The 72,089-nt window shown below is 36.8% G+C and overlaps 2 protein-coding genes across 2 annotated transcripts; one reads left to right on the top strand and one right to left on the bottom strand.

Moving 5' to 3' along the window:
• Positions 1 to 2,646: 2,646 nt before the first annotated feature.
• On the top strand, positions 2,647 to 3,033 carry LOC308244188 (large ribosomal subunit protein eL21-like; the record flags this gene model as incomplete). The annotated part of the gene is made up of 1 exon (XM_080660166.1): positions 2,647 to 3,033. The coding sequence occupies one exon, from the start codon at positions 2,647 to 2,649 to the stop codon at positions 3,031 to 3,033; it is 387 nt and encodes a 128-aa protein (XP_080516292.1).
• A 10,996-nt stretch (positions 3,034 to 14,029) lies between these two features.
• On the bottom strand, positions 14,030 to 52,031 carry EPYC (epiphycan; the record flags this gene model as incomplete). Its single annotated transcript, XM_080660720.1, has 6 exons — positions 14,030 to 14,200; positions 19,638 to 19,733; positions 20,995 to 21,197; positions 23,054 to 23,212; positions 29,155 to 29,323; positions 51,867 to 52,031. 6 exons carry the CDS (start codon positions 52,029 to 52,031, stop codon positions 14,030 to 14,032), a joined length of 963 nt encoding a protein of 320 aa, XP_080516846.1.
• Between the last annotated feature and the right edge of the window lie 20,058 nt (positions 52,032 to 72,089).

Here is a 72,089-nt window from a genome sequence, read left to right as displayed (position 1 = left end):
TAAGGACGTGTGTCATATACAATACTAGGAGCCCAGTGCACGAATTCATGCACCTTGAAAGGAATTGTGAGCCACAAGGCTGCAATGGGCACAGGGGCAGGTCTCCTCCCATCCTCCGTGCCCCCGCCTGGCCCCTCCCGCCACGGCCCCCAGTTCCCTGTCTGCCAGCAGCCCCGCTCCCACTGCCGCCACTCCCACATGCTGACAACTCTGCCTCTGCTCGCACCCGCTGACAGCGCAGAGCGACTGGGGCCAGCACTAGGAGCAGGTGCAAGCAGGGCCAGCGCCATCAGTGGGTGAGAGTGGCAGCTCTGGTGCCAGCAGCGGGTGTGAGCAGGGCTGGCACTGGCAACTGGTGCAAATGCCCAGCAGGACCACAGCACGGGGCGGGAGGGGGGGGGCAAAGAATTTTCAGTGACCACCAGAGGCTTGCCCCAGATGACAGCAACCAGTGCCCTGCCTTGGTCTGGCAACCCTGTTCACCTGCTCCCCCATCCCACTGTGGCCAACACCCGCCATGTTCAGCGCCCTGCCACCTGCTGCCAACACCCACCAGGATCCATGTGCGCCCCCTGGTGGTCAGCACACATCATAGCGACCGGTTGTTCAATTGTTTGGTTGTCCTGCCGTTCAGTCTATTTGCATATTAGGGTTTTATACATAGAGAGATTGGGTTTTAATCGAGAACTTTAGAAATTTACCATGTTGCTAGAGTGGAATTCCCATCAGTTTCTTCTTTGTTTTAAAATAGATGATTAACTGACAGGTAATTAAGACATCATTTTTTGATCAGTTGATGTGAACTTTATACAAATAATACTGGCTTTATATACTTTTTGCATCGTGATAGATACATACTTTTTTTCATTCTTCTATTAAAAACATTAGCACATTATTGTCTCACCCCACTCTTCTCTTGTAAGAGAAGCAGCAAATTACAATTTATGATTTTTAGTTTTTGAACATATTGGCATTATAATACAAATTGTTCATGTACTGGTTAATTATCTAAGAAAATTAACTCCAGAATGTGTAACACACACCCTTCAGAAATACAATTAAGGAATTTTAAAGACATTTTAATTGGATCCTATTCTTCAAACACTGCAAAATGAAATGGTCTGATTCAATATTAAAATACAACACATTTACCATGTTTTTATATATGGTATTAGTTTTCTATTATTTCATAAATAATTCCCACAATCTTGCTTACTTAAAACAACATACATTTGTTTTCTCATACTTTCCAAGTATCCTGGTCCAGGAACAGCCTACTTGTATCCTTTCCTTAGGGTCTCACTAGGCTGTGATCAAGGCATCTGGCACTTCGCATCCTAGGACTCAATTTGGGAAAATCTGCTCTCAAGAGTATTTTTATTATTGGCAGAATTTATTTCGTTGTCGCTGAATAACTGAAGGTCCTGCCTTTCAGCCGTCTGTTGGCTGGAGGATGCCTTCAGGTTTAAAGGCCACCCACTGGTCTTAGGGGACAATTGTAGTTTCTAGAGGCTACCCACAGAACCTTGGCACCAGCTTCCTCAACACAGCTACTTACCCCATCAAGCCAGCAAAGAGGATCTCCCTAGAGCTTTCTAGCATAATAAATGCATGCACACGCATGCACACACACACACATACACACACACGTGTATCATAACCATGGGCTTGACATTTGTGACATCCATCAACTTTTCTTTATTCTACTGGTTAGAAGCATGGATTAAACAAAGGAATGAACACTGAGAGGTTGGAAATAATTTGAACTCAACTTGGAGTCTCTTTGCCATATATATCAAGTAAATTTGGCAAAATATTGCCTTTATAGTAACTAGTTACAACTTTATTTGGCAGACTTTACATTGTTGCATTTGAAATTCTGGTAAGTGTCATAATGTCATGGTTTTGCTATGCTTTATGTTATGGAGAGCATTGTGTTATTAAGTTAAAAATGCCACGGAATCTTGTGCATTTGTGTGACTTGAATGAATTCTAACACTTGATGGCAGTAGTAACTCATTCAAAATTCAGTCAGCAGGAGTCCCTATACAAAACAAGCTATGAGAAGTTAGAAACTTTGTTTTTTTATATTTTATTAAGCATACCATATTTAAACTATCCAAGGTTGCCAGTATTATTTTGGTTTACTGGAAATGTGTATATTGGATTTTAATATTTTTCAATTGGCTTTTGGAACGCAAACCTCAACTAACTAAACTTGTAAATAAATAAAAGAATTTAAAGAGAATTTGGATATACCTAATATATTGGTTAGAGAAATGAAGTACAACAAACATGTTTAGATTCATTTTTGTAAGCAGTGCACTGCTATAGGATACAAAAAATAATAATATAAGTGGAATTCATTTTATGGACTCTCAAATACTTTCCACCAAGTTAATTACCTACAGTAGTGATTTTCAACCTTTTAATCTCATAACACACAAACTAATTGCTAAAATTATGCAGAACACCAAAAAATATGTGTTTTTTCAACCTGACAAAAAAAGGTATACTGCTTTCGGCCAGAACCGCCATCTTCCAGTAATTTGCCAAAATGACTAACACAGAGGGAAAGAGGAGAGGCCCTGCTATATGTTCTCTAGGCCTTTTAGAAAACACAGAGTTGCTCCCTTGGCCACATAGATGCGAATCTACAAGAAGGTGCTATTGTGGACATCAAGGGGATGGGCGCTGTTCAAAAAGGAAGACCCACAATGTCACCTGGGCAAAACCGGGAGTCTACAGTGCCACCAGCATGCCATGGGCATTGTTGTAAACGAGCAAGTTAAGGGCAAGATTCTTGCCAAGAGAGTTACTGTGCGTATGGAGCATATTCAGCACTCTAAGAGCCGAGATAGCTTCCTGAAACGTGTGAAGGGAAATGATCAGAACAAGAAGGAAGCCAAAGAGAACGGTACCCGGGCTCACCTGAAGCGTCAGCCTCCTCCACCCAGAGAAGCACATGGTGTGAGAACCCATGGAAAGGAGCCTGAGCTGCTGGAACCCATTCCCTATGAATTCATGGCATGATAAGTGAAAAAAAGAGAAAGAATTCTCTGCTGATAAAAATGTTTCTCTTAATTGAGTAGAAATGTGGCATCCCTTCCCCCAAAAAACAATTAAAGAAAACTTTGTGTCCTAAAACAAAACAAAACAAACAAACAAAAGGTATACTTTTTTTTCTTAAAATGTTTTTTATTGATTTAAGAGAGTGGAAGGGAGAGGGAGGAAGGGAAACATCCATAAACCATTGATAGGTTGCCTCCTGCACACCCCCTAATGGGGATCCTGCCAGCAATGGGCATGTGCCCTGACTGGGAATGGAACTGGTGACCTCTCTGTGCAGGGATGATGCTCAATCAACTTAACCACACCAGCCAGGGCAAAATAGGTATAATTTTGATTCATTCACACAAGATGGCTATTGTGTTGGCTGTGTCATTTTTATGTTTTGACAATTTAAGGGAAAAGAGGTTAGTGCCCCTAACTAAATCGTCAGGTATTGCATGTTTTAAAAATTCTTGTGACATGCCAATGTGCCTTTTGCAGCACACCCATGAAAATCGCTGACCTATAGTAATTGAAACGAAAAAGGTTGTCGCCATCTAGTGGTCATAGAGGCTAGGCACAACCATTCAGGCTTTTCAAACATGAGATAAAGGTATTCAAAATTTCTCATTCCTTTTTTTTTTTTTTTTTGATAATTTGGGAAGTTGTCAGGTTAGTTCCCAAATTAGTGAAGTGTGTGGTGCATTTGTAAATACCATTTTGATATTTTTTATTGATAAATATAAACCCTCATATTATTTTAGCAAATTATGAAAGTTAACTTTGTAATTAGATAACTAAAAAGACAGTGTTTCTACAGACTTAAAGAGAAATAAGGATGTGAATTTTATTTATTTTTAATAAGTATTTATTGCTGAAAGTATTACATATGTCCCCTTTATTCCCCCATTGACCCCCTCCAGCCCACCCCTGCCTCCTACCCCAGGCCTTTAGCACCCTATTGTCTGTGTCCATGGGTTATGCATATATGCATACACTTTGGTTGATTACCTCCCATCCACCAACCCTCCCCCACCTTCCCTCTGAGATTCCACACTGTTCTATGCTTCCATGTCTCTGGATCCACTCCGTTCATCAGTTTATTTTGTTACCCAGATTACACATATGAGTGAGATCATGTAATACTTGTCTTTCTCTTACTGAGTTATTTCACTTTAGCATTATACTCTCCAGGTCCCTCCATGCTGTCTCAAAGGGTAAAAAAATTCTTCTTTTTTACTGCTGCATAGTATTCCATGGTATAAATGTACCACAGCTTTTTTATCCACTCATCTACTGATGGTCACTTGGGCCATTTCCAGATCTTAGCTATTGTAAATTGTGCTGCTATGAACACAGAGGTGCATACATACTTTCTGATTGGTGTTTCAGGTTACTTAGGATATATTTCTAGAAGTGGGATCACTGGATCAAATGGCAGTTCCATATTTAATGTTTTGAGGAAACTCCATACTATTTTCCATAATGATTGAACCAGTCTGTATTCCCACCAGCAGTGTGCTAGAGTTCCCTTTTCTCCACATCCTCACCAGCACTTGTGATTTGTTAATTGTTGATGGTAGCCATTCTGACAGGTGTGAGGTGATACCTCATTGTCATTTTAATCTGCATCTCTCTGATAATCAGTGATTTTGAGAGCATTTTTTCATATGTCTCTTAGCCATCTGAATGTCCTCTTTGGAAAAGTGTCTAGTTAGGTCCGTTGTCCATTTTTTAATTGGGTTGTTTGTATTCCTTTTGTTAAGTTGTATGATTCCTTATATATTTTGGATATTAACCCTTTATCAGATGTATCACTGCCAAATATGTTCTCCCATGCATGGGTTCTCTTTTCGTTTTGTTGATGGTTCCTTTTGCTGTCCGGAAGCTTTTTATTTTGATGTAGTCCCATTTGTTTATTTTCTCCTTAGTTTCCTTTGCCTTAGGAGACATATCTGTAAACATATTGCTATAAGAGATGCCTGAGATTTTGCTGCCTATGGTTTCTTCTAGGATTTTTATGGTTTCACGACTTACATTTAAGTCTTTTATCCATTATGAGTTTATTCTTATGTATGGTGTAAGTTGAAGGTCTAGTTTCATTGTTTTGCATGTACCTGTCCAATTTGCCCAACACCATTTATTGAAGAGACTGTATTGACTCCATTGTATGCTCTTGCCTCCTTTGTCAAATATTAATTGAGTATAATGGCTTGAGTCCATTTCTGGGGTCTCTATTCTGTTTCATTGGTCTACTAGTATATGCCTGTTCTTGTACCAGTAACAGGCTGTTTTGATTATGATGGCTTTGTAGTATAACTTGAAATCTGGTATTGTGATTCCTCCAACTTTATTATTCTTTCTCAAGATTGCTGCAGCTATTTGGGGTCTTTTTTGATTCCATATAAATTGTTGAGGTATTTGTTCTAGATCTTTGAAATATGTCATTGGTATTTTAATATGGATTGCATTGGATCTGTAGATTGCCTTGGATAGTATGGACATTTTAATGATGTTGATTCTACTGATCCATGAACACAGTATATTCTTCCAGTTGTTATATATCTTCCTTTATCTCTTTTTTCAACGTCCTGTAGTTTTCTGAGTACAGATCGTTTGCCTCCTAAGTTAAGTTTATTCCTAAGTATCTTAATTTTTTTGTTGCAATGGCAAATGGGATTTTTTGTTCAGTTTCTTTTTCTGAGAATTCATTATTGGTGTATAAAAAAGCAATTGATTTTTGGGTGTTGATCTTGTATCCTGCTACATTGCCCAATTCATTTATTAAATATAGTAGATTTTGGTGGAGTCCTTAGGGTTTTCTATGGACAATGTCATGTCATCTGCAAGTAATGAGAGTTTATTTCCTCATTTCCAATTTGGATGCCTTTTATTTCTTCTTGTCTAATTGCTGTGGCTAGGACTTCCAGTACTATGTTGAGTAAGAGTGGTGAAAGTGGACATCCTTGTCTTGTTCCTGTTCTTAAGGGAAATGGTTTTAGTTTTTGCCCATTGAGCATCATATTCACTGTAGGTTTGTCATATATGACCTTTGTCATGTTGAGATATGCTCCCTCTACTCCTACTTTGCTGAGAGTTTTTATCAAAAATGAGTGATGGATTTTGTCAAATGTTTTTTCTGATTTTTTTGATATGATCATGTGACTTTTGTCTTTGAATTTGTGTATGTGATGTATCATGTTTATTGATTTGTGAATATTGTACCAGCTTTGCATCCTTGGAATAAATCCCACTTGGTTATGGTGTATGATCTTTTTAATATATTGCTGTATTTAATTTGCTAATATTTTGTTGAGGATTTTAGCATCTATGTTCATCAAGGATACTGGCCTGTAATTCTCTTTCTTTGTAGTGTCTTTATCTGGTTTTGGAATTAGGGTAATGTTGGCCTCATAAAAAGAGTTTGGAAGTGTTCCTTTCTCTTGGATTATTTGGAGTAGTTTGAGGAGTTACTTCTTCTTTGAATGTTTGGTATAACTCCCCTGTGAAGCCTTCCAGACCCAGGCTTTTATTTGCTGGGAGTTTTTTGATTACTGCTCCTAGTTCATCAGTTTTTATTGGCCTATTCAGGTTTTCTGATTCTTTCTGATTCAGTTTTGGGAGGTTGTATTTTTTTTTTTTTTTTAGGAATTTGTCCATTTCCTCCACATTGTCCAGCTTGTTGGCATATAGTAGTTTATAGTATTTTCTTAAAATTCTTTAGATTTTCTGTGGTGTAGGTGGTTACTTTTTCTCTTTCATTTCTGATTTTATTTATTTGGGTCCTCTCTATTTGTTTCTTGATGAGTCTGGCTAATGGTTAATCAATCTTGTTTATCCTTTCAAAGAACCAGCTCTTGGTTTCATTGATATTTTGTATCATTTATTTTTTTAGTCTCTTTGTCACTTATTTCTGCTCTAAACTTTATTATTTCCTTCCTTCTATTTAGTCCTGGCTTTTCTTTTTGTTCTCTTTCTAGTTCCTTAAGTTGTAGGGTTAAATAGTTTATTACTGATTTTTCTTGTTTTTGAGGTATGCCTGTAGTGCTATGAACTTCCACCTCAGGACTGCTTTCACTGTATCCTATAGATTTTAAGTGTTGTGTGTTCATTTTCATTTGTTTCCAAAAAGTTTTTTTTATTTTTATCTTGATCTTGTTGGTAACCCATTCATTGTTTAATAACACGCTCTTTAGCCTCCATGGTGTTTGAATGTTTTGGGGTGTTTTTACTGTAGTTGATTTCTAATTTTATTCCACTGTGATCTGAAAAGATGCTTGATATGATTTCAATCTTCTGCAACTTGTAGAGACTTGTTTTGTGTCCTAACATGTGGTTTTTGTGAATGATCCATGTGCACTTGAGAAGACTGTATATTCTTCAGTTTTGTGGTGAAATGTTCTATAAATGTAATTTCTCATTTTTTGTTTGTTTTGTCTGGAAGATCTATCCAGTGAAGTCAGCAGGGTATTAAAGTCCCCTACTATGACTGTATTTTTGTAGATTTCTCCCTTAAAGTCCTCTAGAAGTTTTTTTGTTTTGTTTGTTTTTGTTATATTTAAGTGCTCCTGTATTGGGTGCATGTATATTTACCAGCATTATATGCTCTTGTTGGATCGATCTCTTTAGTATTATATAGTGACCTTTGCTTTCTCTTGTGATGGCTTTCATTTTGAAATCTATTTTGTCAGATATGAGTATTGCTACTCCAGTTTTTTTTTCTTTTCTATTTGCATAAAAAATGTTTTCACCCTTCTACTCTCATCCTGTGTGTCTTTTGTTCTGAGGTGGGTCTCTTGTAGACAGCATATAATTGGGTCATGTTTTTGTTTCCGTTCAGCTACCCTATGTCTTTTGATTGGAACATTTAATCAATTTACATTTAAGGTTATTATTGATAGGTACTTATCTATTGACATTTTAATTCTCTATGTCTAGGTTTCTCTCTCTATTTCTTCTCATTATAGCAGTCCCTTTAGCATTTATGTAATGCTGGTTTGGTGGTGATGTACTCTTTTAGCATTTTTTTTTTTGTCTGGGAATCTTTTAATTTCACCACCTATTTTGAATGATATCCTTGCTGGATATAGTAATCTTGGTTTCAGATCCTTGCTTTCCATTACCTTGAGGACTTCATGCCATTTCCTTCTGGCCTGTAGAGTTTATGATGAGTAATCTGTGTCAGTCTTATGGGAGATCCTTTGTAGGTAACAGTTGGCTTTTCTCTTGCTGCCTTTAAGATTCTCTCTTTGTCTTTAATTTTTGGCATCTTACTTATGATGTGTCTGGGTGTGGTCCTGTTTGGGTTCTTCTTGCTTGGGGTTCTCTGTGCTTCCTGGACTTGTATGACTTTTCCCTTTACCAGGTTAGAGAAGTTTTCTGACCTTATTTCTTCAAACACGTTCTCTATTCCTTTCTCCCTTTCCACCTCTTCTGGCACACCTGCTATTCAAATATTGTTATATTTCACATTGTACCACAGATCTCTTAACCTGTCCTCCTATTTTTCAATTGTTTTTTCTTTTTGGTTCTCTGATTGAGTGATTTTTTTTTTCAACCCTGTCTTCTAATTCACCAATTCAATCCTCAGCTTCCCCTAACCTGCTGTGTATTCCTTCCAATGTGCTCTTTATTTGTGTTATGTCATTCTTTATTTCTGTTTTCATAGTTACTATATCTTTTATCATGCTGTTGAACATTTTTACCATCATTATTCTGAACTCTATATGAAATAAATTTCTTATCTCCATTTCATTTGTCTCTTCTTCTGGAGAATTATCTTGTTATTTCATTTAGGGGTTCTTTGTCTCCTCATTTAGGCTGCCTGTTTGGGTTTGTGACAATGTATTAGGTAGATATGCTACACCTCTCAATCTCTATGCTATTTCTGTCTAATTAGATCTAGCAAAGACTCAAAACTTCCAGAGACTGCCTCTGCCTACAGACTGGTAGGATTCCATCTTGAATTGCCTTTAGGCAATCATTCACAGGTGTGGGAGAGTTTTTTTTTAAAGGGTGGGGTAATAGCTTTTGCCTGGAGGCTAATTGTTTTTCTCAGTGTCTTATTGAGCCTCAGAAACTCCACACCCTGGGGCAAGGTGTTTTCCAATAGGGTGGATCAGCTCTCTTCCCGCCCCCCCCCCCCCCCCCCAGGCAAAGCTGCCTATATAGTAAATGTCTGTGTGAGAAAGCTGACCTCTGCAGCATGAGGAGATAACTCAGCACAGGAAACCAGAGTGTCTGCCTTATGCCCTTGAACCCCCAAACCTGGCTTTTGCTCACACCACTCCAGTCCATTTTGCCCTCCCTCTGCTGGAGAACAAAGTGAGTGGCTCCTCAGGGAATTTTGTGCATTGGCCCTTTAAGAGGGTGCCTGTATTTGCAGCCCTCTATCCCTCTCAGGAGCAATCCCCCTGCTTTTCACAGCCAGATGTTATGTGGGTACCCTTCTTAGTTCTGGCTCTCTGCTGGGGGTACAACTTGGGGATAGACCCCAGCTTTCCCAGTGGAAACCCCCCACAGCTGAGGTATCCCTCTCTAACTTCAGCTGCTGTCTGTGGAAGCCCAGCCAGCCCTTTTATGCCTCTGCTCTTCCTACCAGTCTTTATGCAGTCTCCACTTTCCATCCTCAGTTATCAGGGTTCTCTCCAGTGAGTCCTCCATTGACTATTCAGAAAGTTTTTCTGTATTTTAGTTGTAATTCCATTTTGGCCCTAGGATGATATCTATGCAGCATCCACTTACTCTGCTGCCATTTTTATCCCTCAGGATGTGAATTTTACACTCATAATAGTATTATGTATAGATTTTACTTACTATTATTCTTTGAAAATATAATTAATTATACAACAAACTCAGGATTTTCAGAGGATTCACACAATATATTGTAGTCATGTCACCTGAAAAATATGTTCACAGTAATAATTACTTAGGATTTTAGCATGAAAATGTTTGCTTATAAACAGTTTTAAGTACACAACATTTTGTGGTAAGAATGAAGTGTCCTCCCCATTGGAAATATAATATTAAGAGAAAATAAATGTTTGTAACAAATAAATAGGGAAAATGTTATGTTATTAAAAAAAAACCACAACTGCATTTAATCAGGGGTCAGTTTTAGAATTACAGATTTCAGTTAAGAATGTGAGGTATTTGAAAAGGTCCATTAAATAAGATACATTTAGAAGGAATGCTAAATTGTTTTTATCACATTTTCAGAGTTTTAATAGCCACTTTGTCCTTATAGAATTCATGGTGAATTACATCTGCAAAGTAGACTAGTTAATAGGCAGTCATAATGCCTGTGAGAATGTCAATTGGACCTATACATTTCCATAATAATGCTCCCAGTATTTTCATAATTTTTTATTTTTTTGCTATAACTTTCTGAGCCCCATAATTTTATAATAATGGGGTACTGAGAAAGCTGTGAGAACAAAGAGGTATTCTTTGTTATTTGCTGGGAAAATCTGAGAAAATCAATAATGTTCCTGTGGGCAGGGCATTCTGACTTTTATAGGCCCTTTCCTCCATCCATCAATCAATCAATCAATCAAAATTATAATCTATATCTTGTTGCTATAAAGATTAATATATTCCAACCTACATTCTTTATTGCATGTACATTATTATTGTCATGTCTCCTTTTCATCTAAAAAAGAGAATATATTTGCATAGGTCACTAAAATTATTATGGGCCCCAAACACTGTGCTAACTGTGCCTAATGAGTAAGGCATCTCCCTTTACCCTCATGGTCCTAAGCATCTCATTTCATCCTCTGCTCTTCCAAAGGCCTGGTATCTGTAGGACTACTCTTAATGGCAGAGATATTTCCATTTAGAAGGTCCTGTGATATGCAAAAAGACTATATATAGATATATACTAGAGGTCCAGTGCACAAAATTCGTGCACGGTGGGGGTGGGGGTGCCCCTCAGCCTAGCTTGCACCTTCTCCAATCTGGGACCCTTTGGAGGATGTCCGGCTGCCGGTTTAGGCCCGATCCCACAGGCAGTCAGGCAGTTAGGCATCCTTCTCACAATCCGGGACTGCTGGCTCCTAACCACTCACCTGCCTGCCTGCCTGATTGCCCCTAACCACTCCCCTGCTGGCATAATTGATGCCTAACTGCTCCCCTGCCAGCATGATCATCCCCAACTGCCCTCCCCTGCTGGTTCGATTGCCCCCAACTGCCTTCCCCTGCAGGGTTGAGGGGGCTGAGGGACTCTAGCTGGATGAGGCTGGATGCTGTGGGGACTGGGTGAGGCGGGGCCGAGGGGACTAGGGGACTGAGGCTGGATGAGGTGGGGCTGAGGGGACTGGGGGACTCTGCCTGGATGAGGCAGGGTTGAAGGGACTGGGCACCGCCATCTTGTGGCTGTGGGTGCTACCATCTTTATGAGGGTGTGACAGTCAATTAGCATATTCCCTCTTTATTAAATAGGATACATATATCATATATGTATCCTATTTAATAAAGAGGGAATATTTTATATATATGACTATTTGAGCTACCATAACAAAATATCATAGCCTGGTGGCTTAAACAATAGCATTTTATTTCTCAGAGTTCTATTTTGTTTCTCAGAGATCAAGGTCATAGCTGATTTAATTCCTGGTAGGAGCTCTCTTCCCAGCTGGCAGATGCTGACTTCTCATTATTACCTCATATGACCTTTCTTTAGTGTACACATGTGTGTGTGTGCACATAAATACACACATACAACTGATTTTTCTTCCTCTTCTTCTGAGTCCACTAATCTCATCATGAAAACCCATCCTTATCTCCTCATCTAACCGTAATTGAACTCCCAAAGGCTTCATCTCTAATTACCATCACATTGGGGGGTAGGGTTTCAAAATATGAACTTTGGGGAGACACAAACAACTTCTCTGTCCAGTCTGTACACCATTTTCTTACGTTATAAAACAGGGAAAAGTCCTATCTGTGGTATTTGAGGCAGAGCAGAGGAGTGGAATAAAATAGGATTTTGTCATTAGCCCTTAACACAGGGTAACTTACTTAAGATCTCTCTTTGACCTGTGACTTGAAATAGTCATTTGTATCCTCAACTCCTAGGATGTTGTGAATAAATGCATGCAGAACACTTTAATAGATCCCTAGTACACAGTTGGAGTCCAAATGTTGGTTGCTATTATAACAATGTGTATATTTTTGTGGACTAACTTTAAAACAACATTTAGTATGCTTCAAAGTTAAACTCTAGGCCTAAAAATGACTTTTGATACTACTGGCTGAGGTATACTCTCTTGTAGCTCCTTTTATTTTACTGTTTTCTTTATAGCTATGGTGTTCTGTAGCTCTTAATCCTATATAATAAAAGGCTAATGTGAAAATCAACCAAATGTCAAAACGACCGATCGCTATGATGCACATTGACCACCAGGGGCCAGATACTCAATGCAGGAACTGGCCCCTGGTAGTCAGTGCACTCACACAGAGGGAGCACCACCCAATCAGAAGCCGGGCTCATGGCTGGTGAGCACAGCAGCGGCTCCTGCCTCCAAGGGCAGTTGGACATCCCCTGAGGGCTCTGGGACTGCGAGAGGGCACAGGCTGGGCTGAGGGACCCCCTGAATGCACGAATTTCATGCACCAGGGCTCTAGTCGTACATAATAAAAGGCTAGTATGCATATCGACTGAACGGCTGATAAGGAAAGAAATTGCTAAGAAATATTTTTTTAAGTGAAACAAGCAAGGTCAGAATAATGATTATCTTTCATACTTAAATTCATGTTTATAGGGATAGATACATACATAATGGTGATATGTACATACATGTAGTACATGAATATGTATATTTGTGTAGAAAAGGGAAAATTATTTACATGCAAGTTTTTATTTCTCATGGAAAACCTATAAAGTTATGCAGGAAACTATTGACTAGTTATTTCTAGGAAATGGAACTTGGGGTTTGCAGCTGGAAGTAAACTCATCTTTCATTGTATATTTTGTTTTCTTTCTTTTTTTAAACATATGCCCACATTATGGTCATACATTTCAAAAAGATCAACTTTTCTCAGAAGGCATTCCTAACTTCTTCCCTAACATGGTTATTATATCATCACCTATATTTTCCATTTTTATATTTCATTTTTCCCACAGGCACAGAAATACACTAAGTAAGTAGTTAAATTAGCAAAGGCCTAAAATGAGTTGACAGGTCTGAAAGATGATAACTATCATTATTCAAAAACTGAAGCTCTGTGTATTATTATGGTTATTTGCATGTTGTAATTATAATGAATATTTTTAAACAAGACCATTATAATTTTTAAATACTTTTATTATTTTCTTCAATAAATTTAGAAATAGAAACATGCACTATTGAAAAAAAGAAATGGAAAAGTTTAATTAAAAACATCTAAATCTTGGTAATAAACCTAAAGTGTTCATATTTTAAAAATATGTTTTTATTATTGATCTCAGAGAAGAAGGAAGAGGTTGAGAGAGATAGAAACATCAATGATGAGAGAGAATCATGGATCGGCAGCCTCCTGCATGCCTCCACATCTGGGTTTGAGCCAGCAACCCAGGCATGTGCCCCAACCGGGAATCAAACCGTGATCTCCTGGTTCATTGGTCAATGCTTAACTACTGAGCCATGCTGTCCAGGCTACAGTGTTCATTTTTAATTTTTATTTCTTATGTGCTTAATTTGAAATTACAGAGACTATGGATACCTAAAACTTGCAAATTACATGTGATTTATATCTATGAAATATTTTCTATCATTTAGTTTGCACTTTCTGTACATCTTTTGGTTTATTCCAGATTTATGGTGTTTTTTAAGATTACCTAACTGCCATCATATCTTAATATTTTGAGTTGTATTTTATATGATGATACCTTTCAGAACACAATGTAAAAGTATTGTCATGCTGAGTTTTGTTTGTGAAGAGAGCAGTAAGAGTTGTTTTGTTATAGTAGGCATCATAATGCTAATCATTGTCTAATTTAGACAAGACTCCCAATAGGCAAACGAGGTAGGCATATGTAAGCTTGAGGAGTTTTGCTGAGATTGATAGGGTTTCCGTCCAATCGGATATCTTCTAGCGCCTTACGAATATAAGTCAAATTTTTAACATCACAGAAGGTATCTTCATGCATCTCCAGAATGTTGTTATTCTAAAAGAGATGTAAGTAAATTATATAACAAGATATAACATATTATTAGTACTGATTAAAGTGCATTTTGCTTTACCTTATGTTTATATTTTTTGTTTCTTCTGTATCCAAAATCCACGTTATGTGATTATTATACATTAAACACTTTCTAGGCAATAGGGATAAATCAATTAACAAAAAAAATGTGCTTGCTCTTATACAGACTATACTTCGGTAATTGGAATATCAAATAAGAAAGTGAAAAAAAGTGTACTGAAAAAAATTATTTCTAAAAATATTAGACTTATGAATAAAGGATGGTGACTGTGAAAAGTTATCTTAAGTGATAACAATGGAGCTCAGAATAGAATGACAAGAAAACATGGGCATTGAAAGGACAAGGTAATAATAACCCAGACAGAGAGAACACCAATTTCAAATTCTGAGTAATTATAAAATGTTCAAGAGTGAGAAAAAGTCAACATGGCTGAAATGAAGTTAGGGGGAGAGTAAGAAAACATAAGAAAGAAAACAGGCCCAGAACTTGGGTGGCTCAGTTGGTTGAAGCATTGTCCAATACACCAAAAGATTGTGGGTTTAAAACCTAGGGCACATGCCTAGGTTTCAGGAATTGATTCCTAATCCAGGTGCTTATGGGAGGCAATTTATCAATGTTTCTTACATCATGGACACTAAGATTGCCTCCATGTCTTGACTATTGTAAATAATGCTACAATGAACATATGAATGTACACTGAGCAGCCAGATTATTATGATCTCTGAACGCATAATAATCTGGCCACTCAGTGTATATCCTATATAATAAAAGGCTAATATGCAAATTGCCCCCTTGACCAGAAATTTGACCAGCAGGCAGGCCGGCCAACCGCCCATGTCCTCTCCCCCTGGCCAGGCTGGCCGGACCACACCCATGCATGAATTCATGCACCGGGCCTCTAATATATATACTGTGTATATACACTGAGTGGCCAGATTATTATGCATTCAGAGATCATAATAATCTGGCCACTCAGTGTATATGTCTTTTCGATTTAGTGTTGTGTGTGTGTGTGTTTAAATACCCAAAAATAGAATTGCTGGGTTCTTCTTTGTCTTTTGTTATAGCCTTTGTTTTCAAGGCTATTTGGTCTAGTATAAATAGTGCTACTCCAGCTTTTGTGGGTTTGTTTTTCTATCCCTTTACTTTCAGTCTGTGTATGTCTTTCAATATGAAGACAGTCTCATGTAGACAGCATATCTTAGGGTCTTGTTTTGTTATTCATTCAGCCACACTATGCCTTTTGATTAGAGCATTTAATCCACTTGCATTTAAAATAATTGTTCATAGATATGTATTTATTGCCATTTTGTTATTTATATTCTTATCTTTTCCCCTTCTCCTTCTCCTTCTCCTCTTCCTCCTTCCCCTTCCCCTTCTCTTTCCCCTTCCCCTTCCCCTTCTCCTTCTGGAAGACCCTTCAACATTTCATGTAATACTGGTTTGATGGTGATGAACTGCTTTAGCTTTTTCTCGTCTGTGAAGCTCTTTATCTGACCTTCAATTCTAAATGAAAACTTTTCTGGGTGGGGTAATCTTGGTTGTAGGTCCTTGCTTTTCATCACTTTGAATATTTCATGCCAATCCCTTTTGGCCTGCAAAGTTTTTGTTGAGAAATCAGCTGACAGTTTTATGGGAGCTCTTTTGTAGATAACTAACTGCTTTCTCTAGTGGTTCTCTCTTTGTCTTTCACATATGGCAATTTATGATGTGTCTTGAAGTGGGCCTCTTAGGATTTATCTTTTTGGGGACACTTTTCTCAGGCTTGTATGTTTATTTCCTTTGCCAGGGTAGGGAAGTTTTCTGTTATTATTTCTTCAAATAGGTTTTCAATTCCTTGATTTCTTCTTACAGTACCCCTATGATGCAAATGCTGGTATGCTTGAAGTTGTTCCAGAGTTCCCGTAAGCTATCCTCATTTTTCTGGATACTTTTTTCTTTTTGCTCTTATAATGGGGTGTTTTCTGCTACCTTACTTTCCAATTCACCGATTTGATCCTCTGCTTGAACTAATCTACTATTGATTCCCTCTAATGCATTTTCACTTTAGTTATTATAGTTTTTATTTCTGACTGTTTTTTTAATGGATTCTATCTCCATTTTTATGTTTCCTATCTCTTTGTTGAAGTATGCACTGTGATCAGTGAGCATTTTTAAAACCAGTGTTTTGAACTCCACATCTGGTAGATTGTTTGTCTCCATTTTATTTAGTTCTCTTTCTGGAGTTTTATTCATTTTTTTTATTATTATTTGGAACATATATGCTGCCTCCCTGTATTTGTTTTTATATGGCAGGTAGAGCTGCTACGCTTTCTGGTCTTGTAAAGTAGCCTTATATAGTAGGTGTTCCCCATTGATTTTCATATCCAGGAGATTCAGAGACTTCCCAGCACTGGAACAGTATCTTCAGTCACGCAAGCTGGGAGCTCCAGCTGTGCCATCTGTGGGACTGTATGAGTTCTCCTTTTGTATTTGACTTGGTTGCTGCTGACATACAATGGGAGGGATTTACCCCAAGGTCAATTGGCTGTGAGAATTGGCCAGAAACAGTGGAGAATTTATTGTGCAAGAGACAACTCCATGGAGCAGGATACACTCAGGGAGACTCTGGTGCCTGCCCCTTGAGTGTGTTGTTGTGGAGGTAGCTGGGTCATGCTTCAGCTTGGTCTGAAGCTGTCCACCAGGGGTACTGGCTCTGAGGTCTCCTGGGAGGTGCCTCCTGTGCCCTGGGTGGGGCTACCAACATTACCTACAAAGCTGTCAGCAGATGGCTGCTCCTTGGAGGAGGTGCCCAGGAGAGACAATGTTGTGAATTAAAGCTGGCTGCCACTAGTGCCAGGCCTGGAGCCACTTAGCAAGATGTATGGGAAACACTAGGCCAGATGCTCTTTCAAAGATTTTAAGGAAGTCCGCAATATGAGCCAAGACAGGCTATTTGTATGGAAAAGCCACTGGAAATAGCCTGGGTGGACCTGTAAGTTGCATGGGGTGGAATATTGATGAATCACGGAAGTGGAACAAACAGTGTTAGCAAGGTTCATGGAGACTCAGATACGCACCTGCCTGCTGGCTCTGTAGGGGCGGACTCAGCAAAGGAACAACTTCTGTCTGGAAGAAAGCTGTCCCTCCAGCTCTCACCCTGAACCAGACAATTCAGTTGCTCTCCTGTGTCACTGGCACCTTTTGGAGCTGCTGTCCCAGTGCTGAAGCTCAGAGTGAGTGAGTGAGTCAGTGAGCCAGTTGGTGCACAGGCCCTTTAAAAAGAATGCCTGGGACTCCAGCAGTCCTCTGTCTCATAATCCCCACTGATTTTCACATCCAGGAGATTCAGAGACTTCCCAGCACTGGAACATTGTCAGGCCTGGTGTGGGACTGAGACCCCTTGCTCCTCTGGGGGAAAACCTCTACAGCCAAGATAACCCTCCCAATTTTTTAACCATCACATGTGGGTGTGATACCAGCTCATTCTGAATCTCTGCCCCTCCTACCAGTCTTGATGTGGCTTCCTTTGTGTAGCCTTAGTTATAGGACTTTTGTTCAGATAGATTTCAGGTGGTTTTGAATGATGGTGGTTCTATATTTTAGTTGTAATTTTGATGTAGTTATGGGAGAATGAGAGTATTGCTTTTATCTACTCAGTCATCTTGACTGGAAACTCCAAAGGCAATTACTTTTATTTCATTTTTTTTAAATTAAAAAATGTATTGATTTTGAAAGAAAGAGAGGAAGGGGGAGAGAAAGAGACATCAACCTGTTGTTCCACTCATTGGTTGATTCTTGTATGTGCCTTGACCAGGGATTGAACCCATAGCCTTGGTACATTGGGACAACACTCCAACCAACTGAGCTACACAGCCAGGGCAAACAATTATTTTGAAAGAAATCTCAGATTGCATACACAAGCACATTGTGTTTAACTATAACATTAGAGACCTGGTCACTTTTTAGAGTCAATATCATCACAGACAATAGTAATACATTTAACTCATAATTAGAAAACATATTATAAAATTTCCTTGAGGATGTCTTTGAAAATCCTCCATACAGTCATATATATTAAAAATCACTCTCAGAAAAAGAGATACCAAGACAGAGCCATCCCAAAACAGGATGGGGACTACAAAGGGAGTACGGAAGTAAACACTACCAGAAAAACTCTCAAAAGAGACAAGTGTCCAAGTCTCAGAGATACGTATACATAAAAGGACATCAAAAGTATGGAAAATATATATTAATAGAAAAAGAAACAACACTGGGGTAAATATTTACAGAATCCACAGAGGAAAACATAGAAATCAGAGATCTGCTTTCACATAGCAAAATCATCTTCTCAAAAGGTTGTAATTTTACACTATGTTATTGTGCCATGAACACACAATGGATGGATTATCTACAGATTTATTCCACAAAACATGAAGTAATTACAGATAGTTGATTATAGCTGAACACCAAAAGTTATATCTGAAATAAAAATAATTTATCTTTTTTGCTTTAGCAACAAAAATATTTATTTTAATTGAGCATACTTCTGGTATATTTAAATGAAATATATTTAGAAAACATTAGATCATAACATTTATGAAAATCTGTTTTCACTCAGTTTAGTGGCATTTTAAATAAAGCAGGTTTTCAAATATGTTGGTTTAGGACAAACTGCATTTTCTTAATCAAGAAAGATGGAAATTGCTCATTGCTTAGCAGATAGAATGCCCTAGGATTGAATTTAATTCAACACATAAAACCTAAAGCTAAAATCGAAAGACTAGCCCAACCAGTGTGGCTCAGTAGTTGAGTATTGACCTATGAAACAGGAGGTCACAATTCGATGCCCGGTCAGGGCATATGCCCAATTGCAGGCTCGATCCCCATTGTGGAGTGTACAGGAGGCAGCTGATCAATGATTCTCTCTCATCATTGATGTTCCTATTTCTCTATCACTCTCCCTTCCTCTGAAATAGATAAAATTATATTAAAAATAAATAAACAAAATCAAAAGGCTAAAATTGACATTTTCTCCCTGAAAACTAGAAATCAAATTAGACTTTTTTCTTACTGTTTCTCTTCCTTTTCTAATCCTTACACACTTCTTCAGCAGAAAAACAAAACAAAACAAAACAAACAAAAAAAACTTCCATTCTTTTTTTTCAAAAGATGCATTATTATTTGGCAAAGAATGAAAATAAAAACTAACATTATTAGAAATAAATCAGTGTTAAGGTCATTAATGTGCAAATACCTTGTAGTCAAACTGAGTGAATGACTGAGAGGAAGGAGAAAAAAAGAAAAATTGTCGCAGTGAGTCAGCATGCCATTATAAAGAGCTTCCTGTGTCCCAGCTTCCTCCCTTCTGCTTTTGTTTTCCATTGAGCTATTGGGCATACCTTACTAGTAGAAGCTTACCTGGAGATGAAGTGCTCGTAGGTTTTCTGGGAGTGGCAGAGGGATGTGATCCAAGTTGTTATCTGTGAGGTAGAGGTGATGGAGATCATACATATCCTGGAAACATTCCAAATGTAGGGACTTAATAGAAATTAGTGGTGCCACAGTTATATTTTCCATTTCCTGTCCATGCAATTATTTGTAAAATACTGTATGCCTGACCAGGTCTTGTTTAGTAAAGTTTTGGCAGATTAGTTTTCTAAGTTACATACTAGACCATTCAAATGAATTTTGGAAGAAACGAGGACAAGTAGATATCTCTTGATGAAAATGAAACATGTTTCTTAATCTCTAGGAAGAAACGTGCTTTGTCCACTTTCACTTTCTCATTTTAAGTAAGGCACTGACTTCTCATTCTTTATTCTGAAATAGAACTTTGAAGATTTTGGTGAGGCATAGCAATAATTTCTTTCATGTAATAGGGATGGATAAATGAGAATTTTCTCCAACAAAAGACTTCTCTTCCTAGTCTGAGTTTCAGGGAAAAGACAACTTAGCAAGACAGAAAAAGTTTAGACAATAACAGGTCCACTCTAGCCAAATACCACAGGGCAAATTGTGACTCACCACCACCCATGCCAACAAAAGATGAGTGGAGAGACCAGACTTATGCCCTTGCCAGGCTCTACTGAAGTGCCCTAACTCTCTTACCCAAAAGAATGGCTAGTAGAGAGATAGGACTTTCGTTATTGCCCTGTGCTAATGGGTCCACAAGATGCCTTCTAGCTACTAAGGAAGTAATGTGATGTCCCTTCAAACAGTATTTTTTGTTTATTTTGTTCAACATATATTTAGAGGAGCAGCTTGAATGGGGTAAAAATGAGTAAGATAGCCAGTGGGTTACTGTTCTCAGACTCTACACTGTTATTCCAAGCAAGTTACTCCCCAAGCTTGCTTCCTTTACCTAGAAAACAAAATTCATAAGATTAACTGAATCCAGTCTTCTTTAAAGTAATATGGAAGCCTTTTATCCCCAAGGCACCAACCACATCCTGTAAAAGTGGTTTACCTTTTAACCACATTAAATGCTCCCCATCAATGGTGTTTTTGGTAAATATAAATGATCTGCTTAACACTATTTCCAGATAGCCACCCACTTCATATTCCATTTCTGGTTTCTGTTCTTGGTCCTTGACCAACCTCAAAATGTGCCAGAGCACAGTATTTCCCAAAAGCATGATAAGTAGTGTTGTAAAATTTACTTTTGGAGTTAAAAATCTCATCCAAGTGAATTCCTTTATAGAAATAAAAAGGCTAGTCATTGACCACAAGTGGAATGGGAAGATGAAAGTCTTTTATATCCAAACTTAAAACTCACTTTAAATGCTTCTTGCTTTATTCCTTTCCTTCCAAGTCTATTGTTGCTAATATCAATGAATGTCAAAGTGGTTGGCAAATCTGGAAGTTGCCTTATTTTGTTGTCACGTAGGATAAGCTCTCTGAGTTCAGGCAGCTTTCTGAATGCATCTTCATCGATTTCAGATATTAAATTTGATGTCAGATCAATCTTCCTTAAATCATCTAGAACAAAAAGTGAAGAAGTAGTTAATATTCTTGAAATGTTCTGTTCACATAAAAATATGAATATCAATTTCCTATATACAAAAAAGCATAAGCATGAATTTAAATAGCAATACCAGTTAATTAAAGAATTATTTCTAAATACCTTAGAAAATGTGTTCCCTCTGAATACTGTTCATGTTTATGCAATTACTAGAGGCTCAATGCATGAAGATTCGTGCAGGAAGGACCTTCCTTCCCCTGGCTGCTGGCACCGCCTTCGCTCCGGCCCCTTGGAACCGTCTTTCCACCTTCCCATCCTGCCCAGAGGCCAAGAGCGGCTAGGGTGGTGTGGAACACCTGCATCATCGCCATGGCAACAGTGCAAGCATCCCCCCCGCCGCTCAGTGCCTGAGTATGCAAATTAACCCACCATCTTTGTTGGGTTAATTTGCATACTCACTCCTTATTGGCTGGTGCACATCACAAAGGTATGGTCAATTTGCATCTTACTCTTTTATTAGTGTAGATAAGAAATTATAACGTTAGGAAAGAAACTGGCACATTATATTTAAAATAACTAGTCTTTCCCCAATAGTCTAAATAAACTATATCTAGATTTTACTACTTAAAACATTTTCCACAGGGATTACAGATTGTTATATTTTTCTAGTGGTCAAAGATATATTAGTATAAAATACAAAGGTATTACAAATAAATTTTTAGTAATTAAAACACTTTATGAAGACAAGTACAAAAATTCTTCTATGTTGGCAACAATTATAATGTCAGAATTTAGGCTTAGATTCTTTGATCATAAAATAATTGAGCTTTAATTGAAATCCTTTCAAACAAAAAAAATCCTCATAAATAAGTGACCTTACTTTTATTGCCATAAAATGATAATAAGTTCTAGGCTATAAAATAATTACTTATGATTTTTATTTAGTTACAAATTGTTTGTTGAAAATATCAATAGCTATACAGTTTCTTGATGACCTTTAATTATTCAGCATTTTTTCTTATCATAATTAAAACAAATCTTCAAATGGTTACATGAGAAAAAAATAATTGATTTATGAGACATCTATACTAATAAAAGGATAATATGCTAATTATACTGGATTGACTGGACATCTTCCAGACGTCCGACATCCTTCCGGACAAAGCCACAGAGGCGGGGGCCAAGGCAGAGGTGGTTAGGAATGATCGGGCCAGCAGGGGAGATCAGTTAGGGGCGATCAGGCCAGCAAGGGGAGTAGTTAGGGCGAGATCAGGCAGGCAGGCAGAGGAGGTTAGGGGCATCAGACCAGCAGGCAGAGTGGTTAGGGGCTATCAGGCAGGCAGACAGGCAGGCAGGCAAGTGGTTAGGAGCCAGCAGTCCCGGATTGCGAGAGGGATGTCTGACTGCTGGTTTAGGCCAGATCCCTGAAGGGTCCCGGATTGGAGAGGGTACATGCCAGGCTGGGGGACCTCCCCCCCGTGCATGAATTTCGTACATGGGGCCTCTAGTCTATATATATATATATATATATATATATATATATATATATATGCCTAAGCGACCGGCCGATCAGCTGGTAGCTATGATGTGCACTGTCCACCAGGGGACAGACGCTCAACACAGGAGCTGTCGAGTGACAGCAACTTTGCAGAGTGCCCTCTCGCACTCCAGGACCCTTCAGGAGGATGTCGGACTGCTGGTTTCTGCCCCATCTCTGCAGGCCAGGCTGAGGGACCCCACCAGTGCACAAATCTGTGCACTGGGCCTCTAGTATTTAATATTCAGCTATCATTTCCAGAACCACTATTTTACAGTGCAAAAATTTTAAGAAATTCTGTAAAGCAAAGAAGGCCATTAGTACTATCATCCATACTTAGGCTTGCGAAGTCATTTCTGTTGATCTTTTTAATTCTGTTAAAGCGGGAATAGAAATAAGCAGTGTTCTTGGGCAGTGGAGGAATAGCATCAAGTTCATGGTCATCACAGTATACAGTGGTACTTATACAGGTACACAGAAGGCAGGTTGGAAAATCTAAAAGATAGATGCAAATAATTAAAATTAAGTAACAAAAGCAATTTCTAACAATGTGACTAGTAATGTTTCTTAAACAAGATTAGAGTCTCATGCAGATAATTCTGATATATTTCATCTTTTCTTATATAGTTTTCTGTAAATGGAATACTAGTCAAATATACCAAATAAAGCTGACCCAATAATTAGTATATTTTTGTAATGTTATAAAATTTGAAATTATTGCATGGACACTGCACAGTTGTTGCTTTTATATTTAGAAATTCTATCTTCAAATGTGAACATTAATATTGCCATTTTTATAAATTTAAAGCATCACATACAATATTTGTATTAGGTCATTGATTCAGTAATTAAACACCACACTGAAACAAAATCTGTTTCAAGAAAAATATAGAGTAATAATCACTAGTATTCATTCACTCAGTATGTATTTTTTAATCTTTTCTATGTAAATGGCACTATGCTAGCTAATGGAACAGTGGTGAGCATAGAGACAGAGATCTATTTTATGATCTGATATGTGAGAAGAATGATAATCACACAAATAAATGAAATGATGACTGTGGTAAATATTATGAAATATAATATGAACATAAAATAGAAAAATTTGACCCAGTTTGAGAATTGTGGTTCTCTGAGAAGGTAATACTTGAGTTGAAATCTGCAAGAAGAGAAGGAGTTGATTATGCTTGTGTGAGGGAAACATATGCAGACCGAAGAAGCAGCATGTGCCCTGATCCTTCAGTTTGGAGGAACTGAAAGATGGTCCATGTTGCTATAGCGTAGAGAGTATTGGAATGTGTAGGACCTAACATGTATGGCCTATGAGGCTGTGTTACAGATTTTGTTCCTTATCCTAAGTATTATCAGATTTGCATGCTAACATATCACTCTGCTTGAAGGTGTGGTGGAAGTCTGAGGGAGGGCTAGTGGGCAGAGTGGAGATGAGTTGTTGTCTAGATAAAAGATGATGGTCTCTATAGTAATCATGATAGAAAAGGCAACAGAGCCAAAAGATATTTGTTAGGCTGAATTATATATCAATTTGTTAATCTATTTTTCTCCATCTATCATACACACACATGCTCACACACACACACACACTCACACACAGACACATCTATCCGTCCTTCATTCCCTGTTTAGTACTCATGTAGAGGACAACAGTCTTCTAAGGGAGACAGAAGTAATGATCACAAGGAAAGGAGGGAAGGAAGATAGGGCAATATTATGAAGACCAAGTGGAGAAAGGGTTAGAAAGAAAAGGAAATAGAAAACAATCAAGGCGGCTGAGATGCCAGGCAAATTAAAATATCTCTTGGGTTGAAAATGTCTCTTGGGTTAGTTGTGATGGTTATAGGAGACTTTAGGAAGAGCTGTGGAGTGATGAGGCTGGAAGCCAGATTACAGTCAACTAAGGAGAAAGTTGGATGTGAGGAAATAGTTACAGCAAATATAGACAATGTTATTGAGATATTTGTAAAAAAGGAAGAAAAAAAGTTGATGATTACTTTTAAAAAAGATTATTTGTGTTGTGTATAATGAGGAATATTGACTAAGCTAGAAGGTTTGCAAGAATCCAAAGGAGCAGAAGTTAGATAAAAAGGGTCCCGAGAGGGCAATAGGAAATGAAGTTTAAAGCCCAGTGGGAGAATGCAAAGCCACTTGCGGGAGGACACGTTCCTCTGTGGTAATAGGAGAGGTGTAGTTGTAGGTGATGATATGTATGAAAACAGAAAGACCGAAGAGCTGCTGACTGGGAGATTGCATTTTCTTTGTGAAGTAGAAGATTAAGCTTCTTAAAGAGTTTGAAGAGTAAAGGGAGGAGGAGAGGAAGGTTGTGAGAGGTGAGATGAATGAAGAAAGTGAAATAAGCCATGATAATTACAGAAGAAGAATGTGATGGAAGAACTTCCTAGAGATTGCTCAGTGATCAGTTCATCTGATTTAGCTGAACTTTCCTGGTTTTAGCACTGCAAGTCCCCTGTCTTGGAAACCCTTCACTCACAGAGACACCTTGTTGCCTTAGTTCAAAGATCAAGAACTAGTAATGCAACCAAGATATTTAAGTAATCATCCCCTATAGTTTTCGTACAAATATACTTCCTGCTCAGCCTTTTTGGAATTTTTGTTCAAGCAACTATAAGTTTCGCATATTCTTTATAAATTTTAGAATATCAGCAGAGGTGAAAGAAAAACACGTTGGCTGTTTAATCTCAACACAGTCAATAGGATGAAGGAAATTATATCATAAGTTATGTGACTATCTCAACTCTTGACTTGCCTTCCTCTGGCTGCCTCTGATTCTGAATTTCTAGGGAGCACTGGATTGCAGAAGAGCTGGGACAACATTCATTCAAAGATCTTGTATACTTTATTGATGCCATACTCAGCAGTGAGCTGTTATATGCATTTTTCCCCATAATTTTCAACCTGTAAACTTTCTAAGACCTTCCTGCATTTTACCTGTGCATGATTTGAGTGGTATTATCAATGTTTTGGTAAATATTTATTATGTTTTTTTCTATTTAGCTTAATTATAACAATTTGTATAAAACATTCTAAGCATTGCAACTCCCCTCACAAAAAAGAACTAGTAAGGCACTTACTAAGGTCGTATTGCTATCATTAAATAGAAAAATCCTATATATCAGTAATAAAAGGGTAATATGCAAATTGACCCTAAGGGCGGAATGACCAGGAATGACTGGTCACTATGATGCACAGTGGCCACCAGGGGGCTCAATGCAGGAACACCGCCCCCCACCCCCCTCCCACCCCCCCGTTAGTAAGTGTGATCCCACAGGGGGAGCTCTGCTCAGCCAAAAGCAGGGCTGATGCCTGCGAGTTCAGCGTCTGTGGCAGTAGCCTCTAGTGCTTCCTCGGCAGCGCAAAGGATGTTTCACTGATGGCTTAGGCCCGCTCCCCATGGGCTTAAGCCGCAGTCGGACATCCCCTGAGGGCTCCCAGGTTTCCAGAGGGATGTCTGACTGCCAGCTTAGGTATGATCCCCCGGGAAGTTGGGGAGTGGACCTAAGCTGGCAGGTGGATATCCTCCGAGAGGTACTGGACTTCGAGAGGGCGCAGGCTGGGCTGAGGGACCCCCTGCGTGCACGAATTTTCATGTACTGGGCCTCTAGTAATTTATAATAACAACTTCAGAAATAAAAACTATGTTATGAATGGAAATCTAGAGGAAACATTTAAGAGGGAGCTGCAAAATATTTAATACTTACTGATTTCTCCAATCAATATAAGTTAATATTTGTCAGTTATTATATTTTTTTAAAGTAAGGAATTATATTCTTCTATATATTCATGATCATGCTAATCTAGCAATAAATTTTCAGAGTAATTATATATTCACACAAGTTAATAATTTAATTCTACTTTTTCCATTGATAACTCAAGCCTACTTTATATGGTTTCAGAATATTATTTTTAGAAATTTGTATTAATAATTAAAATATGATATTTTACATTTAATGTTATAAATGTTTCCAAACTATTTAACTATGATGAATTTATAATATGTAAATTTAATTTTAAATTTAGAATTTTTGGTGATGCTTTTTCTCTTGAAATTAAAATGTGAATTAAAATTTTCACTTTGTTACACTCAAACTACTTTAGAGACAACATTTTTTTAAAAGTCATAGATTGTTTTTAATATTTTCTCAAAGCTGACATTATGGAGCCATAATTTTGACTAAAAAATTGGGCATTATGCTTTCGTGCTGTTCTTGGCTCAGCTAAAATACCTAACTATAGCTAATGATGCCAGACCCATCAACTTTTGAAGAATCTGAAATTACTTAAAAGTATGTAATATTCTAGGGCTATTTACATTCCCTACTCTGAGGGCTTTCTGCTGGGTACTCACATTTCCTGGTAATTGTGTGTGCATTTCCCTGGTTCTGTTTGAAGAGTACTGTGTTCCATAGATGGCTAACAATGTGGAAAGAATAGGAGGTATTCCTTAAAGACAGAGTTTGGTGATCTCTGTTTGTATCCCAGCACCAGTATGTACCACCTCCATACACTGGACAACTTTAATAGTATGTTGGGATGTTAGTTTTCCTACTTATAAAGCAGAAATATTAATATCTGCTGCATGGTGTTGTTGTGTCTCTTCAAAGAGTCAATGTATATATGCATGCATATAAGAGTAACCGACGGATGCAAAACATTGGGGGGTGAGGGCATGTATGGGAGTGGGGTTGGGGGGGCAATGGTAAGATATGTACACATATAATACCTTAATAAAAAAATAAAATAAAAAAAGAGTCAATCTACATAGAACACTTTAGTGGCTGGCATCTAGGCAGCATGTCACAAAGACAACTTTTAGTTAAAAACTCAGAGAATCAGAGAGTAGACTGGCGGTTACAGGGGCGGGGAGAGGGGGAATGGATATTTGTTGTTCAACAGGCATAAAGTTTCCGTTATGCAAAGTGAATAAGTTCTAGATATCTGCCTGTAGTTAATGATACTTTATTGTACCCTGAAAAATTTGTTGAAAGTGAACAAAAGATAAACTCTTTTCTAAAAAATAAAATAATGAGTATTAACATTTACTATGTTTACTATGGGCCAGGTACTAAATTCATTCATTTAATCCTTACAAAACTCTATGAGGTAAGATCTATTATTTATTATCCCACTTTTTAGATGAGAAAATTGAGCCAAAAAACCACCAAACATTGAATGCCTTGCTCAAAATTATAGTATATCCAGCAGGTTGCAAAGCTGATTTGAATGCTCTATTTTCTTAGCTTACTCAGTATATTCTTTACAGACTTTTCTCATATCACCAGTAACACTTTACAGCCTCTAAATTTGTTTCCATGTCTGTTTCCCTGTTCTAGACAGAAGTATCTGTGAAAAAGTAGTCATTTTAAGGTAAGTTTTGTATCTTTAGATCTTAGAGTACAAAGATACTCAACAGTAACTAAACCTTTGTAATGGAAATTCTACTCACTTTTCTATACCCCTTCCCTTATGCCATTCTCTCTCTCTCTCTCTCTCTCTCTCTCTCTCTCTCTCTCTCTCTCTCTCTCTCTCTCTCTCGTGTGTGTGTGTGTGTGTGTGTGTGTGTGTGTGTGTGTGTTTTGGAGTGAGTCCACTCAAATAACCCCAAGGATGACACTGATAAATTCTAACAACAAATATAGACAAATTATAGAATCACATTTAGCACCAGGCATTCCTTCTTGTTAACAAAATGCTCTAGTTTAGATCACCTTTAAACCAAACAAGATGGAATTCAGTGTAATGGACCACTTTCCTCTCTTTTCCTCTCTCTGCTACTTCCTAGGAGAAGAACTATACAGATAAAAATCAGAACAGACTAGCTTCAAACCTAGCATATGAAACTCATGGCTATGTGATCTCTGGCAAGTTTCTACCCTTTTAAAGCTAGTTACCTCAGTAATAAAAGATTAATGCTGACACAGTCACAGGGAGTTTGTAATACACAAATGAGATAAGGTGAAGTGTTGAGCATTATTGCCCACAGGTATTTTGTGCTCAATCAATGTAAATATTATTGCTACTACTATCATCATTTCAGTTATCATAAAAAACCTTATCACCTTGAATTGCTGTGGCCTGACCTCTCAAACATAGATTCTGAACTTGCTAAGAGGGTATCCTTTGTTCTAGAAATGCATTCCATGCACCACAGAGGTTTTGAGTAATGATGTTAGACAAATATTTTCATTCCAAATCTTTGGTTATTTGAAAATTTTCATCATGCCTGAGCTAAATTATTCAAACTACTTTATATTTGAATACAAAATACATGTGCATCTCCTGTTTCAAACGTAGCCTATAAATTGCAAAACTTTCTCCTTGGGTGATGTGGGTTCCCTGTGGACTTGGAGCTCAGCAATTTAAAGGGATGACCAGATAGACTTAGTTGCACTGATGGACCTGACCTTCACTGGTGTGTGGACCCAGAACCCTGGTGAATTCAGGTTCCTGTGGGGAAAAACCGTCAATCAGCCTGGGGGTGGACTCCTCCTCTTCCTCTTCAGCCTCCTCTGGCTGTGGGGGCGGGGTGAGGAGCTCTCTGTTCCCTGAAGGCATCATTGTTGCTATTTCAATCTGAAAAAGAACAGAATTTGATCACAATCTCAATTACCCTGTGTCAGTAAAGCAAATTTCAGATGTATTCATGTTTGCCACAAGAGGGAACTCATGTTCCGAAGTTCAACACTGTGACTGGCCTACTTGCCTGGGAGAGCACATGTGTTTCCAGTTACTGCTATTGTTTTTAATTAGTTTTGCTTCTTAAATCTTAGTAATAGTTTCCAATGTCTTCTTTGGGGGATGGTTCTTGCACTTTTAAAGATCTTTACATATTTTTTATTCCATAAGTTAAAAAAAACAACCACCAAATTTATTGCTTTCTAAATACATAGCATTGCAAGAATGCATAATTGTGCAAGATTCAGATTTACCCAAAAGTGTGCAAAGTCCCCTTCACCCTGCCACCCTAATTCTGTTTCCCTTGAGGATAATAACCAATAAAAAATTACGGCATATATTTCAGTCCTTTCAATCTTTGGTCCCTGATTTCAAATATTCTGTTTCTTTGCAACAACTTACACTTCTTCCAATTGTATTTTACTGAAAAGTATTCTTTCTACTAAATTACAATATACGGAGACTATATGATTTGATGATATGCCATTTCTTATATATTTTCAATATTACTTTGAATAACAAGCATTATCAATGATATTTGGGAATGTTAAAATTGACTTTTTTGAGAGTTTTGACAATAAAAGGCATTTAAAAAACACTCTAATTTTTCAGGAATTGTATTTTAGATTAAACTTGCTTTTCTCTTCTTACATGCATATTATAAGTAATGTTATTGAGTGTAAGACCACTGTTTGCATTTAGAATAACCCCTTACTCTCAACTCCCTTTCCTTGTCTCAGTGTCATTTGTATTAATAAATATCTACCTTCCTGATGACCTTGTGACCTTGGGCAGGAATTTTGTTCAAAATTATTGTTTGGCAACATGTCAGATGCACCCACAGGGGCCTAGTTTCCCCATGGCATCCTCAGAAAAAAACAGATTTTTCTTTAGCAGGCTGACATGGCCTCTTGATCCTTTCCACCCTTCTTTATTTGCTTTCATTAAATAAGCAAAAACAAACAAAAACAAAAAAAAACACACAAATTACTTTCTAACTTATTTAATGTCAAAATGATATGCAAGTTATTACTTCCCTCTGTAAAATATGTACATAATTAGGGCAGATATTTTATGAATATTTTAGATAACATTTAACAGTTTATTTTGTTTTTATTAATCTTCACCTGAGGATATTTTTTTCCATTGCTTTTTTTTTTTTTTTTAGAGAGAGAGAGTGGAAGGTAGGCAAGTGCCTCGGCCAGGGCTGGGTATTGAACCAGCAACCCAAGTATGTTCCTTTGTCAAGGAATCAAACCCATGACCCCTCAGTTTGCAGGTCAATGCTCCATCCACTCAGAAACACAGGCCAGGGCAACAATAACATTTTAAAGATACACTTATTCAATGTTATTTTTGATAAATTTGAATATATTGCTCCACAAAAGAAAATTATTTTTTAAAAAACAATCACCTAAACTTTCTTTTGTCAGTGCACATATCTGAAGTGTGTCTCCCTCTGGGCTTCTGCAGAGTCTCTTCCTTTCAGCCCTTCCTAAACTGTGCTACAGTGGCTCCATTCTTTCTCTGCCTCTCCAAGCTTACTAGATGGTGCATTCTCAGTTATGGCATATATCAATATACCTCAAGGCATAATATACAACCAACAAGTACTTATTGAATACAATATAAAAAGTTTGCTTGTCCAGAATATATCTAATCCACAGCTCTATGCTTAATTCTAGAGATCTTGCTGAGAAGAATCAATGACTGTATTAATGCTTACTTTAATATATTTAGAGCATGAAATCAAACCAAAAGCAAAGTCTACTGCATTTGGTGCATTAGGAAGCCATGCATGAAGATATAATGGCCATAAATGTCCACTTGAGAAGATTGGGTACATTTCTTTAAGCAGAGAGACAGACGGGCTCCATCTGCAGGGCCAGAATGAGGCAAACGCAGAAAGAATGGATATGCAGAGAGACCAAAAGGAGGCTCCAAGAAGAGCGGAAATTGAGACAGATGTTTCATGGGATGGAGGCAGCCTAAGGGGAGAAACACATTCCAGACACGTTGCCTTGAATCCTTGGCTTTATAGGAAAAACGTTTGCACGTATTTTTAATGGACAATTGTTTTTCCACTGATTTGATGTGAAGCTGTAAGATCTCACTTGTCATCCACTATCATGAGGCGAAACAGCTTTTGTGTTTATCAGAAACTGTTTTGTTCATGCTTACTTGCTATTAAAATGGGAATGTTGAACAACGTTTTAAGAGCAAAGAAAAGGAATGCCTTTTTGGTTCAGCAAAATAGCAGAACTATAAATGCAAAGCACTGTGCCTGGAGAGCATTACTGTCACTACTGCATAGAAGTGATTCAGCCATTCTATCTTTGTTTCCTCTCTCACCAATTTTCATAAGGTGACATGAAGTGTGAGGCAAGGAAATGAGGCATTAATACAAAAAGCTCTCCCTGTGGCAGACTTTTATGTTTATGCTGCAGAACCTTAAATTTGGGAATAAACACAAATGGCCAGAATACACCCCTGCCTTTTTTTCTCAAGCTACAATCGGTAACACACAAATGCAAACATTTATAACTGAGCATCAGATATAAGTATCCATTTTTTCTTAGATTTTCTCCATTTCTTTTTATACCTCCTATTTTACCCTGATTTGCTTCCTACTGAATTGACTTTTTTTATTTTTTTCATTATATTTCCCTAAAGTTTAAAAGTAGAATATAAAGGGTCACTCCTACATATGACGTTGAGCTTAGTCACTACTGTACTTGTATATCTTAGATCTGTAGATAATTTATGTTCTGATAGACTATGCTTAGGAGTACATTTCATGTTCATGAAAGAATCTACCTATACTAGAGATGACAAATGCTTAGTCCACAGAGAGTGACATGGGTACAGTGAGGTCTAACCTCTCGAATGAGGTCAATGTTAGCCTGGAAAGATAATAGTGCCAAGAAGCATCCTTAGGCCTGCCTCAGTCTCCATACCATGCGCAGCCTTGACTCTATGTAAGCAAGCCAGCACCTCAATATTTCTTTAGGGTACAGAGGACTGAAATGACCCTGAAGTGTCTCAAAGTTTCTGCTACCTGAGAAATAAAGGATTTTTATAATAATATTTGCATTGTTGTTAATAATACTGCAGAAAAGTTGAAACTTTCATTCTCCCACAATCAGCAGACTTTTCCACGGAAGAATCTTCCTGTAAAAGTACTCAGCACCATTTTTAGTGATAATAACATTTGGTTAAAAATAATCTTAACCAAATCCATTTGCTCATTATCAAAAAGCACAGCTAAATGATTTATATAACTACATTGCTACCATTAAGTTTACTAAATTTATTTGCCTGCATTTCAGAGTAAAAATATGAAAAAATAGTGTTCAGAAATAGCGGTCACATTTCCTCCTAATTGCCTCATTTGCCAAGGAATGCCTTCAGGACAGACTTCTTGTTGAACATGCTGACCACTCCTATTTAAGATGATCACAAACCATCTGCTACCATTAGGCCTTGTGTTGGAACTAATAAAACTTAATGTATTTTATTTTGGGGTATTTTGATATTATTTTATTTTAGCACTTAATCTGCAGTTAAGTTTCCAATGCGGAACTTAATAAAAATGTAATATATGTGTAATGGAAAGAATGCTATGAGAGGATTCAAGTTACTCAGATTCAATTCCTACCTTCATATATGAAGAAAAAGATCAGTGAAGGAAAAACTGAATTTGTAAATGATGGAAGGATTGCCTCTCTTTATAATTACTTAATCAAACAAGTCTTTGCCAAGTGTTACACTTAAGTTATGATCAACTGTCCATTTTACCTGTCATTCAATCAATATCATTCTTTCTCTCTGTCTACTACCACCACCATAATCTATGTTATTATGCTCTCTTGCTGAGAATACAGCAACGATCCCCTTACAGGAAGTTGGGATTTCCTTCAGTATACATTCACACTGAAGTGAGAATAAACTCTGAAAAAGACAAAATTAGTGTCAACCCATGCTTAAAACCCCCCATTTTAAAATATTTTAAATCTTTATTGTTGAGAGTATTACAGATGTCCCCTAACCCCCATTGTCCCCTGCCACTTGGTTCCCATATATGTCTATAGGTAATGCCTATATGCATGTAAGTTCTTTGGTTAATCTCTTTTAGACCCCCTCCCTGTTCCCTGCAAGATTTGTCATTCTGTTCCATGTTTCTATGCCGCTGATTCTATTTTATTCATCAGTTTATTTTGTTCACTTGATTCCTTGTTCATTCATTTATTTAGACTTTTAGATTCAATTGTTGATAGATATAAATTTATTGCTATTTTATTTTTCATATTTTTCTTCTTCTTTTGTTACATAACAAAAGATATGTGATATAGATTTTGATGTTGTATATGGGAATACAGGGTTAATATATATACTTTACCGTTACATTCCCAGCTCCTATCCTAGTGTGTCTAGCTATTAGTAGGCTGAGTCAGTAAAGGTAAACAGTGACAATTTTTGATACTTTAAAGGGTGCTTTGGATATCAGAGTACAAAATATTTTAACTGCATGAGAGAGCAGGTATGAAAAGAGATTAGTTATGGCTCAGACATCTTCATGTCTGCCAATGGGTGTTCATTGTAGGTGCAAACATGTTGTGAATGGAAACTAAAGGAGATGTGCTTTGACTTCATTAGGTGAAACTGGTTTGTAATCTACTGCTGATCCAAGGATATTGGTTGGGTGTGGTCTATATTTGATGGAAAGGTGAAATTATGTACCTAGAGTCAGAGCTACTCCATTGCACAATTCTGAGAGGCACAATTCCTTTGGCATTCTGTGTTTGGTGCTCCCTCAATTTATAGAATATAATCCTGCTGAGTACTTGTTAACTATAAGAGATCAGCTAGTCCTGATACTAAGGTTACCCTTATCTCCTATGCTCTTTACCTCAGCTACACTTCCTATAATTTTGACTTAACATGCCAATGTAGGCAGAGGTGGGGAAATTTTTATTAATCTTTTCTTTGCTTGTATATAATTTGAGAATAAAGATAGCTTGGCAAATCTTTATGGAAAGAGAAAGTGAAAGCATATATACAACGAGATCCTAGTTGACTTATTGATATTCATTGAAAAATAAAGATATAATTGCTTTTATTAGAATAGGAAAAATGCAGATTTTAGCATATGAAACAGGGTCAAGGACAGAGTCATGGTAAGGTTCTCACCCTCCAAATTAAAGTAATTTTAGGTTGTTCTAATGATGCAAAACTGATCTTTAAAATGTACAATGAGAAGAGACCATTACTCCCAAGCCCTTGGGCAAGCTTCTTGACTCTGACAATTAGTGATGATAATGCAGCTAAAGAAAAAAAAGGAAATTGAAGAAGATGGAAACCTATGAAAATTCAGTTTAGGGAAAGAGTTTGTTGTTGTGGCTAACATTGCTAGAGAGGAATATTAAATATGTTGAACATAAAGAATATAATCACTAGAGAGGTTATATCTGACATGGAGAAAAGAGATTTCACTTACTGTTATCATGAGTTAGCTGAAAATAATTGTCATGGATTAAATACTCACTGTATATGAAAAACTATGCTCTTTCCATTGATTCTAATGTCACTCTCAGAACAACTCTATGTAGAGCTGCAATAACTGTGCACGTTTGGTATATTTGTAAGTGGAAGATGAGAGATGGAAGAACTAAAGAAATTGCCTGAGGTCATACAGCTTCTAAGCAGTTAAGATTACAGTTTGAATCTAATCAATCCTGCCACAGGACTACTTCACTTTTTAAATTTTGCTTCTGTACTCAGCCAAATAAAATTCCTCTGAATAATTTAGCTTTTTATTATGAGAAAGAAGCTCTGGATAAGGAAAGTGAGCATTATCCTTAATGGGAAATGACTATTCACATTATAAACTCATAAATGGGCTATATTTTGATATTTTAAGCCTCATAGGGTTTTTGCCAGATATAATTTATCAACCTACAGTCTGATCTGATCATAGCTGATCATGGATGAACCTGAAGGCTGAACCTTCAGTTGCTGAACCCTAAGGCTGAAGACTGTAGCAGGGCCATGTAGCCCTGTGGGAGCACCTGGCAGTCAATCAATCTTTCCCTGAAATTGACAAGTATGAAAATATCACATAACATTAATAGAGGTGGGTTGTAGAATTTAAGCAGCATTTATTATAATTTTATCTGGCTTTTGTGAGAAATATTATGTCAGAATGAAACTTCAGCCTGTTGAAACATGATGGCTGAGACAATTCCATGCATTCACTCACCAAACTCTTTCATTTTCCTCCTGGGAATTCAGCTAACATATATTTTCCACTTTCTTTGAGTATAGATTGGGTCATGTGGTTAGTTCTGGCCCATGGAACAGGAGAGGAAGTAACGTGCCACATATGGTCCTAATCAGAAAGGAGCAAGTATACTTTCCTTACATTCTTTCCCTTCCCTCAGTCTGTCAACAGAAGATACCACTGTGAACCTACAGTCCTAAAGTGAAGATGGGGAAGCTGTAGCATGAAAGAAGTTTGAATTCCTGCATAACTACTGAGAGGACAGTAAACCTATTGACCTGCTCTGGACAGTCCTGTCAGCGAGATGTCAGTTTTTATTGTGTCAAGCCATTGGGATTTTGGAGTTGTTTGTTACAGCTGCTAATGTAATTTGCCCTAATATAGACCTTCTCAAATTTTGTTTTCTTATCCATTTTCAAATTATACAGAGAGAATAATTTTTACTATTTACCTAGCACATGCCATTAACATTAGAAATAAAAATAAATGTACTTTTTTTTTGTGTCTCTCATATTCTCTCTGATTTCTCCTTTGCAAGCAATTGTTCTTTTATCTTTGTTTCTTGGTGTAGTACTTCCTGAAATATTGTACCACCAAATTTGAGTAAATTCACCATATTTGAACTTCTTTACTTTTGAATACCAGTATTTTATTAAATTAAGTCAAAATTAATAAATCTATATAATTAATAAATGTCTCAGGCCAAATACCAAAGTTTGTGGTTTTCTGTTTAAATCAAATTAGTATAAAATCATAACATTTGATATTGACTTGCTAGAATATTATATATATATAGATTTATGAAAAAATATAAATGCTCTTTTAGTTTTTGCAAATACATATCCTAATGTATGGTTATTCTTCATGAATTCATAACTTTAGATGGTAATGCTTCATTGTATTTAATGCAATGTTTAAGTAAAAAATTCAATGCAGAAGTAACAATAGCTGATAATCTGAAGGTTTCATGTAGTCATAACCTCTCTAGTCTGTGTTTCTTCTGCAATCTCAGCACTTTTTTATTGTTGTTCACATATTTATTTTCTCTATTTTTGTTGCCAGAAAGATTCTTAGTTCTCCGAAAGATTTTCCATGTCAGTTTTATCCCAGTTTATGCAGGACTCCATTCATCATCATCCCCTTAGGCTCCAGAAACTTAATAAGTTTTCACTATCCAATTTTTACAAATGTATCATCTAGTTCTAATTGAATTTTCCCAAATAATATTGGTGAGAAGCTTTGGCAAAGGCTGTAGCAACATTATCTAAAAGCTGAGTCAGTTCATGTTCCCTTTACCCTTACTGCCCTTGTTCCCCATGTAAGGATGCCAGAAGGACAATTTAGTGTAGGCTGAAATCAGCAATCTCATTAGAACGGGATAGGGGTGGGGAGTCCATCACAGTAATTGAAACAAAGCAGTTGGACTGAAAAACAAAAAATTTGATCCTTCCAAGCTCTAGCTCTTTATTTTATGATGGAGTAATTTAGTATTACTTTTTTTAAAAGTTTTCATCTTTTTTATCCTAACACAAACTAAATTGTTTCTTCTAACACAGTCTTTATTGAGTCACAAAATATAATAAACCATGCCTTTTAATAGGCAGAAATTCTCTGCATAAAACTGCTATTTACTGATGATAAAGATGATGATGATGTATATATTATCATAGAAAAATGTGGGGAGAAGATCAACTTATAGCCAATTGCCTTTGAAAGAGATAATTATTGCATTAGCATTCAATTTTTTTCTACTGCTCAGTATCAGCAGTAAAGCCTTGCAAAATTTTACAACTTTAGAAGCCTGACTTGATCTCTCAGAGGTAGATTATTTTAAACAAATTCAAAAGAGTGTATTAAGCCAGAGTGCCTACCTGAACCCTCTCATTGCCACCGATATATTCTCTATAGTCTCTGCGCTTTCTTGGGAACCTAACTAAAAGAAGGAGCTCTTACCCTTTGTGACAGCATGGATGGGCCTGGAGAGTATTGTGTCAGACAAAGACAAGTACCGTACGATTGTATTTATACATGTAATCCAATGAACATAAAAAACTGATGCACAAATGGAACAAGAGGCATGGAACAGACTGACAGATGTCAGAGGGGATGGGGTGTGGGGGGACTGGATGAAAGAAGGTGAAGAGATTAGCCAAAGAATGTATATGCATAACCCATAGACACAGACAACAGTGTGGTGATAGCTGGGGAGTGGGGGCTGGGGGTGGGGAGGCTGGGTGGAGGTGGGTAAAGATAGGGGGGGATTGGGGGACATCTGTATTAGTGTCAACAATAAATTTACAAACAAAAGATTGTTGATGATATAGAGTCAGGGCAAATTACTCTAGGCCAGTGGTCAGCAAACTGCGGCTCGCGAGCCACCGCGCTGTTGACTAATGAGTTTGTTGACCGACCACTGGGATAGGGGCTTAATCACAAGGAACAACAACAGCCTGTAATTATTGGAATCAAGAGTCTCTAGGCCAATCAGCTCTATAATAGCATAAGGCAGTGGTCAGCAAACTGTGGCTTGCGAGCCACATGCAGCTCTTTGGCCCCTTGAGTGTGGCTCTTCCACAAAATACCACGGCCTGGGCAAGTCTATTTTGAAGAAGTGGCATTAGAAGAAGTTTAAGTTTAAAAAATTTGGCTCTCCAAAGAAATTTCAATCGTTGTACTGTTGATATTTGGCTCTGTTGACTAATGAGTTTGCCGACCACTGGCATAAGGCAAAGGAAGGGCTGATTTCTAAGGATCAAAATCTTTAAATTTGCCCTGTCCAGCGTGGCTTTGTTGGTTAGGCATTGTCCCGTGCACCGAAGGGTTCAATTCCTGGTGAATGCACGTGGCAAGGTTGTGAGCTGAATCCCCAGTAGGGGGGATGCAGGAGGCAGCCCCAAAATATTGCACTTTCACATTGATGTTTCTCTCTCTCTCTCCCTCTCCCTTCTTCTCTCTCTAAAAATCAATAAACTATTCTTTAAAAAATATACAAATCTGTTGCCTATCATCTATTTTCGCACTCATTAGCATGATAGGAATCATTTTGCTAATAGGAGAAGAATTATTAGATCTATGATCTTCCTTTCTTCTTTAAATACCAAAAGGAATTTATCCCCTTGAATCTCAATTCTATATGTTTTAGATTCCATATAGTTATAGTAGAGGATTTTTATCTGGATTTGATTTCTTTTTCATATGTATGTCTTTTATCAGAGTTTTGATAACTCCAAAAAAAGAAAACACACAAAAATATTTGACCTAGCTGCAACATCTTTTAGCTATATTTTCTTTGTTCTTCTCATAAGTGTTGTATGTGAAAAATGTATATTTGCTTATATACCATTTACCTCTTTAAAGACCACATTCATTAAGTGTGAGGTTGGCATAACATCACTGTGATTAACTTTTAGGACCACCTATCTGTATCTTATATGGTACAATCCTATGGTTAGCGACATTACCAAGCAATAATTTTTTAATGATTTTAATGCTTATGTGTGTGGACCTTAACAAACACAGTGTAAGCCTCTCTGTTCCTAGCAAACTCTATAACTTGCCGTAGGAGTGTCAGAATAAGAAATCTGTGGAATTCAGAAAGATCCAGGGAAAATTAGGCATATTATAGAAGGGCTGGGCAGGACAATGACAGGTCAAATCCAATCCTGGGTTGAAAACTAGTATAATAGGAGATTATATAACTCAAAAAAAAAAAAGAGAATATTTTCTAAAATTTCCTTGAACAGTGTTACTTTGGGCAAATTTATAATTTATTAATTTTTTTTATCTGACTCCGTAAAACATGCTACAAAATCTAGAGGACTATGTTAGAAAAACAAAAGTCCGGACCAGAAAAAGAAGAGAAGGCACTCATTCAGCACACAGTACTAGAGAAGTGAATGGACCACATTGAAAATCCCAAGGCACAGACAATAGTGCAGGGAAGGCTTGGGAGTGGGGGATAGGAGCTGGACAAATGGGGGACATCTGTTATGCTACCAACAATAAAAATATTTTTCAAAAGAAAAGCATATTAAACTGGTTAAACAAAAATAGTAAATGACTCACACTGAAAGAATAGCTGAGCAAAGTCAAACAGTAAAACTGGGACCCAGCTCCAGAGATTCTGATTTCAATAGTCTGGGTGTGGCCCAGACATTAGGATTTTTAAAAACTCTAGAAGTGATTCAAATATATGGCCAAGGTTGAGAACCACCACACTAGAGGGGAAATTTTATTCTGCAGACTAGGATGTCAGAGACAAATGCTAATTAAGTTTTGGAGCGGTGAAATGTTAAGTCTTGGTGGGAATATGGTAGAAGGATTGTTTTTTATTAAGATCCCAAGGGCCACAGGCTTCAGAAACATCAACATCAGTGTCAGTTCAGGAATCTGCTGAGGTTGATTCTTCAGCTGAAAAATACCACCGGGAAGCGTAGCAACTCCCCGGGAGGTGAATTTTGTGAATTCCATAGCAGGAAGCAAAGGTGGAAGCCAGAAGGGCACATCGCTTCCAGGCTGCAGAACTCCCCACCCCCAAACACTGAAAATTCTTGGTCCCAAGAGAGCCTGTCACTTGACAGACACAAAGTCCATGCTGCATCAGGTGCCAGAAACCCAGGGCTGCAGAAAAATGGGTTTTGGGGATGCAGAAAATAAAACCAGAAAGAAGCTTCAAGTGGACCTGGTGACTGGGCCTGCTGCCACTGTATGTTTAAAAACGGTGCTAGAAAACAGGAATATCTCCAGTGCTACCTGCGATGAAAGTGATGTGGTTTCTTAATTCAGTGTTGCTTGTATCCTAAGTGCATCAGAATGAGCAGAGGATTTGTTAAATCCCCCAAATGCTGGCCCCTCCTCTAGAGTTTCTGATTCATTAGGTCTGGAGTGGGATCTGAGAATTTGCATTCCTGACCATCTCCCAGGTGATGGGGATGCTGCCAGTTCAGGTATCACACTTTGAGAATGACTCCTCTAACAATGGTAAAACAGTGCCATAATTGAACTCCTGATGGGAAAGTTCTCCAAATTGTGTTTGAGCTCAAAGTTTACAGACTAGAAACAATGAACATAAGCTGACCAATATCTGGATGAGGCTATAGCCTCAGTTTCCACCAAGTCTTCTTGGGTCTCTAGCAGCACTATGTATTGATTTGGGGGCTCTACTTTTGCCTAGAATAACTATTATAGAGATTCAAATTAACCTGTTCTTTAAATTTGATGGCGGTTAGAGTCAGTGTTGGGATAATAATATGTGTGCAATGAATGCTTCATTCTCTTTAAATATCAAGATCATAGGAGACTTTGCAATGAACTAATAATGTATGTGCCCCTGAAGGAAGTACATTTGTATCTGGAAAAGTCCACTCAGACTGCAGTTATTAAAAAAAAATCCTCTTGACCCAAGCACTAAGGATCTGTCTAGCTGAGATGAAGCAAAAGCAAATGGGGAAGTGGTGTTTGGACTGCATATTCTTTGGACTTTTAAATCCCAAGGCAAGCAATTCTGATTCATACTGCAATCTCTTTAGATTTGAACAAGTTTTGACTTTAATTTGCAAGAGATATTTATCTGTAGTCTTTTATCTTTCCTCAAAACTTCATGGAAGTAAGGGAGTCATATATAAATTTGTGTCATTATTATGTTTCTGGAATTGTATTATTGGAGTATAGTTACTTAGCATTTAATTTCATTGCAGAACTTCTCATAAGCTTTGTTACTAAATAATGTGGCTTGATATAATTTGAGATAGAGCAAAGAACTGAGAGTGAAAGGTTAATCTCAAGGACCGAGAGGTCTTAGAGATTAATTCATTGATCCTCTCAGATCCATATCAGAGACTTCTGGAATCAAAATCTACAGACTGCCAGAGGATATGTAAAGAGTGGTAGTTGGCATGGGGGTAGATCTCAGGAAGGTATGAGCATGACTGTCCAATAAACAGGTTGATTTTCTCTCTTAAAGATGAGAGCTGTATTGAATGTCATGGTTAAGCCTGATGGCTTGAAAGGAGACCCTCCTGGGAGGTGGGTGCATCCTCTGTTGGCTCCTTTACTCACCCTTCCTAGAAAAGGAAGAATGACTGGGTGGGTGGAAGAATAGGCCTAGGCAGTTCATCCTCCCTATTGCAGGTAGTTGCCTGCCTGTTGAGAGCATGCTTTCTGTTTTGCCCCTCCAGGCATGCACTAACATTTACTGAATCAGCCACTGTTCTGAGGCCTGTGATTGAGTGACCTTTTCTGTGACCAGTTACCAGGTCTATTTCTGGAGTTTTGTATTAGGAATCTCATAGTTGCTTCAGACCTAAATCATACATTTCAGTCTAGATTTTATCAGTAATATAAGGAGGATACTTTGAACTCATTTGTCTGAGCCCCATTTCTGTCTCTCAACTGATTCTGAATTTAAGTAGGGTTTAGGAGGAGCATGTATCTGATCCCTTAAAACCTAATACTTATTTCTTAGAAAAACTTTAATAGCACACATATTTATACGTGTTATAACACAAAATAGTATATGTTACTGACTCTTGGTTTCATATTACGGTATATTCCCAACTCTTATTTTTAACTTGCCTCATTTTCTTAATTTATATTTTTATACCATAATCTAGTATAAGAAATAATTAATAATAAATAATATGAGATATATTATTATGGAGAATATAATGCAATAAAATCAATATTACATATTTTATAAATGCAGTATTATTGTATGTAGATATCTATATTTATTCAGATTTATATTTATTTTATGTTTATATATCTATTTTTGTACACATTGTAGCATTTATTTCTATAAGTAGCCTTAAATGTTGTTCCAAAAAGGTGGTGGATAAACACATGAGTAAATGGACGTAGTAAATTATATCTTAGATTTGCTGTAAGGATTATGACTGATGACAAATTTGAGGACATAATTTCTCAGCATATGTATATGTATTTTGTAATGGAACTCATAGAAACCTTATGTCCCAATAGGTAACTAAAGATCTTGTTTACATTTTTTACTTCCTCTAATGTATGGAAATAGTGCGTTTATAAGATGACTAGACTGGGAGGTGCTGAGGGACAAGGAGGAACTTGGTCTTATTTACCTGCCCCTACTCTTCATTCTCAGCAAAAGATTGGTAAGTGGATCTAAAGTGAACCCATGCCCAATGGAGTTAGCCTTCATTCCAGCTCAAATCCTATCTCTTCCATGAAGACTTTCCTGGGCACCAGTGGATTAGCTTCAGTGGCTGTTGATTGAATAAGTGATCTGATGGTAAAGCTAACATTTATTAAATATCTGCTATGTGCCAGGCTATAAGTTAAACAGTGAACCAGTTTCTTATTTAATGTTCACTAGATATATTATAGATAGGAAGCTTGAGGCTCAGGAGGATTATATGACTGCCCGAAGCCACACAGTTGCTGTGACGGACCTAGGACTCACACAAAGTGAGTCTGACTCCAGAATCCATGTCACACACTGTGAAAAACTGCCTCCCAAGTATAGAATGGGTACATACATGAGCAAACCTGAAGCCAGTGTTTTCTTTCCCCGTCTTTGCAGTGGATGTGCATTAATGGTTTAAATGCCCAGGCAAAACCAGGCTGGAAAGAAATTGTTCTTATCTATTTATTTACTTAGTTTAGGATCCCCACTGTGCCGGTAAATTCCTAACCAGTAAGTCCAGTTCTTTAACAGATAATATTTAAATTATAAGCCTCTCTCTCTTTCTCACTATCTCTCTCTCGCCCTCTCTCTCTCTCAGTCTCTCTCTCCCCTCTCTTTAAAGCATTTTAAATCAAGAATGTTATCTGGATTTTTACTCTAGCATAGACTAAAATTTTTGTTAAACAAAACAGAATTTAAAACTTCTCTTTCTCCCAAATTGTCCCACCAGTTGAAAATAAATCATGAAGCTATTCTGTGTTGTCACCATTATGTCAACGATTGTTTTCCAAACATATTAAAAGGGCTCCAAACTGTTCATCCTGGGTTACTGGAGAATATCCTTATGGGTTTTACACACTAGCATGCAGATATGTTAATTCCAATGGAATTTTGCTTTAAATGTAAGTCCAGTGCTCAAATTGATTTAAGTGGTCCATATTAATTATCTAAAGAAATGTGACTATGGACACTGGCAATGAAAGCTGTATCTTATTTTCTATTTTATTTTGAAAATGGATGAGGAAGAAATAAGTTTGGCAAAGATTGCTCAGTCCCCATATTTCTGACAAAGCAGCTTTTAGTCCAGAAGGATCATCTTACCTCTCTCTCTTTTAAATACTTGACAGCTAAGAGTTGCTCAGATATTATGTTCATTGTAATCACTAGAAAATTCTTGTTTTTCTGATTCCTAATAATCAAATTACTTAATTTCAAAGCAAAGAAACCTTAATATGAGACACAGCTAACAAAATTAAAGATTAAAGAGATGAAGCAGAAAAATAATGGAGGTGTTTAGTGCCAAAGTCTCTCTGGTCTGGCATTAAAAGAATCTGGTTTAAATTTTGCTCTGAAACTTACCAGCTGAATAACCTTGGGCAAAATTCTGATCCTTGGTTGCTCATAAAAATAATAACAGTAATAATAATAATCATGTCTTATTTTAAGGGATAGTTATGAGATTTAACTTAGGTTTGTGGCCTCATAAATAATGTGTTATACAACTTCAAACACAAACATGTCACTGGCAAATCCTACCAGTGTTCTTTTTTTCTGATCTTACATAATTGTATATTTTGTGCTTCACTTTTTTTTAAGGTTCTCTCTCTCTTTTTTTAAAGCTTTTTTTTTAAATAGCTTAAACTAAGAATCAAATGGTTTATCACTGGTTTTAACAGAAACATATGGAAAATCAATCAGACAACATATTGAAAGCTCATCAGTAAAATTCTTCCCTCCTGTCCTCCAGAGCCTCTTTCATAAAGAAGGATGAGAAGAAAGATTAGTTTTTTTCACAATATCCTAAAAATCATATTTAATTCAGGTTGATTAAAACTTTAACAAGTTACTTCTTCCAGTAAGAGATGTTTTATATGCAAACCACATGTTTAAAACTTTGAAACATATTGTGTAAATTATCCAAAATGAGATCTTTTTTATTTTTATTTTTTTCAAAATGTTAAGATTTTATTTACAAAGCTTCTTTGTTGTACAGAAAGTAAAAATGCTGTTACCGTCTTGGTGTAACTGTTAGCCGCAGATGGTCAACTCACCAATCACAGCTATCCACGCTACAGCAAGAGTCTTACACAAAAACCTAACAATGCTTACAGTTTTGTTGAAGTGCAGTCCCCAAGCTTGCTGGTGAATTTCCAAAAGGGACTAAATGAAGGAAACAGATGTCACAGGAACTATTCTTTGGCTCTTTGGGTGGGTGTGTGTCCTGGAGTTTGTATCATAACTACTTTGATGTTTTTTATATGTCATTACTAAACTAGACATTGATTTCTATAAGTAGTCCAAAATTAATTTGAGTCTACCTAAGTAATTTCTGGTGTTACAGGGCATCAGCATATATCATGAAATTATTTTGCATGGCACCATATTATCTTGATGACAAGAGGAAAGAAATCAATGCAGTTATTAATTGATGCAGCAGCCTTCACTGAGCTCTTTCTCATTCCTACCATTCTATTAAATTTGCTTTTAATTCTTTTGATGAAGCCTATAACCTCTTCATCTATAAATGATATTTTAAAGCTGAATTTATTTCAACAGAAAGTTTCTTTACAAGGATGATTTTAATCTATCTACTTATTCTCTCTAAGAGAGAAAATTTGGTCAATTATTATTAATGTGTTTTATTAGCTATGTTTGTTTATTTATGAATGCATACCCTATCTCATTCCATATCTACGTCAGAAATTTATATGTGGAGATAAAAATCACAGGAGAATAAAGTTGGGGGGAAGTAATATGAAGTCAGGGAAGAATGAGGCCAAAATTAAGCTCCAGGATTCTGAGCAAAATGACAACACTAAGTTACAAGATGTAGAGCACAGAAAAGAAAAAGAAAAATTCCTTAAAGTTGCAGTTCCTCTTACACGGAGGCCTGAGAGAAATTTGTCCTCCACATCCTCATGAAGAGCACTGTGTGGTGTCATTGACAATGCCCTCCACACTCCAAAAGCAAATGCTATCAAGTGTGCTCCATGGACTCCGCAGTACAACATTCTTTCTCTCTTTTTTTTTAAATCATCACCTGAGAATATTTTTTCCATTGATTTTTAGAGAGCGTGGGAGAGGGGAAGACAGACAGAAACACCCACGTGAGATAGACACATTGATTGGTTACTTCCCACATGCCCCCAATCAGGGCTTGGAGCCTGCAATTGAGGTACGTGCCTTTGACCAGAATTGAACCCAGGACCCATCAGTCTGCAGGCTGAAATTCTATCCACTGAGCCAAACTGGCTAGGGCTGCAGTATAACATTCTTGATGTTTCTTGAAGATTCAGAGACACAATTAAGTAAAAGTAATTGTGGAAGACTAAAATAATATAGAATAGCTGAGCAGTATAGGTGAGCAGAAGTCCAATTGTCTGAATGGGGCCAAGGAAATTTTACTGCAGGAATAGAAGTTCAATTCCTTCTGCAGAGTCACTGAGACCTTTTCTGGGTAAAATAAATTATTAGTGGACAGGAATAATATTTTTCTTATACTTAAGTGGCATGGACAATCTATAACCCCCAAAATATACATGAACATGGAAATGCCAAATACCTAACTTGGTCAAAAACACAATCTCAATTTAAACCACTCAAAGAACACTAAATCTTAAACTATATAGTTTTCTGATGAACTTCTTAAGGCTAATAACAAAATTTTCCTTGGGTTCTAGACAACCAAATATGTAACATATACAGGGTAGGGCAAAAGTAGGTTTACAGTTGTGAGTACATGAAACACAGAATTTATCCTTGTGTTATTATTTAATAATTGTTGTATTATTTTCCATATGAACAAATATATACCTGTTTTTGCCCTACCCTGTATAAATGCTATTATATATGTAAGTATAATAAAATAATATACATTTATCTTATTGCCCATAACTTAGATATATGTTGGAGATTAGCTATTCACAATTATTATTTGAAGTAGTGAGTTGTAAGCCATTCTTTCTTATAGTAATTAGATAATAGTGAGTTAAATAATTATTAGAAGTAAAGGTTACTTCTAGTTCACAGTACTTACCCATAAAAGACTGGTTTTCTTTCTCTTTTAGGAGTGTTGGAGCACTTGACATTCAATTAAACTAAAACCAATATCAAGTCAAAAGAACAATTTGAAAAATGGTAGAAAATGGAGGGTGGTAATACAATCCTTTATTAATCTGCTAAAGATTATTTTCTGATATGAGAAGATAACATCACTATGATTGTATACCTGTACAATCTTATTCAAGTTACTTTTTTGCTCTTTGTCTCTATATCTTTATCTATTCATTGGAAATAATAATAGTGCTTCATAGTTTTGTTGTGAGAAGTTAAGGAGATAATGCATGTGAAATGCCTAGAATAGTACCTGACACATTATAAGAGCTCAATCAGGATTAATTATTATTTATAAGAAAGCAAAAAATAATCTATATTTCATTTTATGGCTTATAACTACATCTTATTTATAACATTAATGTAAGATAAAAGCTCAGTAAAAATTGCAACAGTTTTATATTATACTAACAAATGTACCCACTGGGTAATGTAGAATATTTTGACAGAATTGCTGGGCTTAAAATCTGTTCCTAACATAGAATCCAGTGGGTCCTGGATATTCTAGAAAATCAGAAATCACATGCCATCAGTCTGAAATACTATTACTACATATAATTTTCAAAAACAGAAAGCTTTCATGACCCTTTTCCAACCCCTAAGGAGGTAATGAATATACTACCACTAGTAAAAATCAATAATGCTCTACTGAGATTCTAAACCTAAGGAGGAAGGAATGGTTTGACTTATTGACCAGTTAAACCATTGGACTCACAAACTCAAGCCTTGAAGCAATAAATTCAAATTTGGTTTTCAGAAGAAATTAATTATTGCATCTTTATTAATTTTCTATTGCTGCATAATAAATTCTATAAACTGAGCAGCTTAAAACTATACCCATTTTTTAATTCTCTGGGTCAGAAATCCAGAGCTGGCCTGACTGGATTCTCTCTTCAGGGTTTCACAAGGTCAAAATTAAGGTGGTGGCCAGGTCTGTGACTTCATGTGGAGTTCGGGGTTTCCTGCATCTATGAATAAGGTCCCTCTAAGCTTGCTGGCTGTCAGCTTCTCTCAGCATCTAGAGACTTCTGCATTACATGCTGTGTGGACCCATCTATCTTTAAAGCCTGCGATAGTTTCCCTTGTACTGAATTTCTTTCATGCTTCAAATTTTGTTCTTAACTTTAAGACACTGATTTAAAGGACTCATTAGTTTAGGTCTGGCTGATCAAGATAATCACCTTCTTAAAGGAGATTATAAACATAACCTAATTACCAGAGTGATATACAAATAAATTCATGATGTTAAAAATTATGGAAGGTGTGGACACACCAGGGTTTAGGCCATTTGAGGGACATCATAGAATTCTGCTTATCACATATGTCAAAAGCCTTAAGGATTAATCATTTAAAGCCTGGACCAAAAGGCCTATTTTATTGGCCTAAGGAGCCAAGTCTCAGGATGTATAAGAAAGAAACTGGCATTGGAAGCATTTGGTCAGTTGTCTCATAAGTTTAGTTTTAGAATATAAGTTGTCCTTTCTACAGGTAAAATTAATGTTAGGCTAAAATAGGCAGAACCATAGTCTTGGCATTGAGGACAAAGTGTGAAGAATCTGATCCCACCATTACCCAGGTGCTTTATTTACCATCAATTTTTCCATCAACTGTATAACATTTGGGTATATTACCAGTGTTTATTCAAAAAGTGTCACATAGGATCAAGAACATGGGGAACAACTACCCTTAATTTTAAAGATGAGATAAATAATCTTACCAGGAGTCATCAGAGTGTGAACTTCAAAGACTACATTCAAGAACTTAATGTCATGAGTAGCCATAGTTTAGAATCCATTCACAGGACTGAGTCTATTGACTTTTTTCTTATCTTCTGATGAGGAATTTATACCAGTTCTTTGTTTGTTTGTAAAGCAATGTATATTACTAATTTGTTAATATATAAGTTAAAGTTCTTTGGAATTTTGTTCCTCATGTTATCTTATTTGTCATAATTTTTTTTGACTTTTTACCATAGCTGGTGGATGAATGGTTTGATTGATTTTTTTTAATATATTTTATTGATTTTTCACAGAGAGGAAAGGAAAGGGATAGAGAGTTAGAAACATTGATGAGAGAAACATCGATCAGCTGCCTCCTGCACACCCCTACTGAGGATGTGCCCGCAACCAAGGTACATGCCCTTGACCGGAATCGAACCTGGGACCCTTCAGTCCGCAGGCTGATGCTCTATCCACTGAGCCAAACTGGTTAGGGCATGATTGATTTTTGTTACTGGACAAACCTTGTATTTAAAAAAATATATATGTATAGCTTATATCTTTAAATGTGTAATAGTATCATAGCACATGTATATGTGTATATATATATATATATATATATATATATATATATATATATCTATATATGTATATCATCTATCTACAAATTGGTTTTCTAATGTGACTTTACCACAAAAAATTGTTAAATCAGGGATAATTATATATTTTGATCAACCACAGGGATTATTAATGGCTCTCTGGAGCCCTCAGTTGATAGGATTCTGAGTTTAGAGAGGCCCATGTGAAAATCAAGGATGCTTGCATGAGGTAAGGACTGGGGTATATAAGGATACGATGTCACATTTTTGGTACCTTGAAGGAAGGTTGTTATTCCAGAATAAAAGATTACTGAGGAAAGGTTGTATACTAAATCATCTATACTAATAAAAGGGTAATATTTTAATTAGACCAGGTGGCCAGCCATCTTCCGGACATCTGACTTCCTTCCAGACAAAGCCACAGTGGTGGGGGCTGAGGCAGAGTAGGCTGGCAGGGGAGGGCAGTTGGGGGCCATCAGGCTGGCAGAGGCAGTTAGGGGTGATCAGTCAGGCAGGCAGGCAAGTAGTTAGGAGCCAGCAGTCCCGGATTGTGAGAGGGATGTCCCAGATGGGAGAGGGTGCAGGCGGGGCTAAGGGACACCACCCCCTGTGCATGAATTTCATGCACTGGGCCTCTAGTTTTTAATAGATATATTTATTAGCTTATTTTATTTGGTAGCAGGAACAATTTGAGAATCTCATGAGAATGTGTAGGGCCACCTAAGCAGCAAAACGCATCCTGACAGCAAGAAATGGCTTAAAAGAAATCTGCAGATAAAGCTCATTGATGCCACATGTTGCCCAAAGCAGCCTTGGTTTCAAGTAACACTTTTTTTTTATTATTGTGCATTTGGTCTGAAAGGAGTAAGCAGTCCCCTTGAATCCACTCCCCAGCCCTACTCAGAATAGAGAATTCACTTACGGTACTCACCAAAGCTCTTTGATCTTATAAAAAACACTTTTGGATAAATGACAAATAAGTTTACATTGAAATATTTAATTTGTTAGACAGCTACAGATATGCACTGATATATGTACATTTTTAATATTTATGCAAGATGGGAAAAAGAAGCAGAGTAGATGAATTAAGAACTAGAAAAATTTCTTATACTCTACACTGATGCATTAAGTTAGAGATATAGAGGGATCACAGACAGCAAGATTGGTTATTAATGACCATAAATTCTCAACAGAAAATTTCCTTAACATAACAAAGCAATACAGAAAAATGAATCAAACAGTGAATATTAATACTTAGAGCCCAGAAGGTGTGGCTCAGTGGGTGAGTTTCAACTCATGAACCAGGATATCACAGGTTGATTCCATGTCAGAGCACATGACCAGGTTGCAGCTCAATCCCTGGTAAGGGGCATGCAGGAGGCAGCCAATAGATGATTATTTCTCATTATTGATGTTTTTTTTTCTCTCTCTCTCTCTCCCTCTCCCTTCCTCTCTGAAATCAATAAAAACATATTAAAAAAATCAAGACTTAGAAAATAGAGTCATGTCCAATGTGCAGAAGAAAAGTGATCTGCTGTTAAGCCTAAAACTTTTCTGAAAAGTAGGGAAGTGAGAGAGAGAGGGTAGGGGTGGTATAAAAAAAAGAAAAGAAAAGAAGAAGACAAAAGAGAAAATGATAGGGAGAGAAAAATAGGGTAAGGGGAGAAGGCATGAAAACTATTGTATTGCTATTGTATGGTGAAATTCTGATTCTTGTATTTCATAAGTCAATATAAATAATAATGAGAATGTTTATATATTAATAAAATGTATCTAATTAAGTTCCATACAATATAAATATATGCTTTTGTCTAAATATTTAATTTTCCTTAGTTATTCTAAATCATTATTGTAAGAAAGATTTACATTTGAATAATTGCCCAAAATATCTTATGATCCTGTAATGATGATGTAATTTCCCTTTTGGTTTATTTATATGTAATTAGTTTTTGTCAATGTAGTGCATTAATTACACTCCAGCATTTCAAGGTCTATTTGTTTTCTGACTCAGAAAAATTAATCTGTATTCTTTAGTTCATAAAAAGCCTAACATTTAATTAGGAACATATCATATCAAATTTATAAAATGTGGGCTGTAACCTTGCCAATGGCTACATTACTGCTGAGAGATAATCAGTCATTTAGGAAAGCACATTTCCTCTTGGAATACTGTCCTGTCCCAAACTATTGTCTTTTATATTCTTTTTACTTCCAAATTTACTACAATCTAACATTTTCTTTCCTTTACAGAAAACACCCCTAAGTTCTTTATCATTGCATATGTATTATTTTTACTTTTCCTAATTGCCTATGGCTTTTTTCCCTACTTTTTTTTCTGTTCTAACTTGATAACTTTTTTTTTTGCCCAATTTTGTGAGAAGATATTGAGGAAATAAAGTGAACTGTAATAAAACAAAAGAGTATTTCAATGTTAATCTCTAACATTGAACATGTTCTGGAGAAAAAGTTCATATGAAATTATTAAGACAGAACATCTCATTTATAAATAAACAAAAATCTATTTGAAGAAAACAATCCCCAATAATTCCTAATACAATGCTTTTAAAAGTACCTCAGCTTGGCCAATAGGTATGTTTTCATAGTTGTATAAATCATCCAGGTCTTCCAAGGTGGCATCGTAAGTTTCTGAGTCATAGTTGATGGGCTCTAACGTTGGAGCAGTCACAGCAGCATCAAAGATGACAAGTCCCAGAACAAGTCTTGCTAATGCTTTCATTTTTCAAACTTTCCTAATCATAAAATATTAACATGCATAAATATTTAATTGATAATAAGTTATGAATAGTTTGCATTAAACAGAAATGATAGATAAATCAATGTCAACACTGAGGAACTCATACTGGTAGCTTTCTTTACATGAGTAATTTATAAACATAACACAATAATTTATATGCTTTCTGATGACAATTGATACCAGATGTTCAAATTAAGATGCAAACCTATACATATTTTTACAGTAGATACTGTAAATACAGTGAAATTGATTTTATTTTATAAAGAAACATGGTGCAAACAGGATGCAGAAAGATTGTAAAACACTTATTTCCAAAAGTCTTTACATTCATCAACTCTGGAATGTAGGAATGATGATGACGAGGATGATGATGATCAGTGTAACTGTCACACTGTTTTACACATGAGAAAACCAAGACAGAGTTGGCTAATACTACAAGTAGGACTTATAACTATTTCTTGTTTATTCAAGCCTAGGGTCTTTTCAGACAAAATAATAAGGATCTTTTTTCTTTTTACTTATTTTTGCTCTGGGTGTTATTAAAATATAGATAATTTAATATGTACATGCGTTAATATTTCATGCAACATTTTCAAAACTTATTCTTAACTAAATAGAGCATAACAGAAAGTTATTTTTTCTTTACTCCTTAGTGTTTTATTTCAATTCTTAATACCTAAGGAATCTAAGGATTAAACTCAGAATCAATAGGGATATACACTGAGTGGCCAGATTATTATGATCTCTGAACACATAATAAACTGGACACTCAGTGTATATCCTATATAATAAAAGGCTAATATGCAAAATGTCCCCTCGACCAGGAGTTCGACCAGCAGGCAGGCCAGCAAACTGCCAATGTCCCCTCCCCCTGGCCAGGCTGGCCAGACCCCACCCATACATGAATTCATGCACCGGGCCTCTAATATATATATATATATATATATATATATATATATATATATATATATACACACACACACACACACACTGAGTGGCCAGATTATTATGCATTTAGAGATCATAATAATCTGGCCACTCAATGTATGTCTAAAAGGCACTATTTGGAGAGATCCCTTAAAGGAGGATCTGTATACATCTAGGACTAAAGAAATCTTTTGTTTTTAAATTCTTTAATAAGCACAATTCTTATTTCATGATAACATAATGTTTGTTAATTTAATCAAAATCTTATAATATTGATTGTTTAGTTCTATACATACTCCTTTAAATATATTTTGGTTTATTTAAACAGTTCTCATTTTAATTTTAACCATTTAAGTTGGGCCTATCAAAAATGTTACCTAATGATTATTTATTGGGGAAGCAAAGTATTTGTAACACTTTTTTATCAAACATGTCTAATTTTAAAGGCTTTGTGTTTTGGATACACTTCTTGGGTTTACTTTAAAACACTATCTATGGTGTTTGTACCTATGCACACATATAAAAGGGAATTCAAGGTAAACATTACTTTTAAACTTGAATGCACTGGCAGACACACTGACCTTCAGTTATTTGAAAGAAAGTCTTTATGAAGCAGGTTTAGGCAGAAGGATATGAAATTCCTCTGAGAATCAGAAGCAGTACAAGGAGCTCCTTTTTATCCCCTTCTATGCTTTCTTCAAATAATTTTTTTTTATTCAAACTGGCTAAACTAAGCCTCTGTTTTACCTGCCTTTGAAGAGATCTTTGCAGGATTGCAGATTTGGAACTGTTTTATGCAATTACTAACAAAGTCCTACTTAATAAAACAGTGATTTGCAAATCTTCCAGGATCCATTCTCCCATATTCAAATGAGAGACATTAACAGTGGCCACCCTAACCTAAAAACAATTTTTTTCTTGTACATTTCTGGCAACTTGCATTGTTCAAAGAAATATGTGCTTCCTGGTTCTTTTTCTCACTTTATACTCTACATTTGATTATAACTGTCTATATATTAGAGTTTACCTGCATTTGGCATATCTCCTAAAGCTACCAGCAACTAGGTAATAGTGTGAATCTTAGAAATATGAAGAACATGTATCTGTGCTTGGTTAAAATATGTTTCTTCCTTCAAGTAATTTTATCAGTATTTAATATAGTCTCTGTTGAAACTTTGAAATTGTTGTTTACTTCACTCTATTTCATGATACTTTGAAAATGCATGCTTATATAAAACTTTAAAATATATTACTCAAAAATACATTATAAATGCACGATTCTCATATAATTATTACATTTTTTTAAACATCTGAAATCTCATCATTTTCTTCTTTTGCTTAATAGTTCAATCAATAGCAATCAATAGTGCCTGACTATACTGGCAAAGAATGTGGTCTGTCAGGGCACTTCATTTAAGAAATGTATTGGAAACTGCTGTAATTTTATTGTCTTCTGTCATGACTATTAAGATCAACTATTTTGCTGTATGTTATTAATTCCTAAGCTAATTCAGAATTTTGGATTTTTCAAGAATAATATAAATATAGAAAAACTAAACCCAATCCATTGCGTCAAAGTTCACCATGAGATTTTAAAGCAAGTTGAATTATTTTTTTAAAGGTTGTTATAGTAGGAAAAAGGTTCTCTAACCCAAGAAGAAAGCAAGTGTAAACACTTACCTTGGCTCCTAGTTGGCGAAATGGCACGAAGTGACTGAGGACACAGAGCCAGTGGTATTTGCCCCTGACCAATGGTTTTGAATTCTGGTCTGTGGGAGGTGGAATTTGTAACACTCAATTTTCTGTTTGAAAAAGCTAACCTTGAGAAATGCTTCTCAGTCTTTAAAAACCCCAAACTCCTTTATAGTCACTCAAATGAAGCAGTAGAATCCAAATTACACAATATGTAAACTTCTTGAAATTATGTTAAAGGAGTTGTAATTGCCAATATGTCACCTTAAACATTTTAAATGGAAAAAGTTTGACAAATCTCATCTATAACAAATTCACCAATTAAATAGTTAATGTATGCAGTGATACTATACATGCATATTTCAGAAATATTCTAATAAGAAATAATTTTCCAAAACCTTGCATGTCTTAAATTGCTTTCTTCAGTTTTTATTAATGTGAACTGAAATTCAGTGAAAGTTGTTTAAAGTTGGGTATGTAAAAATATATATATCCAAATTATTTTGATTGCTTAGAATGCTTTGAGAGCAATGAAACAATGAACCTTTTGCATGGATATTTTTTTAAATGTTCAGAAATAATCACAAATATGATATGAGGGTTTTTTTGTGGGTGGGGGGAGAGTGGGGGAAGTCTCCTTTTCTTCTCTTTTATCTATTAAAGCCAAACTAATCAAATTACATTAAAAACTTTCTTTCAGAATGTGAGATTTATTTTAGGTTCTTGGAACCTGACATGGTTTGTGAAACTAAGTTTAATTACAGGTGTGAAGATAAAATATATTTGTATTAAATTTCTATTCTTCACTTCCAATCACACTGCAAAAGTTCTAGAGAAGAATGAAACTTGAGTTTTTTATTCTGGTATGCTTTCCATAAATCTAGGTGTCTGGTTCTCACCTGTGCATCAGGAATCCCCTCTATGACCAGAAGTGAATACTGTATTAAATTTTGAAAGCAGGCTTGGTCCTGGAAAAACTGCTAGAGAACTCTCACTCTCCTTTCTGCTCCCCTCTCATCTCTTCTTCCTCCAAACTTCTTTGCCCATCAATGCAGGGCACTCTCAGTCATTATCCCCACCACCCACACCTGTTGCCAAAGGATTTGTTCTCAGTGTGCATTCTTTTTCTCTGGACCAATTTAATCTGTAACAGAAGCTGTGGTAGTAGATAAAGTATGAAGTCTACCAAGACTTCTCATGTAGGAGGAGGCCATCTTGGAGGCAGGGACCTCTTCCTGGCATCTGACCACATTATATAGCGTCCACTTTCAGGAACATTTCTGAAAAGAGACCTGAATCTGAGTTCCTTTGTTGGATCTGTTTAGCAGCAATGTCCCCACTATGCAATAGATGATTTTATAGGTTGTTAAATCTCTCAACAATATATAAATGGACACTCAAATGTTAAATTACATGTGACACAAAGAGAAAACTAAATCAGGTCAAGTTCCCAGATGTTACTGAGCCCCTCTGAGGGCTATTGGTGAAGGTAAAGGAACAGTGGTATCTCTCAGTTTCTTAAATTCTAAGGCTGTTTACCTGTAACTAGTTTTTAGGCTCTTTCAGATGCTTCAGAATAAAAATAGATGAATACATATCTGTGAAAATACCCAATATCTCTTCCTCTTCTTGCATAATTTAATCAAGTGCTCTGCACATTGTCAGAGAGGTGGATCTACCTAGTCACTTGCTTTCTGGAGGGTTCTGGTTGAACCTGTAAGACTATATCTAGAAATAACTCTTTCACACTGTTCTATGAATTATTGGTATGTAACTGACATCTTCCTTAGGCTTCAGAACACTCTCTACTAATGCAGTTGTGTTGTGACTTTCAATATTGGATTCAAAGCAGAAATGATCATTCCTGAGTTTTCTTTCAGATAAATAAGCCTTTCATCTTCCTTTATAACAATGGGCAATTTTAAACTTCATTTCTTTTTATTTTATTTGGACCCTCTCCAAAATTTCAAAATCTATTTTGAAATGTAGGAGCTCAAATTTGTAACAATCTCATGAGGACCTAATCTCTATTGAATAATAAAGAAGGATTAATTACAAGTTCCAGCCTTTCTTATCCCTGGTATATATCTTCTAGTTTTTTAAATAGTGAACTTGGTTATCGGATACCCTCAGGGGATCAGTTATTAAAACTAGTTGCATTATCTAGTAAATTAGGCCTGTGGCTTTATTCCTTAAGCCCCAATCCTTTTATAAATCCTTTTGGCTACCACTCTTTACAAAATTAATTAAATGCAATCCTGTTTGCCTAAACAGAATTAATTTTAAACAGAATAGTCTTATCTTAATGATTGTCTTCTCTGTGTTCTGTAGCAGTGGTAAGTAGAAAAGAGTAGTCACTCTGATAGTTCACTGCTATCTGTCCTTGTCCCCAACCCCAAAAGTCCACATCTGTAAGAGCTGCAGGAGGGTATAGATTGCCCAACCAACTCATTATAAAAAAAAAAGAAAGAAAGAAAGAAAGAAAGAAAACTATTGCCTGAAATGATTAGCTCAGTTCCTATGAGGAATTCCCATGTTGCCCATATACATCATGAACCCATATACACCATATGGCCTATACCTTCTAATTTTATCAAGTTTCCTCCTCCAGAATCTTTTAATCTCACTCTGCAAGCTGAAAACTCTCCTTTGTCCTTAGTTTCTTTCAGAAAGTTTGCCTTTGCTTTCTCTACAAGAATCTGGCTGTCTCCTGACAAAGGTATTCTACTGAAGTTCTTTAATGTAGTAGCTGTTTTTTCTTCTTCCTTCACATAACTCATAGATGGAGGAACTTCTTTTTCTTTTGCTCTACATATTCTCTTCAAAATAATTTCTTCTCTTTACTATTTCAAAAATGTCATCCATTCTGAAACTCCTGGCTTAATTATCTACAAATGCTTCCCTATCATCAACTTCTTGAGTCTTGTTGTTGGAAACTTTCACTCCTGGCTCACTCATACTCTCTACTTATACCCCAGTCATCATTTCCAATGATGCCAACCTCCATTTACATGATCCATCTGTCATGCTGACCTGGTAGTTGCTTTAAGTTTTTATGTAAAGTTTCCACCTTTCTACCCACCCACCATTATTGTCATACCATTTAGCTTGTAATTACCAGGTATAACAACCCTACTAGTGGGGTATTGTTATAGTTTTTCTTTTTATCTCATGAGACCTTCATTGTATAGACTCCATCACTTTTTCACTATTCATTAAATCTCCTATTTTCAAATTCCTCTTAACTTTTAATTTGATAGACCATTACCATCCTTTCAAGCACGTTCTGCTCTATTGTTCCTTCTATCATAGCTTGAAAAACCTCAACTTTTGTTGAACTAAACTTCCATCTCACTCCTTTCCTGAATCTGAGAAGTCTTTGTATTATTAATGAAATCACACACAATGATGACTGGTGTCACTTTAAATTCTTAAAGAGCAGTTTCAATCCTAGCCAGAAGATCTACTACAGTTCTTAGTTCAATTCCCTTCTCAACACTCCAAGATGACTACTTTATAACATTTCTGTCTTCAGACCTCCTATATTCTTCTCTTCACTGAAAGTCTTTAGGGTGATGGCAGAAGTCATCAGATAAACATTCAATTAACTTTCCACTATCAAATCCACCTGCACTTATATGCATCTTGTTTTCACTTATGTGACCATTCAAGAAGTTTAAGTTCCCCAAATGATGCCTAGAGTCATATTCCCTTTCCTCTTCTCAAGGTCTGTGGTTCTTTAATAATGTCCTCCCTCTCAGTATATCTCTACTAGGTCAACTCTATGTGCAAATACATATGCTCTAGAAAAAGTTCATATAGGTATTATATATAACATAAGTAAACTGAAAGTCAGTACGATGATGTTTCATAGTATCCGTGACAGCACAAAAATGTATCTAAAGACCTACAAATTCTTCAATTTTGACTTTTGAAACTATGCCTCATCTTTAAAAAGGTCCAGGAGGTTAAGGGACTTCAGCTCATAAGAAGCAAAGCCAAAGTCAAAGCTGAAGCCATCTTCCAGCTTTACCTCTCCAGTTGGCTGAGTTCACCCTGAGCTGCTGATTCTTAAATGATATTAACTACTTAGAAATTGGACATCTTCACTTGGGCATGTAGTTGGAAAAAATCGCAATATGCCTGAAATAATGCCCTTTGAGCCTGCCCTATACTTCGTTCTTCCACTTGTTTTTTATCAAGTGGTATCACATTTCTCTAGCCCAATATCTTAAAATTATTGAAAATTTCTTTCATTTCCCTAATGTTTTCCTCCATCCCATCTATCAATAGAAGTGAGTTCTACTTTAACTATATCTCATTCCACCATCCTCTCTCACTTGAAATACTTAAAAAAGCATACTACTGGGTCTCCTGGCTTCCTCTTTCATGCTTCTATTATTCACCTTCAAACAACAGATGTTATTTAAGTTGTAAATACTAAAACTTCAAAAGTATTCATTAAAAACATCAAGTAACTTCATATCTGCTGAGGGATAATCAGTTATTTGAATAAAATAAATCTGTCTTTGAATAAAACTAAAACATGCAAGCCATATCCTGGAAAGTTCCCTATCAGCTAGAGCAGCCATGGGCAAACTAAGGCCCGCGGACCGGATCCGGCCCATTCGGCTGTTCTATCCGGCCCGCGGAGCCAAAAGAGGGGAGGGTTCTCTTGCTCTCCCCTCCGCTCCTTCACCAGCAGCAGTGTTAACATAGCAACATCCGGAAACACGGCCGAAGCTCCTTCTTCTGAGTGGGCCAATTTATATCCGCCCATTCAGTAGAAGGAACAACCTCTCAATCTTCCGGAGGCTCCTTGTAATGCCCGTGGACGCGTCCCCCGACATCACCCTGGGAATGCGTAGACACCTTATCGTGGTGATGTAGGGAGACACGCCCCTGGAGAGCACAGTATCAGAGCATTAGCTAAAAAGGAGACCAACAACACTGTTCCCACTGAAGTTGATGTTTTAAAGACCAAAAACCTTTCAACCCAGTCTACATTGCCATCTACATCTACGTCCCAGGCATAATTTGGAAGTTGCACTAAAGAAAATGTTTAATTTACTGTTTACACATTTTGTTCTTTTCTATTTGTTTTAGTTTTAAATTATTTTATTATATTTAAGTTTAATTTGAAAGGCTTTTGTACCTTTCCTTTGTTAGGCAATTTTATTTTGCCTTTGCCATCTTCAATATAAGGTATGTTATTGTGCTATGATTCCTCCATTTTTTGAAGTTTCAGATTATAATAATTAGTGTTTACATTCTTCTTGTTAAAATGTTTGAAATGAATAAAACTATTGAAATAAAAAAAAAGACCGTGCCCTTTTATGTAATGATGTTTACTTTGAATTTATATTAGTTCACACAAACACTCCATCCATGCTTTTGTTCCGGCCCTCCGGTCCAGTTTAAGAACCCATTGTGGCCCTCGAGTCAAAAAGTTTGCCCACCCCTGAGCTAGAGCCTGCCTGCTTCTCCAATCTTAGATCAATCACCTCTCCTTCAGTTACTGTGCAACAGTCATGCACATGACTTTTCTGCTTTTGAATCATACCAGGCATTGTTTTTTCAAACTGTTATACTTAATATTATCACCCCTTATTTTAGAATGGCTGGCTCACTTTTTAAACTATTTACAATCAGCATAAATACCACCTCAAAGAGGCTTTCCCTTGATCCCTTCCTAGCAATGTAGACCCTCTTTCTTCCTATTACACTCTAATGCCTCACCATATTTTTTTATAGAATTTTCTATAATCTATTATTATATTTTCTTATATATGTCTCTCCTGGATGAGTATAAAATCCATGACATGTAAATTTTATTGGTCATATTCAAAGTTGCATCCTTAGTGTTTTAAAAGAGTCCTTAGCTCACAGTTCATGCAATATTTTTTTAATGAATAAATAAATTAATGATTGACTGTATAAATCCAAGCAACTTAATAATTACGTAATAAATTATGATTTGTTTGGGCTATTCTAAGATACATAGGATTACTTGCACTTGTAATAACTGGTTCTTGGTTAACCAAATAAATTAATTATTTTTTTCTGTTCTAGCTATCTGCCAATCATTCCAGGGACACTTTTTAAGCCATTGCACATGGGTCTCTTTCAAAAAAATTTTACATTTATTTGTTACTAAGTGTTTCTCGTGTCTTGTACCAAGATATATGGTATGGACTTTGATGAGAATCCGAGCATTCATACCATTCAGGACTTCTTCCAGATGGAAGTATAGGAAAGCAAATATCAAACTGACTTAGAAAAAAGGGAGTTATTTGGCCCAAGTAGCTAAAAAGCACATGTTTCTTTCCAGAGAACTTCCTTGTGGGAGACACCATTCTCAGTGGGCTTCTGCAGAGACAAGTGGCTACATTTGCTCCATATCTTACATCTGTTCACTTTAAAATCTAGAGGAGAGTTATTTCTTCTAGAAATCAAAGAAAATATTTCCATTTGTGTGTTAATTATGATCAAAGCACATGTTCATTACCAAAAAGAAAAATGGAGTTGGGACAATGCAGTGTCTATTTGGCTGAATCCTGACCTCAGTCGAGGCTCTGCACAAATGTTACCTCTTCAGTTACACTCTTTCTTTGACCACACCTTAAAAGAAGACCAGCTTCATCATAATACTTATAACTATCTGACATCACTTTCTGAAATTTTAGTCTGTTAATTTTCTTCATTAAAATGTTATCTCTATGAAAATATGGTTTCTCTGTTTGGTTTATTGATGCATTTTCAGTCCTTAGCACATAGTAAACATCTGATAAATCTTTGTTGAATAAATTAATACACTGACTTAGACCTTAGGCCTAATGCCCACAATGGACTGAAAAAGTAGTGGAGAAGGATTCCCAGGAGAGACTAGTAAAAGAATAGAGAATGATCACGAATAGCAGAAGTCTTTGATGTTAATCCATGGCTTTCTGAAAACTAGTTTGGATAAACTAAAGTTTCTTTGGCCAGGTTTCTGATTCTTAGCTGTCTTCCAAATGAATCTAATGTAAAACAACAAATAATTGATAAACAACATACTATGGTAGGATTATTAAATTTCTGCTTCAAGTATAGCTTATGATACACTATGTTTTCTATGTCATTTTCATATTATCCATGATTATTCAATTATAATTAAAATAATTATAGACACCATTAATGCTTATTTTATCATTATAATTTAGACTGAATTGTTGCTTTTTACATGACATTTTTATGTTGCATCTTTTAAAAAACTTTTTATTTTTATATAAATTATACTTGTTCATCTTTATAAAAATTCAAAGACTATAATTGTTTAGAGAACAAAGAAAAATAATCCCCCAAATGCTTACCACCCAAAATATTACTGTATATCTATGTATAAAAAAAGAGATGATATAGATAGATTTAAATAATATAAAATATGATAATGTAATATATTTATTTAAAATATTTAACTCTACTTACATTTAATAGGATAAAAATTGACTGAAATTTAGGTAAAGGAATTTGTGAAAGTCAGATATTTCATCACAAAAATATTATTTCAAAATTATCAAATTAAAGATTAATAATTGTGAAAGACATTGAGTCAAATCAATTTAAAACATTTCCAATTTATATGTACTATTTGCATTTACATTTCTTACCACTTTCCAATTTTGTTATGTTTTTACTTTGTAGAGATTAGCAATTTTTTCTTTCATCTGAATGTATACTGTTTACTTTAGCAATATATTTTAAGGGTTTCTAATATCTCCTGCACTTTATTTAGATTTCTTCACACATTTAATCTTCACAACAACCTTATGAAGTAGTATATTAATAATTTTACCAAGATTATACACCAAAGAAGTGTCAGAATGGAAATTACAGCATAAAAATTTAGATTCAGGCCGTTCTTTTTGTCTGATTACACAAAAATGTTGTTACTGATGTTTGACCTTATATATTTGCACTATGATATTTAACACTAGTGATCTATTCTTTTCTCCCACATCTGCCTCATTTTTAAATGTACAAATTTGATACAACTCTATTTTTTGGCTCTATTCATTTTCAAGCCCCTCCTCCCCCAGCAATTGCATGTGTGTTACATTCCCTGAGTCTTTGCATGTTTGAAAATGTCTGTGAACTTTTTACTCTTAGGACAAATAGTTTGTTAGGATATTCTTGGGTCACTTTTTTTTTTTTTTTTTTTTTTTTTTTTAAGAACACTGAGACATTGCTTCATTGTCTTCTGGCACTGAAGTTACAGTGGAAAAGTCTGAAGCCAGCCTAATTATTTTCCACTGTTTAGTTCACTTGTTTTTCCTCTCTGGAGGCTCATAAGATGTTTTCTAGACCTTGAACATTGGTAACACCAAGAAATGATGACTTGGCCTTTATAGTTCTCTATCAATATTTCCTGGAGATGAAGGTGCATTTTACTTGCAGATTAATTGTTATTCTTAATTGCAGCACAAATATTTTCTAGTTAATTTTATTATTTTCTGCATATTTTCATAATCCTGACAATTTTCTATTTTTAATAAATATTTTGAAATATGTCCAAAGGAAAATTAACAAAAGTCTACTGTCCAAGGGAAGCTGGTGTACAAGAGCCTTTACGGAGCTAAAGAAAGGGCAGTCTGACAAAGACAATTCCAGGCCCCTCTAGCCTTTTGGTCTCACAAAAGGGAGATTTAAAAAAAGGGAGTGAGACTAAGAAATGCTTCTGAAAATCACATCCCAGGAACTGCAGTCTACTAAAAATCTAAGATTTCATCATAGAAGTATAGAGTGCTTACCTCTCCAACACTTTAGCACCACATCAATAGGACTTCAATATACAAACAACAGATTACAACTGACAGAGCTTAAGACACAGAATGTACTTAAGAAAGAGTTCTTAGGGAAATCCAAAGAGAACACGAAACAAAAAGTCTAACAAGGAAAGTAGAGAAAACTGAAGCTTTTCTGGTACAGTTTTGCTAAACATCAAACCCAACCCAGCTCCTAAGCATATTAACATAAAATCTCACACTAAAAAAAACAACTATCTTCAAACCTCAGAGGAAAGGTAGGGGAGGGTGGGGGTAAGGGAGAGAGATCAACGGACTTGTATGCATGCATATAAGCCAAACCAATGGACACAGACACCAGGGGGTGAGGGCATGAGTGAGGGGATGGGGGACAATAGGAGGATAAGGACACATATGTAATACCTTAATCAATAAAGAAAAAGTAAATAAAATAAATAAAAAATAAAAAAACAGCTATCTTAGTGTCTGTTACCCAATACATGATGCCCAGAATTCAATAAAAAATTAGAAAGCATGCTAAAAGGCAAGATAAACTCAGCCTGAAAAGACAAAGCAAGCATCAGAACATGACTCACGACACATTTTAGAATTATCAGATAGAGAATTTAAAACTATTGTGATTACTATGTTAAGGACACTAATGGGAAAAGTAGACAATTTGCTAGAATAGATAAGCAATGTAGGCAGAGATATAGAAACTCTAAGAAGGAACCAAAATAATTTTATAGAAATCAAAGACACTGTAATAGAAATGAAAAATGCTTTTGATGGGCTCATCAGTAGGCTGGACATAGCCATGAAACCAATCTGTGAGACAGAAGATATGTCAATAGCAACTTCCATAAGTGAAATGCAGAGTGAAAAAATGTTTAAAGAAACAGAATATTCAAGAATTGTGGGGCAATTATAAGAGGTGCATTATATATGTAATGGAAACACTCGAAGGAGAAGAAAGACAGAAAGGAACAGAATGTTTGAAGTAATAATTATATAATTTTCCAAAATCACTGACAGATAACAAATTACACATCCAGGAAAATTAGAGAACACCAAGCAAGCTAGATACCAAAAAATCTAACTTAGACATATCATTTAAAAACTGCAGAAAAGCAAAGACAAAGACAAATTCTTGAAATAATCCCTATATAATGGAGGAAACTTCCCTTTAGAGGAACAACAATAAGAATTACATTGAAATTCTTGCCAGAAACCATGCAAGCATCAAGAAGGTGGAGTGATATATTTAAAATATTGGGGGTGGGAGATAACAAATCCTAGAATTATGTATCCATTGAAGGTATCTGTTAGGATGAAAGAGAAATAAAGACTTTTTCAGACAAACAAACTAGGGAAATTTGCCACCAGTAGATCTATCTTGCAGATACGTTAAAAGAATTTTTTTAGAGAGAAAAATATAATATAATATAATATAATATATATATATATGTATGTATAGATATAGATATAGATGTCTGAAACTTAAATCTGCATGAAGAAAGAAAGAGCATAAGAGAAGGTGTAAGTGAAGATAAAATATAATCTTTATTTCTCTTATTTTTAATTTATTTAATAGACAATGATTTGTTCAAAATAATGACAGCAACAATGTATTAGGTATTCACATTACCTAATACAGCATAATATAGCACATGGACAAATAAAATGAATGACAGCAATCCTAGAAGGAATGAGAGGGAGGAGTTGGGAATATTCTATAGCAGTTTTATTCATAATTGCCAAAACCTGGGAACAATCAAGATATCCTTCAATGATGAACTGATCAACATACAGAGTTATATGAATACAATGGATCATTATTTATAAATTTAAAAAAACCTGAGCTATCAAGCCACAAAAAGACTTGGAGAAAAATTGAATATAAGTTGCTAAATGAAAAAAGACAATCTTAAAAGTCTACACATTATCTGATTCCAACCAGTTTTGTCTTTTTGAGAAAAGACAAAACTATAGAGACAGTAAAAAGATCAGTAGTTACCTGGTGTTTAAATTGGTTGGTAAGGGTGAATAGGTCAAGCACAGGGATATTCAGGACAGGGAAACCACCTGACACTATAGTGATAGATACATGTCATTGTGCACTTAGTCAAAACCTATAGAATGAACAACAAAAACAGTAAATCTAAAGTACAGACTTTAGTTAACAATAGTGTATTAATATTAGTTATTAATTATAATAAACATCCCACACTAATGCAAGATATTAAGAAATAAAATATGTCCAAGGAGTGGAGAGGGTATTATGGAAATAACTGTACTATCTGCTCAATTTTTCTATAAATTTAAAACTGTTCTAAGAAAATAATATTCAGTCTTCATTTCAGACCATTCAAAAAGGTTAACATATTTATTGACTTGCCAATTTGACTATTTTTTTTATGTACCTACTATATCCCAAGCTCTGTACTTGGGGCATATGCCTTTGTGGAATTCTGTTGTCATGAGAACCCAGACTAAATATGCAATATCATGCTAGCTTAGGAAAAGACCATTTTAAAATGGAAACTCTTATTATGGGTACTACCAGTGCTACAGTCACTACTAATTATGGATGAGTTCCTGCATTCATCTTCAAGGATAACCCACACACAGGAGAAACATTATCTCCTTTAACAAATATTTTGCTAAAGGAAGACATTTGACATCAGAAGAGGGTTTTATCAGAGCAGAAACTTTATCACACAGTGCATCTGTGGTATTCTTAATACAGAATATTTTCTGACTTTTAATTTTATAGTCTACACGTGCGTATAAATGCCAGCAGTCTTAATGCTTTGCTCTCAAGTTTTCTGATTCTGATGTTCGTTGGCTGTTACAATTAATAACTAGTCGTCTCTTGGCTCAAGTTACTTTTTGTTGTCTAACTTGGTTAAATCACTTGTTCTGAATTGAATAAGTTAATTCATGTACTTGTTTACAAGATGATGTGTTTTTCACCTTGGCTTTCACAGCTGGTGTAGGTGAATAGGCTTTTTGCTCTAAGTTTGATACTGATGCCAAAACATCATCCAACTTTCACTCTTTCTATGCCTCACTTCTATTCTGGAGTTTGCTGCTCAAGACAGCGTTCAATACAGTTTTTGTAAGTTACTGCTAAGTTTTCCTCTCCTTGTCAAATAAGTGTTTCCAGTTGTAGTCATTGTTTAGACTTGAGTTTTAAAAATATATAATTGCCAAAATCATTAACAAATAATTAAAAGGAAAGCAAATATACCTAAGAAAGAGAGCTAAAATGGAATTTTAGTAAGTTTCTTAATAGTTAATGAACTATTTGTGAAAACAACTATATGGTATATTGTGTAATATGGACACCAAAACTGGAGATTTAATTCTATTTAGTCTTTTTATTACAATTTAAAACACCAAGCAAATATCTCAGAAAATCAGAAAGGCTTCTCTTGTATACGAGAAAAGACTTAAGATCTGTTTGACAACCAGGAAACTTTTCCATTTAAAAGACTATAGAATTTATATTTCTACTTAATGCACTAGGTCTGAATATTTTAAAAAGATGTTTACAGTGCATGATTTTATACAGTTGCTATTTAAAAATTCCCTTTTAATGCTGTTATGTGCAACAAAGCCAAGAATTTCTTGAACTTAGAATTAAGTAAAACATCATTAATGTAGCCAAAATGTGTTTTCCAATCTCATCTTATCCTGTCATGTTTCTGGCTCACCAAAGATTCAATCACATTAGTCTTTCACTGACTCCAACAAACCAAGTCCTTTCTCACTTCAGGTTCTTCAACTCTGTTGTTTCCTTTTGTCTTGTATGTACTTTCTTCACTCTCACAAAATACCACCAATCATTTACATCTCAGAGAGGCCTTCATGACTCCTCCAAACTAAAATTTCTACTATTTTTATCCTCCTTAGCTTCCTGCTTTATTTTTCCACGTTTCTTATTTTATATTTAGTATTTATTTATTACTGAAATTAATTTCCATAAAACTGGAATTCCATACAGGCAAAAATAAAGTTTTCACTTTTCCACATTTGGATAACCACTGACTAGCTCTGTCCCTAGAATAAAGAAGGGCTCCAACCAATGTTTGTTATATAAAGAAAATATAGTTTCAAAATTTATATTGTATGGCTCTTTAGGCCATTCAGTTTCATTGATTCTAACTAGTATAGAAATAAATAAGGTCCACTTAAAATGCTGGAAGACCACCAGGGTCACTGTTTCCTTATATGGTCAAAATGTTTCTTGGTGGAAACAGTACTTAGTACTGGTGATTATTCAGTACATTTTGTGTCAGACTTGAGCTGGTACCACTTCATGAACACTTGGTTATGTGAAACACTACTCTAGCTACTCAGTTGAGATTACTGCTTATTTCCTAACTTTTATCCTACTTAATCTTATATAATAAAAGCCCAGGACCGAACAGCAGAACAACCAGAATGACCGGTCAACCAGTGCTATGATGCGCACTGACCACCAGGGGCAGACATTCAATGCAGGAGCTGCCCCCTGGTGGTCAGTGCACTCCCACAGTGGGAGCATTGCTCAGCTGACTGGGATGAGTGGAGCTCCCACAGTGGGCCCGTCCTTGCAGGCCATGCCCCCCGACTCTAATATTTCATAAGAGCTCACCCTTCCTCATTCAAGAAGTCTTTATTCAGTCCTGAGATGCCAGTTACTCATAGGTACTAGGTAATAAAAATTAAGAAATATGATAAACTTTAATGCTGGAGAGGTTGATGGAAGACAGCAGATATAATGCCAGTTCTTTGCTCTGTGTGTATCTATATCCCATTCTTTATGCATGTATGTACATACACACATGCATTTGTGTATACAAGGATGGAGGGAAATACACTGAGATTTTAATGATGTTAATCAATATGTGTTAAAATTACAGGTGATAGCACTTTTTTGTTTTATTAAATTTCTTTTTCAAAATTATTGCTTTGTAAGTTTAAAAAGTGTTATCTGTCTAATCTTTACCAGCTCTGGGTAAAATATCTGTTGAACTATGCTACCTTGAAAAGACATAGCTCTTAAATTATTTTTTGTGATTACAACTTATCATAGTATACCTATCAAATTAGAGTAAAAATTGATAGTTATTAATGATAGATCCTCCCTTCCCCCAACTGGTGGGTGGAGTATGACGTAACTATTGTCTGCTTTGGGACATCCCCGAGACATTGAACCACCAATCAGCGTGTGCTGAGTGCCCTGGGTCCCACCCCTTCCCGTTCAGCCCTGGGCCCAACCCCTTCTTGTTCCTCCCCTCAAAAGGCATGTTCACCGCTGCACGTGTTGCTGTCTCCCCAGTCTGCGAGTCAGTCTGGCTGGGTCCTTCCTTCTCCTCCTCCCCCTCCTCTAATCCTGGTTTTTCTACCCTCCACCATAATGAATCTCGCTCATTAGTGCAGAATAAACTTCCTCTTTAACATGCCTTGGTCTCCAACTCTCGTTTCCTGCGCCTCGAACCTTACATTTGGTGCCGTGAAACCCGGGAGGGTGCGAACATCCCATTTGACCTTTCACGGTTTGTGGTGCCCCCCTCTTCTCCCCTCTTCTCTCCTTGTGGCTCGGGACCCTCAGGCTCTTCCCCTAGCTCAGCAGCATCAGTGGTAAGTCCCAGCCCGTGTTAATTCCTGGCGGGTACTTTTCCGGTGTCTCTGTCCGTAAACCACGGCCCACATCAGAGATTGCCTTCCGGGCATAGCCCTCCAGGCCCCTCCAGGAGGGGTTCTGAACCTGGGGAGGCAGCGAAGATGTACCTGCCCCCCTCTGTTCTCTGGCCTTTTGGCCTCCTTCTGGATCCCAGGAGGTAGGGGAGATGTCCCCTACTGTCCCTCGGGTTCCCCGTCCTGACCCCAGGTTTTGGTATGGGCAATCAAAAATCTAAACCGGATCCTAAGACACCTCTAGGGTGTCTCCTCACCAATCTGGCTGCTTCTGTAATGTGGCATGGCCTCAGTATGAACTGGAATAGGTCCAGATGACCCAAAAGCAGGACTTAACGTCCTCACAGACCTCAGTAATTTCTGCTGACGAGCTGGGAAGTGGCCCAAAGTCCCATATGTCCAAGCTTTTTTTTTAATCTGCGCTTTTGTCCCTCCCTCTGCTCTTTCTATTCCACAGCTCAGGTTCTCCTAGCTCGCGAGAAACCCCCTCAAACCAGTCCTCAGCCCCTTCTCTCTGTCTTCTGACTCTTTCGACCCAGCCGATCTTTCATTTCCACCCCTCTCGCTCCCGCCACCCTGCCTTCTGCTTTCTCTCTTCCTCCTCTTCCTTCTTTGCCATGGCCGCCCCTTTCCTGGCCGGTGGCCGCTGCTGCAGGAACCACCATCACCACCTCGGGCCATGAGCCGACCAGAGGCCACCGCGCAGCATGAGAGCTGCCTGCCTGCCGTCCCACCAGCCGCTCCAAACAGCTAAGTGAGATTTCTGTTTTGGTTTGCTCTTCCCTTGTGTATTGTGAGCAGCCGCCATGTTGGCCGCATGGCCTGTTATTCCCATGGGGGCCACCATCTTGAAATGGCAAGTCCCGCCCCTCTCTAGCCACATGGCCTGCCGTTTCCATGGGGGCCACCATCTTGGTACAGCAAGTCCAACCCCTCTCTTTAAATAGTTACTGAGACCTCCCAGAACCCGCCCCCGCCAGTCCGGCCTGGTGTGGCCGCCCTCCCCCGTGCTCCTCCTCCTCCTCCGCCCCATGGCCTGCTCAGCCACCCCCTCTCCTAACGCCTTCTCAGACCCAGGTCCGAGATCCAGTGAATGCTGCCTTTAAGGTTTTAATGCCTGTGAGGAGCAGGCAGAGTGAGCCCGCCTTTGACAGAAGGTGAATCTGCAAACCCAAGCCTTGGTAGCAGCTCTGAGGCCGACGGCAGCCATGCATGGTCCAACGGGGACTGTGCATGGTGGGGATGCAATGAGAGGACGAATGCCACCTGGAGGATGCTTCAAGTGTGGAAACGAAGGCCACTGGGCAAAGCATTGTCCCCGGCCCCTGGCTCCAACCAAGCCCTGCCCAGCATGCAGTAAAAGTGACTGCCTCTGGAAAAGTGACAGGCCCACTGCGTCTCAGCGTAGAGGGGCCGCTCTTCCAGGTCATGATCCGCCGCTGGCCATGCTGGGACTGGCCAAAGACTGAAGATGCTTGGACTCGATGACCCCCATCACCCTCGCCGAGCCCAGGATAACGCTCAAGGTAGCGGGTAAGCAGGTCTCCTTCCTGGTCGATACGGGGGCTACCTTCTCTGTCCTGCCCTCCTCTTTCAGGGCCCATTTTTCCCTTCCACGATCTCGGTCATGGGTATTGACGGCAAATCACCCTTTAATGCTCTGAAAACTGCTCTGGCCTCAGCGCCTTTTCACCCCGCCCTCTCCCCCACTCCACCCTTCCTAGAGAACAACTTTCCTGCTGGCACAGGCTTATCAGAAACTTAGATCTTTATCTCTAGGAAAAAGTGGCAGTTTTGAAATTCAAGCAGTTAGAGGCCTGGAAACAGGCTTCAGGGCCTGTTCCCTCCTCCCCCTGCCTTTTCTAAATATTTTAAATAGCATACAATACTGAAACATTAATTGCTAGACATGTTTAGAAATATTTAATGGAAGGTATGTTGAGAGAAAGAAAGAAAGAAAGAAAGAAAGAAAGAAAGAAAGAAAGAAAGAAAGAAAGAAGTTCTAAAGTTAACTGTTGATAAGAATTGAAAAAGGACCCACTCACCTGGACGGTCCTGTTCCAGGGTTCAGAGACAGTCCTCATCTGTTTGGCCAGGCCTTACCCAGAGACCTCCAACAATGCTCATTAGAACCCAGCACTCTTCTTTAGTATGTAGATGATCTCCTTCTCTGTAGCCCCTCCCTGGACATGTCTCAGAGGCATACAGCTGGCCTCCCCTGGTAGGATTCTTCCACCATTGGGTCCCAAACTTTGCTCACCTAGCTAAGCCACTATACCAGGCCGCTAAAGAAACACCAGTAGGGCCCCTCTCCTCACCCTCCCTCATTTGCTAGGCTTTTTCTAAGCTCCAGGATACCCTTCTGGCATCTCTCTCTCTCTCTCTCTCTCTCTCTCTCTCTCTCTCTCTCTCTCTCCCCCAGACATCTCTAGGCCTTTCCAACTATTTACTGATGAAAGACAGGGAATAGCTATAGGAGTCCTCACCCAGCCTCTAGGGCCAGCCTTAACCCCTTTAGCCTACCTGTCCAGACATCATAGCGACCAGTTGTTCAGTTGTTCTGCCTTTCGGTCTATTTGCATATTAGGGTCATATATATATATATATATATATATATATATATATATATATATATATATATATATGTATAATCAATATCCCCTTCTTTTCCTTGACAATCATCCAGAGGCAACAAGAAGACTAAGAAACAGAAGCATAAAGTCTATTCTAAAGTAAATAAAAATAAATGAATAAAATCTCAGGTGTAGCAGCAAGCAACCCAGAATTATTAAATAAGAGAGAGGATTGTCCAAACAGTAAAGACCAACAGGAGTATAGAGAAAGGATACTTGTGGTTGTAGAACTCAATTAAAAAGCCATTAACACTGCTTGTACTTAACTACATAGTGCAATCTTGAGACTCCAAAGTAACATTTTCTTGTTTGCAAAA

This window comes from Plecotus auritus (assembly GCF_963455305.1).
Source record: "Plecotus auritus genome assembly, chromosome: 3".
NCBI classification, from domain to species: Eukaryota; Metazoa; Chordata; class Mammalia; order Chiroptera; family Vespertilionidae; genus Plecotus; species Plecotus auritus.
The sequence above is the reverse complement of the archived record's forward strand: the minus strand, read 5'-3'. Positions and strand labels throughout refer to the sequence as shown.